This window comes from Ovis aries, chromosome 19 (genome assembly GCF_016772045.2).
Source record: "Ovis aries strain OAR_USU_Benz2616 breed Rambouillet chromosome 19, ARS-UI_Ramb_v3.0, whole genome shotgun sequence".
Taxonomy (NCBI): domain Eukaryota; kingdom Metazoa; phylum Chordata; class Mammalia; order Artiodactyla; family Bovidae; genus Ovis; species Ovis aries.
The window spans coordinates 22,429,702-22,501,790 of NC_056072.1; the positions used below are offsets into that span (position 1 = coordinate 22,429,702).

The 72,089-nt window shown below is 40.1% G+C and overlaps 1 protein-coding gene across 3 annotated transcripts; it reads right to left on the reverse strand.

Moving 5' to 3' along the window:
* Positions 1-9,099: 9,099 nt before the first annotated feature.
* LRRN1 (leucine rich repeat neuronal 1) lies at positions 9,100-58,082 on the reverse strand. Of its 3 annotated transcripts, none has more exons than XM_004018314.6 (2): positions 57,610-58,082; positions 9,100-18,380 (listed from the first exon to the last, which is right to left on the reverse strand). In XM_004018314.6, the coding sequence occupies exon 2, from the start codon at positions 18,099-18,101 to the stop codon at positions 15,951-15,953; it is 2,151 nt and encodes a 716-aa protein (XP_004018363.1). In that variant the 5' UTR covers positions 18,102-18,380; positions 57,610-58,082; the 3' UTR covers positions 9,100-15,950. The 3 variants fall into 3 exon arrangements, with proteins under 3 accessions (XP_004018363.1, XP_060258171.1, XP_060258172.1); XM_060402188.1 differs by having other exon boundaries at positions 57,101-57,646; XM_060402189.1 differs by lacking the exon at positions 57,610-58,082 and adding an exon at positions 35,199-35,638.
* Positions 58,083-72,089: the final 14,007 nt, after the last annotated feature.

The window sequence follows — 72,089 nt, forward strand, 5'->3', positions numbered from 1 at the left end:
AGAGTGAAAAAGTTGGCCTAAAGCTCAACATTCAGAAAATGAAGATCATGGCATCTGGTCCCATCACTTCATGCGAAATAGATGGGGAAACAGTGGAAACAGTGACTGACTTTATTTTTTTGGGCTCCAGAATCACTGCAGATGGTGACTGCAGCCATGAAATTAAAAGACGCTTACTCCTTGGAAAAGTTATGACCAGCCTAGATAGTATATTCAAAAGCAGAGACATTACTTTGCCCACTAAGGTCCGTCTAGTCAAGGCTATGGTTTTTCCTGTGGTCATGTATGGATGTGATAGTTGGACTGTGAAGAAGGCTGAGCGCCGAAGAATTGATGCTTTTGAACTGTGGTGTTGGAGAAGACTCTCGAGAGCCCCTTGGACTGCAAGGAGATCCAACTAGTGCATTCTGAAGGAGATCAACCCTGGGATTTCTTTGGAAGGAATGATGCTAAAGCTGAAGCTCCAGTACTTTGGCCACCTCATGCAAAGAGTTGACTCATTGGAAAAGACTCTGATGCTGGGAGAGATTGGGGGCAGGAGGAGAAGGGGACGACAGAGGATGAGATGGCTGGATGGCATCACTGACTCGATGGACTTGAGTCTGAGTGAACTCCGGGAGATGGTGATGTACAGGGAGGCCTGGCGTGCTGCGATTCATGGGGTTGCAAAGAGTCGGACACAACTGAGCGACTGAACTGAACTTGGTTATTTGAATAACTGGATCTTTTCTTCTGGATATGGGATTCAAGATGACTTTGCCTTATAATAAATTCCGTTGGATGTGGCAACTGTGATTCATATCAAAGAAATTTCCAGTGGAAGGTTATTATTCATTGTTGTTGTTGTTGTTGTAAAAGAGGGGAAAAAACCAGGCAAAATAATCAAGAGAATTATTCAGTCTGTGATTCCACGTTTTAGATTTCTCACATAGGAAATTTTATAAGTTTAGGTAATCAAACTTCATATGAGTGACTACTGGGAGCAATTTTCTTGGTGTAACAAATTAGCCCTTTTTGCTGAGTTAGTTTGAATTGGTTTATTTCCAGAACCTCTAGCCATGTGTGAGTTCCTAAGCTACAGTGAAGGGCAGGATGGACAGTCTAGTGGAAACAGCTAGGAACAGGGGAGTTGAGCTCAGCTACTGCATCAGCCCTACAGCTGCTTTGCTCCTTGGTATTTGGCTGGCAGTAGTTCTCTAGTTATTGCCCTTCCTCTTTTTTTAAAGAAAAGGTAATGAGGCTTGAACCTCCCTCTCACCCCTCAGAAGTGCTGCAGTGATGAATGGAAGTGCCATTTGCAAACTGCTGTGCATCCTTTTCTAGGGAGATATTTAACCAACAAAGCATCCTCATCAGTGTACAGTCAGCTCTTGCTGCAGTGCCAGCACCAAGGTATTGCATCTCCTCATATTAGGTTGATCTACAGCTAATGTAGATGTATGTAGCCACGCTGGGGGAAAGGAACAGACCAACCTCTTTGTCCCACACCAGTTATTTTTATTCAGTACTTTCATTTTCTTCATAAGACTTGTCATAAGCTACAATTAGTTCACTAATTATTTAACTTCTCTCCGGTTGCCCATCAGAAACATAAAAGCTCGAGGCACGCAGGAACCGAGTCTGCTTTGCTCTTCTTGTGTACCCAGCGCCCAGCACAGTGCCTGACAAAAAGTAGGGGCTCAATAAAGGCCTATTAGTGAAATGAATGAACTATATGAACTGTAATCTAATCTTCCTGTTCCTTTATGACAGCATTTGACCACATTTGCCAAGATGCTTAATAACTGCTCATGAGCTTTCAAATTCCAATAACCAAACAGGCAATTTCCCACGAATGTGATTTTAAAGATACCAATTATGGACAAGAAATAAATAAGCTGACATGTGATAGTGAACATGTGGGCCTGTCTTTTATCAATGGGAACTTCCTAAGGAGCTTTATTATACATGTCTGGTAGCACTGAAATAGGCAATTCACCAAATAGATTCTTTTTAAATTTGAAAAGTAATTTGCTTATCTCTTTACTTTTCTGGTGAAGACCTCTCACATTTTGTTTTGTTTAAATTGCTTTAAAAGTACATCTTTTTTGGTCAGTTTTAAAAATCTAAACTGATTTTAGAGGCAGAAAGGAGGTCAGGAGATAGTAGGAATATGCACCGAGATGAATCATTTGCCCTAGATAATCTCCGACCTGTGTACTCCTTCTCCAGTGATTCATTTTTGTTTCTATACAGCTTTAAAAGTTGAGGCAATATGTGTGTTAAACTTTCCATCAGCCACCTGTGAGGATCTGAGTCACTCATCTCTCTAGCCTCCTTTGTTCTGGTGCCCAAAGTTTGATGACCTAGAGACATACATGAGATGAGGGTGGGGAGGGATGGAGATTCTCACAGACTGCTTCAGTTCCTTAGTGGTAGTCAAGCTTGGGAAAGAGCCTTTGTTCTTGAATGTTGTACTTTTTTTTTTTCCACTCTACATAAGTTCTGGGGGGTGTTTTTTGTGTGTATATTTTGGACCCTTGATCTGTGATTATTAATCTCTTTACCTTCCCAAAGAATGACATTGATTATGTCATTATTGTTCAAACCCTTCACCAGCTCCCTAACACTTGAAGAATAAAGTCTTAAGCATTCACTCTGCGATTAAGTGTTCTTACCGTCAAATTCTAGAATAGTGTTGTGGTTGTGAGCATAGATTCTGGGATTAAGTATCTGATTCTGCCTCTTGGATGACCTTGGGCAAATTGCTTAATCTTTCTAAACCTCCTGTTTTCTCATGGAGCAAACAGTGGAAACTGTCTCATGGGGGTTGTTTTGAAGATTCATTAAAATAATGCATAAAAGGGCTCACTTTTATGCCAACAACATAAAGGCTCAACAGAAGGTTGTTATTTTTACCACCTCTCTCTCCCCTGATCCAGCAAACTGGACTAATTACTGCTGCAAACACTATTGTGAGTACCCCATAATTTGTATTTTCTTTGAGACTTCTTCTGCCTCATGCTTTTGCTCACTCCTTCCCCTCTTTCCTGAGTTCAAATGTAATTCATTCTCTGGTATCCTCTCACAGTGTTGCTTCCTAGATAGGCAACACTGCTTCCACAAAAGTAATTCCTCTTGTCCTGCTCCCCACATTTCTAAATGACCTCTCTTTTCTTTATATCCCCTACATTTTTTTTTCCCTAAGTTGGAAGTGGCAGCCACTTGAATCAAGGATGCTCTCCAGGACTCCCACTGGTTGACATCTGAAGCATGTTTTTTCCTTCACCCGTATCTTAATGTCATTTCTCCCCATCATGCCACTCAGCCTTAACTCGTAGACACAACTACTCTGTGATCATGTCCAGGACTCAGCAGATACTCAATAATGGAAATGATCTGTGTGGAGTGAAAGGAACTCTCTCAGGATACCATGTGTATTATTCCATCTGAAGACCTCATTTCATCCTACATTGAAACTCCCTAGAAAGCATATATAGTGAGATTTGAAGAGCCTTTGAGCCTGGGGAAGATTTGGTGACATATCAGATGTATTTTTTGGCTCAGAAATATAAGTTGGGCTTGGGGATTCTATATGTGAAGCTCTCTATGACAGCTGTCATTTTCACTTATGGTTCAGGTTAAAAATGATTGCATGGAAACCAGAATGCTTTGTTATTTGAACAGATTATGATGGATTATTTGTTTTGTTATCTTTTTCCTTCACAAGATGGTAGAAAAAAGAAGAAGTCCCCTAAATTTTGAAAATAATATTTCTTTTCAGGAATAGAATTGGCCTTTGGGTAGGGTTACTGACTGTAGTTTTACTCAGCAATATTGGTATGGAGAAGGTTTTAAAGCAAAACAGAAAGGAACATATATTATAGGAACTAAAAGCAAAACAGAAAGGAACACATATATTATAGGAACTAAAAGCAAGACTTTGGATGCAATCTCAAAAATGACAGAAGGATCTCTGCTCATTTCCAAGGCAAACCATTCACTATCACAGTAATCCAACTCTAAACCCTGACCAGTAATGCTGAAGAAGCTGAAGTTGAATAGTTCTATGAAGACCTACAAGACCTTCTAGAACTAACACCCAAAAAAGATGTCCTTTTCATTATAGGGGACTGGAATGCAAAAGTAGGAAGTCAAGAAATACCTGGAATAACAGGCAAGTTTGACAGTGGCGTACAGAATGAAACAGGGCAAAGGCTAATAGAGTTTTGCCAAGAGAACGCACTGTTCATAGCAAACACCCTCTTCCAACAATACAAGAGAAGACTCTACACATGGACATCACCAAATGGTCAATACCAAAATCAAATTGACTATATTCATTGCAAAAGAAGATGGAGAAGCTCTATACAGTCAGCAAAAACAAGACCAGGAGCTGACTGGCTCAGGGCATGAACTCCTTATTGTCAAATTCAGACTTAAGTTGAAGAAAGTAGGGAAAACCACCAGACCATTAATTTATGACCTAAATCAAATCCCTTACAAATATACAGTGGAAGTGACAAATAGATTCAAGGGATTAGATCTGATAGACAGACTGCCTGAAGAACTATGGACAGAGGTTCGTGACATTGTACAGGAGGCAGGGATCAAGACCATCCCCAAGAAAAAGAAATGCAGAAAGGCAAAATGGTTGTTTGAGGCGGCCTTACAAAGAGCTGTTAAAAGAAGGGAAGTGAAAGGCAAAGAAGAAAAGGAAAGAAATACCCATTTGAATTCAGAGTTCCAAAGAATAGCAAGGAGAGATAAGAAAGCCTTCCTCAGTGATCAATGAAAGAAATAGAAGAAAACAATCTAATGGGAAAGACTAGAGATCTCTTCAAGAAAATTAGAGATACCAAGGGAACTTTTCATGCAAAGATGGGCAAATAAAGGACAGAAATGGTATGGACCTAACAGAAGCAGAAGCTATTAAGTTCAGTTCAGTTCAGTCGCTCAGTTGTGTCCGACTCTTTGCAACCCCATGAATCGCAGCACACCAGGCCTCCCTGTTCATCACCATCTCCTGGAGTTCACTCAGACTCACGTCCATCAAGTCTGTGATGCCATCCAGTCATCTCATCCTCGGTCGTCCCCTTCTCCTCCTGCCCCCAATCCCTCCCAACATCAGAGTCTTTTCCAATGAGTCAACTCTTCGCATGAGGTGACCAAAGTACTGGAGCTTCAGCTTTAGCATCATTCCTTTCAAAGAAATCCCAGGGCTGATATCCTTCAGAATGGACTGGTTGGATCTCCTTGCAGTCCAAGGGGCTCTCAAGAGTCTTCTCCAACACCACAGTTCAAAAGCATCAATTCTTCGGCACTCAGCCTTCTTCACAGTCCAACTCTCACATCCATACATGACCACAGGAAAAACCATAGCCTTGACTAGACGGACCTTAGTGGGCAAAGTAATGTCTCTGCTTTTGAATATACTATCTAGGCTGGTCATAACTTTTCTTCCAAGGAGTAAGCATCTTTTAATTTCATGGCTGCAATCACCATCTATTAAGAAGAGGTGACAAGAATACACAGAAGAACTGTACAAAAAAGATCTTCACGACCCAGATAATCACGATGGTTTGATCACTCACCTAGAGCCAGACATTCTGGAATGCACAGTCAAGTGAGCCTTAGGAGCACTACAAACAAAGCTAGTGGAGGTGATGGAATTCCAGTTGAGCTATTTCAGATCCTGAAAGATGATGCTTTGAAAGTGCTGCACTCAATATGCCAGCAAATTTGAAAAACTCAGCAGTGGCCACAGGACTGGAAAAGGTCAGTTTTCATACCAGTCTCAAAGAAAGGCAATGCCAAAGAATGCTCAAACTACCGCACAATTGTACTCACCTCACACGCGAGCAAAGTAATGCTCAAAATTTTCCAAGCCAGGCTTCAGCAGTACGTGAACCATGAAATTCCAGATGTTCAAGCAGGATTTAGAAAAAGCAGAGGAAACAGAGATCAAATTGCCATCATCCGTTGGATAATCGAGAAAGCAAGAAAGTTCCAGAAAAACATCTACTTCTGCTTTATTGACTATGCCAAAGCCTTTGACTGTGTGTATTATGACAAACTGTGGAAAATTCTAAAAGAGATGGGAATAGCAGACCACCTGACCTGCCTCCTGAGAAATCTGTATGCAGGTCAAGAAGCAACAGTTAGAACTGGACATAGAACAACAGACTGGTTCCAAATAGGAAAAGGAGTACGTCAGGCTGTATATTGTCACCCTGCTTATTTAACTTCTATGCAGAGTACAGCATGAGAAATGGTGGTCTGGATGCAGCACAAGCCGATATCAAGACTGCCGGGAGAAATATCAATAACCTCAGATAAGCAGATGACACCACCCTTATGGGAGAAAGTGAGGAAGAACTAAAGAGCCTCTTGAAAGTGAAAGAGGAGAGTGAAAAAGTTGGCTTAAAGCTCAACATTCAGAAAAATCAGGTCATGGTATATGGTCCCATACTTCATGGCAAACAGATGGGGAAACAATGTGAGACTTTATTTTGGGGGGCTCCAAAATCACTGCATATAGTGACTGCAGCCAAGAAATTAAAAGACACTTGCTCCCTGGAAGAAAAGTTGTAACCAACCTAGATAGCATATTAAAAAGCAAGACATTACCAACAAAAGCCTGTCTAGTCAAAGCTGGACCTACTTTTCAAGGTCCAACTAGAAGCTGTCTTCACTCCCCAAGGGAAAACCCAAGTGAGAGAGGGGGTTAGGAGTGATTATAGAAATGTCAGACCACTTTGCCTAGAGAAAATGAGGAAAATGGGAGGGGAAAGGAGACTGACTCACAAAAGATCCATTTAAAAGGCTCTTTTTCAGCAAACTGTCCTTTGTCTGCTCCTACTGTGGTTGCATGGTACAGAGCTTTCAGGGAGGTGGGTATCTCTCTGCTCTCTGTCCTTAGATAGTTGTCTGTCTAAATTGTCCCCATTTTATGTCATTTCTATAGTGGCTGCATTGCAAGGCTTTTTTCCTATTTCTCCTCTAGTGGCATTACTCTCCCCAAAACTCTTTTCCAGCCTTGCTATTGGTAGTTGTGAAACATGAGATACATTGAATATGAATTTGTTTGTCTTCAAAACACACAGTTTTATGAGAAAAACAAAAACAAAAGGGTGGCCGTGCTATTTTGAACAAAGCTTCTATAACCGTGGAATTAGGAAGGTGTACTCCAGTGAACTAAACAGAATATGTATTCATCTGCATGGGGAGTGTCTGAGGATCTCAAATTCACTGATAGTTGCTATATGCCCAGACAGTGTAAGCTGCTGCGTGGTGTGTTCAGGAAATCCCAACAATCCTGGGTCACCACAAGTGGCTCAGTCCAAGCAGATGTTTTAGGTTGCATGATACCCACAGACTTGGGTTGAAGTTAAGGCAAAATTTCCCAGTCCTCAATACAGGGAAAAAAAAAAAAAAAACAGGAAGAGCAGTCTGTTCCCTAAATCAACCAAAAGCACAGCTTGCTCCCTGCCGCAGTCCAAAACTCTATTACCAGACAAAAGAAAATCTAACTGGGAAGAGGAATCTGTTTCTAGCAAAAACTTGTTATTCACTCCAAAGTCAAAATTGTGAATGAATTCATTCATTCAACAAACCACTATTGACTTTTGGATTGCCCAGTGTTTTCCATTGTCTACAAAACTGCTTGTCTCAATTTATATACCTAATGGGAGGCTAACTATAACTTACACTGTCTGTCTGAGGAATGAAGATGATTCCCAATGATTGGAATGAAAATATCTGTAGAATGGTTATTTGAATCTTTCTCCAGAGAGAGACCAATAGTTCAGAGACTGAGCTGATGAAAGGTATAAACAGGCTTGGACAGATCTCCCAGTGCAGGGGGCGGGGGAGGGGGGGCGGAAATACTACTAAATATTATGTCCACTAACATACTTTTTAAGAGCAGAATTAGGAAAAAGAAACTTCTCTACCAGTCTCTTCTTGCTGTCATGAATTTCTATTCTCAGGAATTAATCAAATTAAGAATCCAAAGGAAATCTCATATGAATAGATTCTAGATTCAGAAGTATTTTACATTAGATTACACTGCAGTGTCTGATCTGTTTTACTTTGGGGAACAAAGAGTGGTCCAGTGTGTGAGTTTGGAAGTAGATGTCAAGGTACAGCTTGTTCTTTATTGCTATTGCCAGCCCAAGGCCTAGTTTAATACATTAAAAAACTCAGATTTTTTTGGAACCAGAAATGTTTGTATTCAGTGGGTAAAGAGCAAGTTGAACAGAGAATTTTTGTGCTGTATAATCTCATATCATCAGTTTCCGTTTTCCAAACATGCACTTCCTATTTCCTTGACACCAGGATCACTGAAGGAAACTCGAACCAATTGCAGGCCTCTCTGATGGTAGCAATTAGGGCAATCTCTCATCTGTGTAATGCTTGAGTTTTACCTATCTCCACAGTTGAGACCCCACGTTTAGGCCCCAGGGATTGGGAGGTTTATCAGGTTGCTCCTGCAAGCTTCTCTTATCTCCCAGGAAGGCCTCCTCCAGGGATTGTGTGGAAAGGCTAAAAGGAATTAAACTGGGGACAAAGCTCCTTCCGGAGCCAGTACTCTCCTTGTATTACTCAGCCTCACCTTCTCATCCTTGCACAAAAACTATCCTACTTCAGCTTCCTGTGAGTTACTCTGTATTTTCAGTAGCCCTTTCCTCATCACCAGAGTGCCTCCAGAACCCCCAGCTTCTCTGAGAAGCCTTCTTCCAGGCCACAGGACACTCTGTGATCACGGGGCTCCGTTCCCTTCACCCAGGCTGCCTCTCTCTGATTGTTGGCTTGTTGAATGTTCACCTCACCTTCTAAATCTGAGCTTAGGTGGTGAGATTTGACGTCTGAGTTCCTCAGCTGACTAGGGTTCTTTTTTCCTGTGCTTTCATGCAACCATTTGATCCTCTTGGTGGCCGAGCTCATACTGGGTGAGCGTGTATGTGGATGTTCATCTTCCTTTGTGACTTCCATGGGCACAGGATGCTTATTTTTATGCCTCTAGTGCTTGAGAGAGGTAAAATGCTCTCAAGAGAAGGAATTTTTCAATCACTGGATATCCATAATCACTGGATTATACAGACTTTAACAACAGGCTTTCCATGAGAATTTAATAAATAATATGAGAAGATGCTCATTTTTTTTTGCATGAAGGGAAAAAAAATATACAAGACCATTTATACCAGGATTCTAAATTCTATATACATAAAGATGTATATTTTAATAATTGTTGTATATATACATATATAAATATACACACAGAGGGAAAAAAAGATTAGAAGAAAGTATACCAAAATCTCACTTGGTTATTTTGATAAAAACTATTTTTTCTTACTATTTTTCTCCAGATACTCTATAATGAATGTATGTTACAGTTATAATTGAAGGGAAAAAATTACTATTTAAAAATGAATGTCAAATAGGACTATCTTAAGATGTCATGCACACATCTAAGCCAGTTAGAATAAAATTTGGTGAAACAGAACATTGTTACGTGTCATATTCTAATCAGAGGAAAAATAATACAGGACCATACATTTTTAGTTACTGTTCATAGTGGACTTTTTTTATAGTTTCATCAGTAGAACAGGAGGTATTTAAACCAATTTGTTTCTTATAAGATAGAAAGTAATGTATTTTTAAATTGAAGTCTATTGAGATCACAAAGATATGGGATTTAGTCTAGAACATATAACAGGTCCCCTGGGAGTTTGTCTTCCCTTTCCACCCACTATGGCCTCCCTCCCCCCACCCCCTGAATGATATGCAAGAAAGGTAAGATTAGATTACTCAAGCATCTATATTCTCTGTGCTCTGAATGATGTGGTGTAGCTTTAAAAGGCAGAGCAGGGAAATGATTAAACTGTGAGACTAACCTTAACGGTTACAAAAGAAAAAGAATGAGGCAGCGTTTTTCTTCTTACCAGAAGTCTGTGGCGTTAATCCCATGTTTATACACCTTTTGTGGAAAGGTCCTTTCAAGATCCTCACAAGGTCATGAAACCTATCCCTTTTCTTGCTCCTCACTCTCAGGGAAGAACCAAATCAATCAAGCAAAGGAGCTGGCCAGCCCAGTCCTCTGGGTGGCTTTTAGCTACAAAAACAGTTCAGCGGTCAGTCATGGGCTTTAGAGTCTCACAGCCAGGGCTGAAATCTTAGCTTCAGATCTGACTTCAAATTAAGACTGATGAACTGAGGCTCAGTTTCTCCATGTGAAAAATAGGATATATGCATTTCATAAAAATAACCACTTCATAAAACTGTTAAAGATTACACGAGATAATATGAGTCAAGTGATAAGTACAATATCTGGAGCGTAAGTGCTCAGTATATGGCAAAATATGGCATCTACTCCAAGTTCTACCCCTATCCATCGCCCCCTGCCTTTTTTTTAAAATTGTTTTTTCTTCTTCAGCCTCAGTGTCTTCCATCTGATTGTATGGATTTACTATCACAAATAGTCCTTTACTTTTTCCTCTCTCTGGCTTACTGTTATTTCTGTATACTGATCTCAAGTTTGGGTCTTAAATTAGATCCCGGTACTCTGAGGCCTCACTGCTGGGCAGTGCCTCCTTTTGCTCCATTTTCCCTTCTGTCTCAAGTGCCAAATTGGCTTTTGGGCTCAGTGTTCTACACTCCTGGTCCAGATTTAGCTTGCAGACCATTTTATAATGGAAACACTGCAAGTTTTATTTATATAAATCTTGAGTTTAAGTTCTCCTTCTTAGAAGCTGTATGATTTCAGGTAAATTGCTTGCATTTTTGAGGTTGAGTATTCATTTTTCTCCTGTCTAGTGGAGGGACAATGCTACCTGCCCTGTACCCACTACCTGGGGGAGGAGGGTCAATTAAAAGGATTAAATGTAAATAATACACATGAAGCTCCTAGCAGAGGGCTACATACAGAAAAAAAGGTTTTTCCCTCCTTCTTCCTTCATAAGTCACCACTGTACATTAGGTCTTCTTCCCTCCAGGACCATCCTGTCTTGTTTGTATTAGTGAGACATGCTAAGGAGCAGACTGATGCATTAAAATGCTGCTTAATTCAGGGCAATCCGCTAATTAGGAATTCATGACCATTTTATCAGGGCCCAGGCTGAAATTTACCTTGTCAGTTTAATCTTATGGGAGAGAAAGGAAGCCAAGGTGCAAAGAGGAGGACTGCAATGGTCTGACCCACTCTGTACTGAGAGCTACTTTCATGAAGGGAGTGAAACTGGCCTTGCTTCATATTAAGTAGTATACAACTGACAAAACTCGAGTATGTCAAGAAGGCTATCACATTTATTAAAAATAAGAAATCAAGACATCGTTTTAATGTCTTTCAGCCTCTGGATACTTTTTTTCCCCTAGGGAACAGAGACATCCCTGAATAAAAAGATCTCACCAACTCCATAAACTTGGTGGTTATACAAAACCCATTTTTTTCCAAGTATGTCAGACACACCCTTCCAGTTATAGGAATTCCACATTTCCCTCTTTAAGCTTCAGAGCTAAAGACTGAGTTTGTTACTGACTTTACATACACCTTCCATGCTTTTCTGCTAAGGAAAGGAGGAGCTTGGAATTTCTTCCACACAATCTTTAAAATTTTCTGAGCATGTAACAGAGAGATTATAGGAAAATTGAAGGTTAGAATTAAAGTTAAGCCTCATGTGAACATAGTTTTGATGGGTATCTCAGAAATTCCTAGCACAGAGCTTTAGAGGGGAAGAGAGAAGAACTTTAAGATATTAAGTTTGCAGAGTCATCTCCCATGAATGCTCCATATGTGCTTTGTCTGCCTTCTTCCACATGCTTGTGACCTCCAACCTCTCCTTTGGTAGATGCTCCCCCTACCACCTTAGAAGGGTGCCAGGTGGATGTGGAGGAGACTGAATGGTGTCAGGCAAAAAGAGAAAGGAGCAGCAGAGGAGGAGATGGTTACATAGCATTACTAGATCAATGGATATAAATCTGAGCAAACTCTAGGAGATAGTGGAGGACAGAAGAGCCTGGCATTCTGCAGTCTGTGGGGTTGCAAAGACCTGGACACGAGTTAGTGACTGAACAACAGCAAATGGGCCTTGGTTGTCTTTTCTATAAAATCGTGAAGAATAAAAACCCAGTTTATCGGGACTATTTTGGAGATTAAATTAAATCCTCAGATTCTCAGGATCTGTAATACAGAATAGTAGCCTGAAATATCCTAATGGTGAAATGACTGGGAAATGCTATGTACTTTGTATTAGTACCATCAAGTGTCTGAGGAGCTCTACAATACTAGACATCCATTTAGTTCTCTCAACCTGTGCTGGGCAATGCTGAATAAGCAGGTACAAAAATAAAGCACTCCCTTGCTATCTCTTTATTCTTACCATGTACCCTAAGTTCCTGATTTGGAGTACAGAGTGAAGGAGCTGGTATCACTGCAAGGGGGGCAGAGCAGAGATCTTGCCAACACCAGATTAGATCAAGTCCGGCAGGGATTCTAGGTCAAAATAATTCCAGAACTCTGGATGAATGGTGATTGTCAAAGTCTTTTAAGAGACATTTTCCCTGCAGGTAATCCCTTATGAATAACAATTTTTAAAAAGTCTATTTGCCAGCAGAGTGAGAGTGACAGAACTTAGATGAAGAAAGCATTTAGTTGTATTTAGAATGCATCAGAAGTAGTTAAACTCCCCTTTTCAGTGAATAGAAAGGCAGAAAGTATGGTTTTCCTGGAAAAATGTTAGGGATGTGAAAATTTTTTCCCCAGTAATGAAGAAAAGAAAATGCCCTGGAACATGACTACAGAGATAGAAAGCAAACACCAAGTAAAGGACTGATCATGGTGTCCTTAGCAAATAAATGAATGAATAAATAGAAAACCACATAAGAGAAGATAATAGATTTCAGTATTGTTTGTTTGTGAAAGAATGGATAGAATACCTTTTGGCCAATCACACAGGCAAATTGGAAAATTTGATAATCAAGCATTGCATTTGTTTTTATATTCATGGCATCAGTTCAATTAGGCAAACTTGGGAATGCCTGTTTTGAGAAACTGATCCAAAAATAACCTTGTAAAATCAAGTTAGAGAAACATTATATGCCCTGAGGGTGCAGGAAGTGAAAGAGAAAAATATGAAATTAGAAAGTGACCTATAATAGTCACTTCATTGGTAAAGGTGATATAACTTCCATTACCAATCGAGACCTAGTTTGATGTCTAATTTCACTGGCTGTCTAACTATCAAATTAAATTAAGTACAAGTGAGAAAATACTTGGTTAGGGTAAAAAAAAGTGCTATACTATTTTGCTTTCTCTCGACTGAAAACCAAACCAAGTAGCACGGACAAGGAAAAAGAAGCTCAAATATTTTATTGGAGAAGGAGTTAAAGGGTTTTACCCCCAAACTGACCTGGCAGAAGATAGTTGGCAAAAAACACTCGGATTTCCTGCTGCTTATTGGTGGTGGTGGTGGTGGTTTAGTCGCTAAGTCGTGTCCGACTCTTGCGATCCCTTGTTATATATCCAGAATAGGGAAGTAGTTTTGTCATTGTTGTGGTGGTGGTTTTTTCATTTACGGCACTAATATCTGAGTGCTGATTATGTGCCAGGTTCAAGTCATTGCTGTATGGGATAAACAATGCCTCCTCCCTGGTCTGGGCCTAATGCTTTGGCATCATTCTCCTTTCACAGTTTGCAGAACTAGCAGAAGAATTTGTTGGGTAGTCCATTACTCTTTGTAGATATTTGAAGACAAGAGTCCCCAGCAGGAAACCCTCCCCAACCAAGGCTGCATCCAAAGCATCTCTAGTCCCCGGTGTATCCTACATGTAACAGGCAAATACCGTGAGGCAGAAGCTTTCCTGACCCTTTCGTTTGCCCTTGTGCTAAAATATATCCTGAATAAATGGGAACTTGAAGATACAAGGCCGTTGTGAAGAAGGGCACCAGAGGTTGTGAGAACTGTAAAAGAGAAGCTCTGCACCGTAGTCTAGAAGGCTGCTGGTCCCAGAGCAACAGACGGAGGCAGCCTTCTCCATGGATAAAAGTCTGACCAGGGCAAGTTACAATCCTTCTCTGGGCCCCAGTTTTTCTGCCAACAAATGAAGGCTGTGGAAACAGATGCTCTTATTCAAATACTTTGTTTTTCTATGCAGCTCACTTGCTTCAGCATTTGAACTTCTCTTCTACACAGTAGACTCTATGGGAAGGAAGGTGATGATTTTTTTCTAAGAGATTCACACACACAGAAAAGGAATTTTACAAAGAAATCCTTCATCCTTCCTCACCTGCACTTCGTTCTCCCTTTCCCTTGCTTTTGCTCAGCTGGCACCGGCTTGCTCTCAATTTCTTTTTACAATCTCATCGTTCCTGGTGTGACAGCATGTCTCTGGGAGCAGGTGCCAGCTGGAACAGTCTTTTAAAAACATTTCTCTGCTGTATCAATCTGCATCTTCAAGTGGGTCCTCCTTCCTCTAACTATACCTTTAAATCTTCCCCCTCCCCTACTTTGTGGATCTGGCCTCCTACCTAAATCTGGCTCCTTCTGTTCTAAATTTCACACACATTATTCGGGAAACACATTATTCTGCAAAACTGTTTATACCTATTATTTGGATGTAAAATGCCAATTGTAGAGAAGTTGTTCTCTCTTCTATTAATCACTTACTTTTCTCAGTAGACATCTCCCCACTGATATGTGGATTATTATGTATCTAGGCATAATGACAGCTGTTAAAGGAATAACATGCAATACACTTTGGAACTTATGTTTTAGACTGATGGGGAATATGACTACTACTGAAAAAAAAAAAATCATATTTTTAACAAGACCCTTACAGAGAAGGAATGTGACACAGCCAATGTATCTGTGTCTTTTGCTACATTTAGCTCTACATGGAATACAGTAATATACCTTTTTTCTTCATATGAACTTTCCCTTCCATTAGGTCTCATCAGTAATATTTAAAATATAGAAATCCTTTTCATTAAAATATTTATTTCTTCCTTTAGAAAAAGAAATCAAAATTTTTTAGGCCTAGTTTCAAAAAGCAACATGCTGTCCGTAGTTTATTTTGGTGGTTGTTTTTAGGGATGTGAAAAATATCACCACTGCAACTAGCAAGAACTATAAATGATACATTATTGCAAGTGTTCTAAAAAATCAGAACAAAACTAATTTATTATAGTTCTGTCTTCATTATACACCACATGTTGGTGAGTTAAACACAACAAAATTATTGTCTTTTTTTTTTAAAGTGTCTACTAAAGATAAAAAGAATAAGGTAACAATTAACATGTAGTTTGTTACATAAAAAATCTGATATACATATTTCTATTGCCTGTTAGCTTGTTCTAAGCCTTTTAACTATTACAAAAAGAAAAGTTGTTGTTCAAAAGCAAACATTCAATTTAGTTGATACAACATTACAGTACAGTCAACTAACATCATTCAACAAAGGTAACAAGTCTAGCCTTAGCTTCTTGAGTTAAAAGTCTATAGACCAGATTGCTACAGAAGTTTCAATGCTGCTTCACAACCTTGTGTTAGCTTTTTGGAGGACACGGTACTGTCTGCTGATGGCTTCAGAAGAAGGGGTCATGCTACTGGTAAAAGCACAGGGGAACCCCAACCTGTCATTAATCATTTTATTGAGCATTGTAGTTAGAACAGCATTATTGAGTTTAGCACAACAACTAAAACAAAATAATAATAATAATAATATAATAACCATAATCATAATAATGATAAGAATAAAAACCAAACACAAACTGGAAGCCTAGAGACGCTGCCAGCTGTGTCAAACCCTTGCGATACGCTATACTAAAAAAATTTGAAATATCCACCCGTCCTCTCCACTCTGCCACAAACTAGCAAAGTCAAAAATACAAAAGTCTTCAACTTGTTACTTTTGCAGAATAAAGCAAAAACGTCTTTGTGCTCCTTACTACCAGAAGCAAAATATCCACTGAGTTACCACATGTAATAGCTTCTGGATGTGTCAACTTGGGTTGGCTTGGTGTCTGCAGTACCATCTTTGTCTTTCTCGCTGTCACCTTCCCAGAGGTTAATGAGCGGTGGGTACAGCTCATTTAGTGGGATGGAAGAGGTTTTTTGCATATACTTTTTTAATGAATGATGGTAGTTTTTCCTCTTAAATCTTTTGGCAACATACACAGCAATGGACGCAAGGCTAATGACGGCAAACATGGACCCCATTACAGCAGCAAGGGCTGTACTGGTTTCTTGATCAGAAATGTCCAGCGCAAAGGCAGCATTTTTGGTTGTGACATTAACACATGACTTTTGAGTCTGCTGATGAATATTGGACACTGTGAGACACACTTCATAATCTGTGGAAGGCTGCAGATGTGTTAGGTTGTATTCATGAACATCTACCGGGACCCTGGCAGTGTATGTTATGTGGGGGTTGTCAATCTTCATGGTGGCAGATGACCATTTTAAGTTTGACGTCATGACATTGGAATTGACTTTCCAGGACACTAAAATGGAATGAGATTCTGTCTGCTTGACATATATTTTCAGCACCTGGGTACCATCCAGAAGGGTTCCATTAACCTTAATCATCACCACTCGAGTGTCTGCCCCTTCCACATTCTGGGCAACACAAGTGTATCTTCCTGAGTCTTCAATCTGTATTTTAGATATTTCCAATGTACCTTCACTACTTAGCTTATATTTCTCTGAAAGGGTTTCCACAGTTATCTTATTCCCCAGGGGAGTGACCCAGTATATTTCAGGTTCCGGCTCAGCCATGGCCCGACAGTCTAGGAAAACTGTTGTGCCAATATCCATGTTTAAATGATTTGGAAATGTGTCATGAGATATCATTGGGAGGCACTGCTCATTGGAATCCTGGATTAAAACTTCCTTTACCTGTTGCCCTCTGTATTCAGGTGGCATGGCACAGAACATAGACAAGGGCTCCATGAAGCGGATGTTTGTCTTATTGGAGTTAATCCAGTGGATGACACAGTCACACCTCAGGGGATTGCTGTGGATACTGATCTCACGCAGATTAGGAAGGGATTCTACTGTCTTTTGATAAACAGCATTCAGAGCGTTGTTGTTCAACATCAAGCTCTCTAGGGCAGGAACACTTCGAAAAGCCAAGCGGTGGATGTAAGATAATTTGGGGTTATTGGTGGCTTCTAACTTTGTGAGTTCAGGCAAGTTATCCAGGGCATAGCGATCCACAGAAACGAGCTCCCCCATATTGTTGATCCCCAGTTCTTTTAACCGAAGCATATTTTTGAAGTCCCCTTCCTGGATTTTGTGGATGGGGTTTTTGTTGAGGTCTAAGAATTTCAAGTTAGGAACTTTTTGCAGGGCAAGTTGAGGGACTTTGACCAGTTTGTTATCATAAAATGACAGACTCTCAAGGCTATCCAAGCCCACCAAGGCATTTCCAGGAATATCAGTGAGATACATTCCAGCCAAAACTAAGCTTCTCAAATTTGAGAGAGGTTTGAAGTTCATATCCAGAATTCCAATCACGGGGTTTTCCCCAATCATGAGAATTTCCAGGTTGGGTGTGGAATCAAACCAGCGGCTATCGATCACTTTCAATTTGTTGGAATTCAGGTGGAGCCTTAAAAGATTTTTTAAGCCTGAAAAAGCATTGGCAGAAATAGTGCTAATCTGGTTATGGTTGATGTATAGTTCTTGAAGGTTGCTGAGGTCTTGTAGACAATAATCATTCATTTCCGTAATCTGATTTTCCTCCAGATGTAGAGTGGTGAGCTGGGTCAGGTTTGCTAGCCCTACCTCCTTAATATTTGTAAAGTTGTTTTGCGAGAAATCTAGCTCTGTCAGGTTGAAAAGCTGCTGTAGCTCATCCACAGTCTTGGCGATGTTATTGCTCTGTAAGAGAAGCACTTGAGTGTCACTGGAAAGGTTGCTGGGAATCCTTGTTAAGCGGAGATCATTGCAGTCAACAGTGGTGGCTTCTCTGTACGTTGACTGAGGGGTAAACCAGGGCCTAATTTCACATACACAAAGTTGTGGACACTCACTACTTTGTAGGGAAGACCCAGTTAATGAAGTCATGAGCAAGCTCAGCACCATCTGGTAAGCTGCTAAAACAAAGCTCATCCTAGCCATGCTGGCTTGCCAAGCAAGTTGAACTCCTGACAATTGTTAAGTTTTAACAAAACACGAGCACTATATAGTGGTATGAAAGACAGCAAGCAAAAAATGTAAACATTTAAGCAAAGTCTCTGTTGAAAACTGTAGAATTCCAGAGTCTGAAGTGATGATTTCCTGGAGTTTCAAAAGGCAGGAAGCAATCTGGAGTCTCTTTACCTGTATCTCTCAATTCCAGGCATGTGCACAGCTCTATGGCATAAGTTATTTCAGCCAAATCAAAGTCTGGAGATGTGCCTGAAAATCAGATTAGGACAAATGTTATGTTTACTCCATATACATTCTACATTACAGCTTTTCTTTGTCTACTAAAAAGACAATCACATTAAATCTAATAACATTCAAAGTAATTAAACAAGCTTTTAATTTGTAGAATACTTTTAATATATTATTACACATACTAAACTAGTTTTAGTGTTCCTTCACTTTTACAATTAATTGGGACTTCTTGTATTATTGAGTGAAATCATTAAACACACAGGTACACACATATACACACACACTTAATAAAAACACTTGGAAAAGCCCACAGATGTCATTTCTTCCAAGATGAAGGTAACTGTAGAAACTACATATATGGCTCAAAAAAAAAAATTAAAAGGTCATTCCTCTTTGTATTTTAATTGTATTCTTCATTTGTTTTCACGAATTTTTTCTTTTCCAAATGGTAGACATATTCAGCCACAGCTGATCTAGCTCAATTATTCTTATGCAAAAATTTAATTTAACAGAACTACAAAAGAAAAATATCAGTTTTTCTTGTATTCTCATAGACACGTCTGATTTTGACTGAATGAAACTGTAAAAGGACTCTAGTCCACCACACTACTGGCCTTCATTAAAAATACAAATACACTTGTACATCTTTATATATAATTTCACATGCATGATTTCATCCGTCTCATAGGAAATGACATGGTCACTTAATAGCTATACAAGGGTATGTTATTCAACCTTATTTAACATGTTAAATAACAAGGGCATGTTATTTAACCTCTTAAAGCCTCAGCTTCTTCAACCATAAAGCAGGATTGGTCATAAAAGTATCTCTCTCATAGGATTATTGAGAGAACTAAAAGAATCTATGTAAAGCTCTTAGTGTAGTGCCTGGCAGATATTAAATGCTTATAAAAGTTAATTATATTTGTTATCTTATTATAGCTCTCATCTATTTAATTTTAGCTATACAGTGGTTATTGGAGGATAAGTAAAAGAAGGAAAGCTGGAGATGTTTGATTTTATTTAGCCATGTATCATCTACTGATTTTGATAAGGTCTTCTGGAGTCAAATATGCATTGCTCGCCTGCTTGTAAAGATCATACAGTAGCTAATGCTGCTGGTTTTTCAGATTACATCACACGTAAAAGTCATGGATTCAGTGTCTGTCCTGCTCTCCCAAGACCAGTCCAGTCATTTGCTACGATATTAAAAGTAGAGATATATATTTCCTTACACTTGCTATAATGCAATTCAGCTCTGAGTACTGAAGGTACTTCAGTGACTAGTGTTCCCTTTATCTTCAGAAGATTACTATAAGGATTCAATAACGTAGAGCATATAACATGTTTGAAGCCTAGTGTTCAATAGACAGTAAGGTCTCAATTCATATTAGCTGCTATTACTACCCTCATTCTTTACAAAACACAGTTATCCTTGTGAGGGACCAAGAAGCATAATGCTACAAATAGTCATGCAGTTCGTTCTCTATTTGTTATATATATATATATATATATATGTAGAAAGAATGAAAAATTGTACATTTTTCAGGTTGTTTTATAAGATACACAAACCAAGTTACTGGTCTAACAAGATGGAATTTTTTTTTTTTTTTTAGGTATCAAATCACTTTATTTTTTTTCTAAAAGGTATTTATTTATTTTATTTTATTTTATTTTTTACTTTACAATACTGTATTGGTTTTGCCATACATTGACATGAATCCACCACAGGTGTACATGAGTTCCCAACCCTCAACCCCCCCCCACCTCCCTCCCCATATCATCTCTCTGGGTCATCCCAGTGCACCAGCCCCAAGCATCCTGTATCCTGTATCGAACCTAGGCTAACGATTCATTTCTTACATGACAGTATACATGTTTCAATGCCATTCTCCCAAATCATCCCACCCTCTCCCTCTCCCACAGAGTCCAAAAGACTGTTCTTTACATCTCTGTCTCTTTTGCTGTCTTGCATACAGGGTTATTATTACCATCTTTCTAAATTCCATATATATGTGCTAGTATACTGTATTGGTGTTTTTCTTTCTTTCTGGCTTACTTAAGTCTGTATAATCAGCTCCAGTTTCATCCACTTCATTAGAACTGATTCAAATGTACTCTTTTTAATGGCTGAGTGATACTCCATTGTGTATATGTACCACAGCTTTCTTATCCATTGGTCTGCTGATGGACATCTAGGTTGCTTCCATGTCCTGGCTATTATAAACAGTGCTGCAATGAACACTGGAGTACATGTGTCTCTTTCAATTCTGGTTTCCTCAGTGTGTATGCCCAGCAGTGGGATTGCTGGGTCATAAGGCAGTTCTATTTGCAGACAAGATGGAATTTTAAAAAACCATCCAGTACAGATCTGGGAAATCAGAAGTGGGAGAAGGAGGCTGTGTGCTGCATAATGCTAGATGCTCACTGTCCTCAGTGGGGTAAAACATACTGACATCCTCCTCCCCTTGATGTGGATACTTGAGCACATATCATGGATCTGCAAAACTTTTCAATGTTTAACACTACCTGATTGTGACTTTTATCAAGAAATGCCATAAAATAAAAACATACCTCAGAGAATAGCATTTTCCAAATATTATTAACTCCACAAGTTTATTCTACTCTTGTTTCCATTTACAGTAATCTTAAAATAGGGACAGTGGTCACAATAGATGTTCAGTTAAGAACATTTTGCCACAGGTTTTTCCTTAATTTTAATTCATAATAGAAAAACCAGAAGAATAAATATACCTTTAATAACTCTGAGATGGAATTTCACCTAATTTTTAAATTCTGACTGAACTGAAGAAAACATGGCAGAAAGTAAAACATATATTTAAGTTGTGTGAGACTCCCAAAACAGTCTGTTATCATTGAAGAGTATCTTTTATGGGGCTATCCTTTGAATATTATCATGCGGAATCCCTCCATTTTAGTTTATATGATGAGGTTATTATATCAAAATATTCAAAATTCTCCTTGACACATACACAAACTTCTTTAAACAAACACACCACACAAGCTCAGAATGTCAGCTATCATATCAAACATGGAGGGAAGATATATTCTCTCAAACTAGCATTCAGCTCCTTTGGGAGCTGAGAATAAAACTTCCTTAACACAAAAGGAGGTGTTTAGGATGTTTCTATTTGTATACCATTGTAAATTCTCTTTATTGTATTCTCCCAGACTTATTTTTGAACATTATACATAGAACAAAGCTTCATAGAGTCCCTATACCATTTTAAAACATAGGTTATGTCTCAGGAACCATACATTAACAGTGTTTAAAAGTAAAGCCATTATTGCAACAAGAGAAGAAAACTACAGACCAATATCTGATGAATATTGATCCAAAAATCCTGAACAAAATACTAGCAAACTGAATTCAATGGCACTTTAAAAGGATTATACACTACAATTAAGTTAGATTCATACATAGAATGCAAAGATGATTCAATATATGAAAATCAATCACTGTACACCATATTAACAGAACGGATGACAAAACCCACATGATTATCTCCATTGATTCAGAAAAAGCACCTGACAAAATCCAGCACCCTTTCATGATAAAAACACTCAACAAACTAAGAGTAAAAGAAAACTGCCTCAACATAATAAAACCTCTATATGAAAAGCCCACAGCTAAAATTAGCCTCAATGATGAGAGTTTAAGTTTTTCATCTAAAATCATGAACAATGCAACAATTGCCACTCCTATTTACCTTAGTAATAGAACTCCTAGGCAGAGCAATTAGACAAGAGAAAGAAATAAAAGCCATCCAAAGAGGAAAGGAAGATGTAAAACTGTCCCTGTTTGCTGATGATATGATCTTCTATGAAGAAAGCCCTAAAGATGTCATGCAAAAATCCTCCAAGCTGTTAAAACTAATGAACAATTTAAACAATACTGCAGGACACAGTGACTTAGCAGCAGCAGCAGCAGCAGCAGCAGCAGCAGCAGGACACAAAATCAGTTGTGTAGCTATACAAGTTAATGACCCACCCAGAAAGGAAATTAAGGAAAGAATCCCACCTACAATAGCATCAAAAATAATAAAATACTTAGGAATAAACTAACTCAACCAAGGAGGAGAAAGACTTGTACACTGAAAATTATAAAATACTGCTAAGAGAAATAAAAGAAGATGAAAATAAATGGAAAGAAATTCCATGTTCATAGACTGGAAGACTTACCACTGTTAAGATACTATCTACCCCAAATGATCTTTAGATTCAATGCAATCCCTATCAAAATCCCAATGACAATATTTAAAGATAATTAAAGAAAAAAATCTTAAAATTTACATGGAATCTCAAGGAGCCCTGACTAGCCAAAACAATCTTGAAAACAAAGAACAAAGATGGAGGCATCACACTTCCTGATTTTAAAACATACTACAAAGTAATAATGACCAAAGATAGACATAAAAACCAATGGAACAGAGAGCCCAGAAATAAGCTCTTCCATATATTATCAGAAGATCTTTGACAAGAGCGCCAAGACTATACATTGAGGAAAGGATAGTCTGTTCAATAAATGGTATGGGTATCCAGATGCAAAAGAATGAAGTTGGGCCCCAAGAGGATAGTCACTGTCAAAAGGACAGAAAAGAACAAACTTTTGATGAGGATGTGAAGAAATTAAAACTCTTGTGCACTACATGTTGGAATGTAAAATGGTGTAGCCATTATAGAAAACAGTATGGAGGGCTCCTCAAAAAATTAGAAATAGAATAACAATATGATTCAGCAACCCCAGTTCTGGGTATTTATCCCAAAGAATTCAAAGCATGATCTCAAACAGGTATGTGCACACCAATGTAAACTGTAGTGTCATTTATAATGGCAAGAAGTGGAAGCAACCTAGATGTCCACTGATGGGTGAATGGAAAAAGAAAACATGGCATATACATAAAGTGGGATCTTATACACCTATAAAAAGGCTTTAAAAAAGAAGGAAATCCTGTCACATCTACAATATGAATGGCCCCTGGGGACATTTACACTAGATGAAATGTTAGTCACAGAAGACAAATACTCTAAGATTCCACTCATATGAATTATTTAAATAATCAAAATCACAGAATCGGAAAGTAGGGAGGTGGTTGCTAAGGACTGTAGAGAGGGGAAAGAGATTAGATTAAAAAAATTTTTAAACTTCATCTTGGAAAACTAATACTCAGTTTTACTCTGATACTCAGAGTATCAGTTTTCCAAGATGAAGAAGTTTTGAGAGCTCCGTACAACAGTGTGACTATACATTTAGAAAATGGAAGATGGTAAGTTTAAGTGAAGGACAAGGAAGCCTGCATACTTCAGTCAGTGGGGTTGCAAAGAGTTGGACATGACTTAGCGACTGAACAACAACATTTAATGTTAGGGCTTTTTACTATAATAAAGTAAGTTAATCATAATACAGGCCAACTTTTATCACCAACACACAAATTAAGATCTTAAATTCTGCAACAAATAACAAATGGCTAGCACAGATTATTTTTTAAAGTAAAACTGATTTGTTCTAGGGCTGATTGGACCAAAGTTGGTCAAATGTGAGAAGACCGTGTTTTCCATAAACAAGCATGGCAGTTTAAAGGAACGGTCCCTTAAATAATAACAAATCATAGCTTTAAAGGCCCAGAATTGGCCAGTGATGCCTTTCAAAGAGTCCATGAGCAATTATATAATTAAATTTGATGCTTCTTTTTTATATGTTTGGAACACTCTGCTCTGCATATAAAATTTCAAAGGAAATGGACTGCATGGTCATCACCATCAGTGAAATTGGCACTGATTCCCATTTCCCCCATTGAATCATGCAGATGGATGTTAGTTTAACAAAATCACAATAGTTGATAGGAATTTGGGCTAGAATCTTTATGCATGAAGTTCTTAGGGAACTGGGCAAAAGAAATAAGCAAGTCACAGTAACATGACGGTTGTACAAATTCTAGTTACACTAAACACAGATAGCTCTCAAATTACAGAAAGGATTCTGTCCTGGGGGAATCAAGTGGTCTGAATTCAGAATCAGACTTCTTCACTTACTTACTAGAAGTGTTACCTTATACAAACTACATACATTTTTTTGTGTCTCAGTTTCCATGGCTTAAAGTAAGACTAATTATACATACTTCATATGTGGAAACTAAATAAAATAATCTATGTGAAAGTATTCAGCCCAGAATCTGGGAAAGAGTCCAGCACAGACTGAGACCACAAATCCTTATTTGAATCTCTGGAGCCTCATCAAATTTCCCCGTTAAATTTCATTCTCACTCTGCAGTGTGATTGGGAGGTAATGAATAAGCAAATCTCTTTAAGACTCTTGGGTATGACAGGTATTTAGAAAAAGAGTTATTTTTTCTAATTATTTCAAAAATAATTATTGCTTACCATTTCCATTCTATTTTTACCCAGTATTATTGGAATTAATGTTATAAACCCAGAGAGCAAATATTGCACTGGGGCTAAATTAAAACTTGTTGCAGGCAAGCGAATTGTGAAACACAAATCTCTCACCTGGAAATTAACATCATCTCATAGACACTATTAGTTACATCAGTGAAGAACTAAAACTTTGACCTCCTAAAAGCTGAAGAAAATGCCTTTAGCAGACATATGCTTTTATGCAAAGTTTCTTCGGTGGCGAAATTCACACCATGTACATAATGTTCAGAAAAATCAGTCTTTTAGCTCTGTTGTTCCCCACATAGATCCAGGGCTAACACAGCATTCAGGTTTGATTGTCTTCTTTGCGGAATGGCTTGAATAATGGAGAGAAGGGATTTTTATTCCAGTAAGCTTTCCTTCTGGTTAGACACAAAAATTGTCTGCATACACATTCTCTCTCTATCCATTCTTCTGTTATGGGGGCTGACGTGGGTGTGGTACGGTAGAGCAAACCTCACTCTATGGATTGACCTCCCATAAGGAACTCCCCTATGTCTGAAGGCCACCTTGACTTCTGCTCCAGGTACAAGTGCCTAATGATTCACAAAGTCTGTAAGCTTTTTGAAACAGGAATTTAGCACAGAGTTAAGAGTGAAGTTTCTGGAGAAGCAGACCTGGTGTCAAATTCAGCTCTGTAACCTTGAGCAAGTTACTGAAGTTTTCTAAGTCTGGTTCCTTTTTTCAGAAAATGGCTATCATAAAGCCTTCTTTGGTAAGAGAATTAGGATGAGATGTTAAATAGGGAGCTTTTGGTAGAGGATCCTACACATGGCAAGTGCTCAACAGGTGTTAGCCATCACTACTTACAGGTTTGGTGTCTCATATTGAATCGGAGTCTCTTAACGGGCATTGAGGATGAAAGGGTGGTGGAAATCAGTACAGTGCCATTTTGGCAGCAGCAACTGCAAGTTCTGAAAAGGACTTGGCCAGAGGCCTTCTAACAAGGCAGATGGCTATAGCAGGTAGAACCAGAGAGAAAGACAGAGATTGCAGGGGTTTCTTTATGAAGGGTATATTTTATTTCCCTTAAGAATGAAAGAAGGTCTTGCTAATGCGTTCTGAACTCTGAATCTGCAAGAACTGCTTTTAAAGGCATTAGTTTCTTACACTTTCTTCTGGCCCTTGACCCTTTCTGACTTTTAGATTTCTTTCTCCAACCATTTCCCAAAATTACGCTCCTTGTTCGCACATTATCCAAAATGAAGCACCCTGTAGCATGTGTTAGTGACCGCAGATGGGGGGTGCATATGGGAGGAAGAGCTATAATCATCTCCATAATGCATTAAGGCAACAATAAAGTGTATCCCCTTGTAAGGATGTAATGGAGCTCGCAGAGGCTCTTTTGCATAAGGAACTGTTCCTGAGAGCCCACATTATTCATCAGCAAAGAGTGCAGCAGTGTGTGTGAATGGGCTGAGCAACAGAACGAACACACCAGGGAAACGATTCTTCATTTTGGCTTCACCACAAACTTTTCAGATGACCTTGAGCAAATCCAGTACTCTGAGTCCTATTTTATTTATCTCACAGAAAGTGGGTCAAGAGGAAAGACAGTAGCAGCTTCCGAGACCAACACAATCCTCAGGAAGTCATCTCATCAGCCCATTCTCCAGTGTCATGAAAACTACATTTCCTGCCATTTCAGAGAGGTAATCCTTTTTCCTGCCCTTCTTTCTTTCCTTTGTTTCTCTTTTTTGGTTATTAAATTGTTATACAGGCATGGTGTTTGATGATTATGCCAAGGATCTCAAACTGCAGTGCCTTCAGGAGTCAGGTGGGTAAAGTCAGTTGAGTAGAACACAGAAGGAAATAATGGTCATGTAAAAAGGTGGAGAGTGCATGCACTCCAAAAGGCATCCACAGATATTTATATCTGTACAAGCTAAAACAAAACTATGTGCTTTATGAGACCTTTAATGGCATGTGGCCAGTTTGAAATCTCTGAACTATTTAAATATCACCATAGGTAACAATATCACCAATAATGCTTAACTAATGGGAGTACCTGATAATTAGATGTCAGTTTTCAAATATTATCAGCAAATACTTCCCACATGAAAACCTATAATTAGAAGCTCAGCGTATTAAGGTGTGTGTGACTCTTTGTTCTGAAGAAAACTTCTTTTGATGTTGTTCAGTCGCTAAGTTATGTCCATTCTTTGCAACCCCATGCCAGGCTTCCCTATCCTTCACCATCTTCTGGAGTTTGCTCAAATTCATGTCCATTGACCAGTGATACTATCTAACCTCTCATCCTCTGCCACCCTCTTCTCCTCTGCCCTCAGTCTTTCCCAGCATCAGAGTCTTTTCTAATGAGTCAGCTCTTCACATCAGGTGGCCAAAGTATTGGAGCTTCAACATCAGCATCAGTCCTTCCAGTGAATATTCAGGGTTGATTTCCTTTCAGATTGACTGGTTTGATCTCCTTGCAGTCCAAGGGACTCTCAAGATTCTTCTTCAACACTTTAGCGCTTTTAAAAAGAGCATTTCGTTCAGTTCAGTTCAGTTGCTGTCACGTCTGACTCTTTGTGACCCCATGAATCGCAGCACACCAGGCCTCCCTGTCCATCACCAACTCCCGGAATTTACCCAAACTCATGTCCATCGAGTTAGTGATGCCATCCAGCCATCTCATCCTCTGTCATCCGCTTCTCATCCTTCAACACCTTAGTGCTTTTTAAAAAAGCATTACATTTACAGAAATTCATTTTACACCCCTTTCTTTTGGAACACCTACTTTAAAAGGCAGGACCTTAGAGATACCCTAGGTGATCCAGCATGACCCAGTTAATTGGCAGAGGAACAAAATAAAACACAAGTGCCTTTCTCCTCCATTCAGCAGTTCCTGATCTGACCACTTTAAAATTCAGTGTTGGTTTTTCTGGTTCCTAGAGAAAATTGTGATCATCCCTTCCCTAATTTTATTTTCTTCTTATATATGTTATTCTTAACTAATAAGGACTCAAAAATCCTCTGGCATGCTTAGGCAGTACAAATGCGGTAGTGTGTAAAGCAGAGGATGGCCACACATATCTTTTGATTACCCCAAATTTTCCTTCCTGTTTTGGGCTGGGGCAAATCCATCACACTGCAGGTAAAGCATCAGCCAGCACCTCTGGGAAAAGCTCAGAGGTGCAGCTGGTCTCTAAGTTGAGGGTATAAGCTAGAGGCACAATTTATTAGGCTCTTGAGAGGAACTGGGCATCATCAGCACATTAGCCCTTGTAGGAGGGTTGGCCAGGCATGGTAAACAGAACAGGCTAGGACACATGACTGAAGAATTACAAAAGAAAAAAAAAAAATTTAAAAGACCAAAAGAAAACAAAAGCCAGAAGCCCAGAGCCGGTTGGGATGAACCCAAATCTAAGTAGGTGGCTTGGTATGGTTGGGAAGGGGCTTGTGGAAGAGTCCTGGGGAATAATATCTACTTCAGAATCGATTTGGTTTCAACTGATCAAAGGCAAACAGCCTCATCTCCCTTTGAAATATGAGAAATACAAACTATGAAAGTTGGATAAGGCCTTGGAGATCACCTGGCACATCTCAAACAAGCTCTCATTTCATAGAGGACACCTCAGAGAGGTGAGATCATATATTTGGAGGCCAAGCTTGACTGCATTCCTACCCTCCAAACACAGGGCTGTTTATGGAACCCCACATTGCTTCCACTTAGTCTTGGGTTAGTTGAAATTCATATTCTGGCAGGGTCTAAATGGGGAGGGTCCAAAACTCTCTGAAGAATGTTGGCCTCCAGCACTCCGTTAATCAGTTACCATTTATTAGAAGCAGAGGAAAATGTCATTCGATTTAGGAAGAGTGCAGTGGCTTGTTTAGTAACCTCCATCTTAACCTTTGCTTAGGTGGATCACAGACAGGATAGCTCCATCAATCATGCTAATGGCCAGTTTATTCCAAAAAATTAAGCCAGGTCAGTTAGACAATGTCTATTGATGTTTTTAAAACATGCTAGTGAATTGATTATAATGGTTGATCTGTTCTACATAAGCACAACCAAGTCACAAGTTTAATTTGTAAAATGCAGAAATTAAACTTTTTAAAATTTGATGATGGACTGTGTATATTGCAAACTTTGTAAGAAAGGGCACAGATATTCAAATATAATAAGTGCAAAGAGTCAGACACGACTGAGCGACTGAACTGAACTGAAAGTGGATTTGAAAAATTAGTAAGAGTTGGAACTGAGCATTCAAGGTAGGAGAGGCCTCATGAATACTATAATAATAATATGACTATAGCTAACTTTATTAATAGACTTACTTTAATAGAAGACTTACTATGGACTAACCACTATAGTGAGTGCCTTACATGTATATGCTATAATGTATGATCATCCCTATGTGTTATAGAGAGGTCAAGTAACTTGCCTAAAATCTCAAATAAGACTGAGTCAAGGACATAAAGCTCAGGCCATAATCTTATCTGGTTGTGAGTCTTTTCTGGTTTGGAGGCAGTTCAAAAATCAGAGTGATACAGGATTGGTGCATTAGACCAACAGTTAGATGACCTGAGTCCTTAGCTCTGGTTATGCCTCCAACTCAGATCATGCTGGCCATCTTTCCCACCTGTAAGGGATGAGTTGGGGCCAGGTATAGATGATTTCTTAGGACTCTGGTAGCTCCAGGATTTTAGGTACTTGACACTTATTTTCTGAGTTTCTACTCATAGTAGCACCCATATAAGCAGCCCTTCCTATGACAGCAAAACACTACTTAATCCTGGCTTTTTAAGAGAAATTATACTCAACAATTTTTTTTAAGAAATGGTCTAAAGAGGCAGACGGAGCTAGGTCCATATCCTGCCACTATCTATATCACCTTGGACAAATTAGTCCAACTCTCTGAGCCATGGTTTCCTCATCTGTTGGAAGGGGATCTTCGTCTGTCTGCCTCACATGGGTGCTATGAAGATTTAATGAAAGAGCATGTCTTGAGCAGTGCCTGGGAATCTCAATAATCACACATTTCCTCTGGAGTTCTCAACTTAGAAAATACAGTCAGGTGCCAAAAACTGAGTTAATATCTACTCTTCCAACAAGGAAATGAACACATTTCCTGAAAATTATCTGGAACACCTTTCTCTTCTTTCCTTTCCTTTCTCCTCTCTCTCTCAAGCCCAATCTGTATGTAGTGCTTTACTTTTGCCTTACATCATCTCTGGGAGATAGGAGCTATGATCGTCCCTTTTCACACAGTAGAAACCAACGCAGATATTCAGTAGTGTGTTCAATATATGCAGCTAGAAAGTGATGGAACAGGATTTGAACTGATGCAGCCTGGCTCCACAGCCCATGGCCTAACACACCCACATGTAACATGTGACCTCCCACATGATCATCCCAAAGAAGCCCAGACTTTGAATCAGAGGAGTATGACTGTCAATGAAGTATCAAAAGTATAGAGTGGCTGGCTGGGAGCATTTTTGCTCTTAAAGGCAATACAGATTCTTCCCAAATGACTGGAGCTTAATAGATCTAGGCATGTATCATCTCTTTGCCAAAATGCTCGTGTACCACTGAGACATCCTCTATTCCTCAGTTAAGGAGAGAACAGTTTTCTAGAATTCTAGAAAGATTTTAGAACAAAGGCACAAGAATAGTTCTGCAGTTTGGTTTGGATTGAATCATTACAGGAGACTTTGGTAGGTACCACAATTTTATTCTATTTTACCTTAATATGAAATACAAGTTTAGAAGCAGCTGTCCTTCTCTCTCAGACAAAACAATGGGCAGGACTCAGAAAAGGCTCAACCTGCAAACTCTCCAATTATCTCATTACTGTCTTCAAAGTTCAATGCTCATTTCCAGAACATACTTTCAAAGGCAATATCATTTTTAGAATTAAGAAAATATTATATTTATTTTAATAAGACAATGCTAATTAAGTCTTTGCATTTAGCAGTTTAATGGTAAACCTCGAAAGAATTCTCCTTTGGAAGCACTGTATTTAAAAGTACATATACCTCTCTATACTGAGAGGTTGAATGACAACCAGAATATTTCCATTTCTAATTGTCTTAGAAATGTTCCAAATGAATTAAATCCTTTACCAAACAAAGAAATAAAAAATGAAGCAAGGGATGGGCATTTACCAACATACTTACCTATTGATCTTGGTTACTCCGGGTGCAGAGATGTAAATAAGAAGCAAAGGGAATTAAATTGTTAGCCCAAAAAAGATAGGAAGCATCTTTTCTAAAAAAATAAATTATTTTCTAACCTTGTAGACACTTCTCATTTTTACACCTAATGTTTGTTGTGGGTTCGTGTTGACTGAGTAGAGGTCACAATATCAGTCCATACTTACTAACAGCAGTTAGCTGTTACAATGCCACAGGCACTGCACTAAGCACTTGACATAAGTTATTTCATTTAGTGTTCACAACCCTATGAGGTAGGAAACATTAATTTATCTATTTTTATGGATGATGAAATGGAGACTCAGAAAAACGAAACAAGCTGGCAAAGATCTTGGAGCCAGCAGCGTGATGCAGGATCTGTGTGAGGCCAGAGCCCAAACCATGCTCCTCTACTGTCCCAGCCTGTCTGGGCAGAGCAAGTCCTTGGCAATGTTTTATCTGCCAGGGCCAAAGTGAGCTTCACAGTAGAGACCCTGTTTCCGTCTTGTTCACGATGACACTGGCCTGGCATCTACATAGTGGGCACTTACTAAATAAAGAAAATATCTTAATCAATTAAAACATGCTTTCCAAGTGCCCAAATATGACAATGATATTAAGCCAGCAATTTTCACAGTCCTACTGGGTCTCTTCTAATTTGGGCTGATACAAATCCTATGCTTTTATTTTCTTTTACTTTATTTTTTGGCTGTGCTGGGTCTTCGCTGCTGTGTGCAACCTTTCTCTAGTTGTGGCGAGTGGGGGTTCCTCTCCATTGCAGTGTGCGAGCTTCTCATTGTGGTGGCTTCTCTTGCTGTAGAAGGAGCACGGGCTCTCAGTGCCTGGGCTCAGTAGCTGTGATGAATGGGCATGTGGGATCTTCCTGAACCAGGGATAGAACCCATGTTCCTTGCATTGTCAGGAGGATTCTTGACCACTAGACCACCAGGGCAGCCCAACCTTGTGATTTTAAAAGTCATACTTTTATTTAAATTAAGAAAGAAAAAGAAAAATCTTTCAATTTAGCACATAAACTTCTCCCCATCCATCCTAATGCCCGTGATTTAGGAAAATCTTGCTCTCTGATTGATCTTTTTTCCAGACTCTGATGAAATCTGGATTTAGTCTAAATGCAAAAGAGGTCTAATAAACTGATGCCTAATTTAATTAGATTAATTTAATTACACAAATGCTCATTGGGTGTTGACTGTGTCACAGGGCCAGACAGACCAGACCCTGGGCTTAAATAATTTATAATCCTGTGGGGAAGAAGAAGACAAAATATACAAATGACTCTGTAAAATAAGATACACGTCAGAAGGAAGGAAGGAATGAAGAGATGTATAGATCCTTGAGAAGGAGAGATGAGAGTTGCCAACCTGTGACAGCTCCATCAGCAACATCCAGTCCAAACCTCTGATGACAGAAGTGTTCTGTGTTGGCTCTTCCCAACAGGGTAGTGACTGAGTACTTGAAATGTAGCTGGTATGACTGAGGAATGGAATTTAAAACTTTTATTTAAACTTATTTCAGTTGCACTTAAATAGCCAGATGTGGCTAGCAGCTACTATATTGGGCAGCAGAGCCCTAGATTTATAGACTTAGTTGTTTATTACCCAGGGTTCTCTTTAAGAATGCAGATTCTCATGCCTTAAAAACTTTTGATGACCTTGGTCTGGGATAGGGTTTGGGTATATAAAGCTCCACAGGGTGCTCTAAAGCACACCAAGTTTAAACATTCCAGCCTCAGGCTATCCTGGGCTCTGCCCTGTCAGCAAGCACAAGCTTAGAGAGTCTGGCAGGCATGTCAGCCAGATGATATCTTTACATGGTCACTGTAAAGTCGCTTGGCTTGGCTTTGCTCTAAGTCACTCTGTTTCCTTCCTTTACCTACTCATCCAAGTATTTTGGAGGTGACCCAAGCTCCAAGCTAATGTTTCACTGAAGTCCGAAGTTGTGTTTCATTCCTCTTGGTAGCTGCTGTGCCTAACACAGTGCCTGCCTATGAGTCTTCTATAAATGTTGACTGAAACAACCAAGATATATCACAAAATATATTTTCAACAATCTTCTACTTAAGGAGACTGCCACTCCAGAGAACAAAGTCCACTTGAAACAGATGTATGTATGGATGACGGACTGCAAAAAGCAAACACAAGAAAGCCAATGCACTCTTTAAAAGATTCATAATTTGACTACAGAAGGAAAGTTATGAAAAAAGAATACTTTTGTCCAGAGTCTCAGGATAAGGCAAGCAAGACTCCTGCCTTCAAATTTGGTATCAGAGTACACCATTGTTCTTCTTACCATCTTTGAAAATAGCAGTTACCCAAGACCATTCTGTATAAAAAATAATAGAAAATAACCTAAATAAAAAATGTCAAACCCTGTAACAAATGCCATCATTCTTTGTCTATTTCTTACAGATAAGGCTGACTGTAGGAAACTTTCAGAAATTAAGAATTTTTGATGGCGTTTATTACATAGTGCCTAGTAGAGTGCTCAGCATTGAGGGGGCACTCAACATTGGTTGTTGAATGAATTAGCTTTCAAGTGCTATTGTGCCGTAACTATTTTGTGTTTTAGGCATTTTAGTTGGCTCTCATCAAAAACATTTGTCATTTCTAGATCACACCCTTGAGTCAGATAATATTAGAAGATATGAAATAAATTTAAGTTTAAAAATCAGCAGAGCAAATTCATATTATGGTAGAAAAGGTGGAAATTGTTTTTGAGAACTCAGGAAATTATATTTCCCACCTAGAAGAAAGGGGAGGGAAAACATGTCAACTGATAAGGCAACTCTTTAGAAGATGTAAACTCAGGCTTTGGAGCCAACAGATTGAATGAAAATCTAGTTATACATACAGGAGCAGTGTGAGCATCCTTTCTTCATGAGGTTGTTAAAAGGCTCAAATGAACTGTCCTCCCTCAAAAAGGTAAGGGTAAGTCCTAATCCCAGGACCTCAGAAAGTGACCTTTTTGGAAATAGGGTTGTTGTAGATGTTAATTAGTTAAGATGGGGTCATAGTGGTGCAGGGTGGGCCCCTAATCCAATGTAACTGGTGTCCTTATAAGAGAGAAGATGATGTGAACCGAGGGACATGCATGAAGAATATTGTTGTCATTTAGTCACTCAGTTGTGTCTGACTCTTTGCGATGCCATGGATTGCAAAGCACAGGCTCCCTGCCCTTCACCATCTCCCAGAGTTTGCTTAAATTCATGACTGTTGAGTCGATGATGCTTTCTAACCATCTCATCCTCTGCTGCCCCCTTCTCCCTTTGCCTTCAATCTTTCCCAGCATCAAGGTTTTTTTCCAATGAGTCAGCTCTTTGCATCAGGTGGCCAAAGTATTAGAGCGTAAGCATCAGTCCTTCCAGTGAATATTCAGGGTTGATTTCCTTTAGGATTGACTGGTTTAATCTCTTTACAGTCCAAGGGACTCTGCAGAGGCTTCTCCAGTACCACAATTTGAAAGCATCAATTCTTTGGCACTCAGCTTTCTTTATGGTTCAACTCAAATCCATACATGACTACTAGAAAAACCATAGCTTTGACTATAGAGACCTTTGTCAGCAAAGTGATGTCTCTGCTTTTTGTCATAGCTTAACTTCCAAGGAGCAAGTGTCTTTTAATTTCGTGGATGCAGTCACCATCCGCAGTGATTTTGTAGCCCAAGAAAATAAAATCTATCACTGCTTCCACTTTTTCCCCTTATATTTGTCATGACCATGATCTTAGTCTTTTTAATGTTGAGTTTTAAGCCAGATTTTTCACTCTCCTTTCACCTTCATCAAGAGGCTCTTTAGTTCCTCTTCACTATCTGCCATTAGAGTGGTATCATCTGCATATCTGAGGTTGTTGATATTTCTCCTGGCAATATTGATTCCAACTTGTACTTCATCCAGCCCAGCATTTCTTATGATGTACTCTGCATATAAGTTAAATAAGCAAGGTGACAATACAGGGAGAATGCCTTTTGTCAATGAAGGCAGGGATTTGAGTCACACAGCTGCAAGGCAAGGAACACCCGTTTGTCAGCAAACCCCGAGATGCTAGGAAGGGGCCAAGGAAGGGTTCCTTTGCAGGTTTCAGAGGGAGCATGACACTGCTGACATCCTGGATACCTCAATTTCAGACTACCGACCTCCCAAACTGAAACGGTAGACTTCTGGTGTTTAAGCCACCCAAGCCTTGATACTTCATTATGACAGTCTTGAAAATAATACAGTATTCTTACCTGGGAAATGCCATGAACAGAGGAGCCTGGTGGGCTACAGTCCACGGGGTCACAAAAGGGTTGGACACGACTTAGTGACTAAACAATAAATATGTGTATTAGCTACTTTCCGAATTATTTTTCCATGAATCATTATTTTATTTAAGGTGCTGACTCTTTACCCTCCTCCTCCCCACTGCATACCTACGACAACAGAAACTAATCATGAAGAAAGGTGGTTTTCTGCCATTGCCTGTACATCTTATGGATAGGCAAGTACTCATTCTTAAATGCCCTGGTAAACTTGATGATCTTTACAGCTTCTTTTCTAGGACTTAGCAAGCAAGACTAATGGTTATTCATGAACTCTCAGCTCTATGCCAAAATAATTTTTCCTCCAGTGTTTTCAAAGTCATAAAGCAGATACAGTTTGAAGAATTCTTGAACTTATCATCTTTCTAATCCCTTTTAAACCTGAGATTCTAAGACAGCAAAGGAAGCTGGACCAGGATTTTTTTTTTTCCCTGTTTACATCACTTGCAGGATCAAGAAAGTTTTTTTCTTTTTTTCCTCTCTTTGTAAGAAATGAGCTATTTGCATAACTGGAATCATAAAGTAGCAATTTAACATTATTGAATTGAGAAACCGACAGAAGGCTAAACAGAACAAAACATGAACCAACAACTGGGCTATTTTTATTGCTCCTTTTTAGTATCAGCAAGTGCAGTGACATAAAAAATGCCATGAAATCAATTAATTTTAGTCTTTTTACAAGTTATTTTAATTCTCCTCCCATAATATGTCTATATAAAATAATTGCTTTGTAATTACTGACATGATTAAATGTTAAATAAATGCAAAATTCTTAGTTTGGCAGCCTTTATATGTCCAGAAGGCTGTTTCATTACTTCTTTTTAAGAACTTCACAGTATATTGCTTAATATTTTCATTGCGCACATAGATTTCACCATGCCATGTTAATGTTGCATAAGGAGCCACATGCTATAATAGCTCTTGATTATACTTTCAAAACTACAGACTGACCAATGAAAAAAATGGACTCATGGTTGGTTTTGAAAGTAGCAATATGTCGGCTGCTAATACCAACACTGTGGACTGCTGGATGCCAACCAAGTCAAGCAACTCCATTAGACTGTATCAGATTTTCTCTTGCTCCCAGCCTGAATGAGAGCTTAGTCTGTAATAACTTTTCATCAAAAAAATGGCAAACATTTTCACATCCAAGTCAGAATATTTTTTGCATTTTTCTTTGCTCAAAGAGAATTCTGTACCACCTTTTGTTATATTTTTACATCCAGTAGTAATCTTTATTAGCTAAGAGATATTTTCACAAAAATTTTATTTAAAAAATGAAAACACCCAGTGTTCTTGTAAGGAGAGCCTGTACTTTTAGATCTCATCTTGAGGTATTTCTCTAAGGAATCTGACTACTTAGAATTTGCCAACTAGAGGAGTAAGCTATTAAACTTTATACTGAGAAAATGTCAAGAATATATCCCTTTCACATTGAAATGTTCCTGTAAAATTTGGAGACTGATATACAGAGGCATATATATCCTCAGTGTAAAAGTTCCTGCTACTCAAGGTTAAAGATTGCAGTGTTTGGGTGACTGACAGTATTTGCCCTTCAATTTGATAGACCTTAAGCACACTGTATTTCTACAGACTGCAATATTTTTTAAAGAAGCAAAATAAAGCCATCTGTCCCCTAACTCTGAAAATAAATGTGGTTTCAAGTTCTTTCTCTAAAAAGGGTGCCTGTCCGTTCAAATGTTCCCTCTGAAGGACTGCCTATGGAAGAGTGTCAGGCCAAAGACCAGGGATGGGAGCAGGTTATACAGCAAGAGGGCAGCACTATAGAGAATGCTTTACCTACTTTCTCATAGCATGGGATGGAGCCAAATGTGATTATTCTCATTTTATAAATGAACTTTTAGGGCCCAGCAACTAAGTGACTTGCTAGAATTCCCACAGCTAACTGGTGAAATAGCTGGTATTATACCCAAGTTTGTTAAAATTCTTAAAAAAAAAAAAAAGATGTCATTTTTAAAAGTACATTTATTGTGATTTATTTTTAGACATGTATTTATTTATTTTGGCTGAACTGGTTCCTAGCTGTGGGTCGCGAGATCTTCACTGTGGCATGCGGGCTTCGTAGCTGTAGCATGCAGACTGTTAGTTTGTAGCTGCAGACGTAAGTTGTAGCTTGTGTGCGGGCTCTAGTTCCCCAATCAGGGATGGAACCCAGGCCCCCTGCATTGGGAGCAAAGAGTCTTACCCACTGGGCCACTGGGGAGTCCCCCAAGTCTGTTACATTCTGAAGTCAGAACCCATTCTGTGAACCCACTTGCCTCAGTGATCTTATTGGACTTCCAATAAGAAGTGTGAATGCACTGCAGCAAATTGCAGGTACACAGAACTAACTTATAAAGTAAAACCTTGGTTAACCAGAAGATTAAGCTCAGGGAATCTGCAAATGTAAAGCTTTATTAGAAAGCTTTTAGTTTCCATCTTTAATACCCACTTTCTTGCCTTAGATAAGGGTAGTTAATTTTTGGTTTTAAAGACTTTTTTTTCCTTCAAGGCCCTGATAATGAACTCATATTAGAAAACTGTTTTTTAAAATCTATACCCCTCGTTATTAACTTCTTTTCTTCAAAATTCCCATTTTCTCCTAAAAGTGGACTCTGGAGGAAAAAATTTCTAGTTAATTAGGATTTCTGGTAATCAGGTTTTTAAATTGTTTTGGTAAATTAAAATCAGGTGAAAGCTACCTCCGTGAGTTTGAAATAGCTTCTTATTATAGATTCTCCTTAATGCCAATGTGTTTGCCTATGTTAGTGTGCATTTGAAATTAATGGTCCAATACACAAAGTGCTCAGATCTTCGATGACCTGGGCGCCATAAATCCACCAGAACACATTAGTGGGACGGTCCCTTAATTACACAGTTTAGGCTTTACATAATCAATGGTGCAAAGGAACAGCTGAGAACATTAAAATGCCAGCAGGCATTGTAAATCATAATGCATTCCATAATCTCTTCAATTCATGTGTCTTATTAAATTAAAAGTAAAAAGAATAGTTTTAGTTAAATATCTATAATATATTGCCATCATAACCATTAAAATATAAAATAATTCAATGCTATTGAAGATCATCTTTATTACTTTAGTAGTTACTTTTTGAACTTTAGATATAGGGATGATATTTTTAATGAATCAAAATGAAAGTTATCTCTTAGAAAGGTTGACTAAATAAGAAGGTTCTTTTTTAATAAAATATATTTTAGAATAAAATGCAGTACAAGCTTATCTATCTAAGACTAACGTACGCCTTACAAGATTTCTTAGGGTTTTAAGAGTACACTATTTGTTCAACTGGTTATAACAGTGATGAAATAGATTAATGTTGGTTTATTATTACTTCACATTACATTTAAATGAGGATAATGAAGACATAATTTGAACACAAGACCAGAAAATGAGAATTACTTTCCTGGAGAATTAGGCAATTTTAAATAGTAAGCTTCAGTAACTTGGGATAAAACATGGACAGGTAGCTTAATTTTGCTTCAGGACTTTTAAGTCTCAAAAATCTAACAAGCATCCATGTTAGCACTCATGAAAAAACTGTGGGTTCAGAAGTATCACCATCAACTTGTGGCTGGCAATTAGGTTACTGTACACTTCAAAGGAACGACAGAATCAATGAAAATAGTTGATTGAGAAGCTCTCCTGTGTAAGGCACTGTTAGGGGGCAGGCAGTGGGGGTGCTGGGCATCCTAGGTGGAGGTGAAGCTGTAAGCAAAGAGTAGTGTCCTGAGCCAATTGTGAGCACTTCTTTTCAAATCCAAATTTAGAGACAGTGTGTTGTTAGCTTGAAACTGGTCATGCTAAGTGTTCAGTGCAGTTCAGTTCAGTGGCTCAGTCGTGTCTGACTCTTTGTGACCCTATGAATCGCAGCACACCAGGCCTCCCTGTCCATCACCAACTCCCGGAGTCTATTCAAACTCATTCCATCAAGTCGGTGATACCAGCCAGCCATCTCATCCTCTGTCGTCCCTTTCTCCTCCTGCCCCCAATCCCTCCCAGCATCAGAGTCTTTTCCAATGAGTCAACTCTTCGCATGAGGTAGCCAAAGTACTGGAGTTTCAGCTTTAGCATCAGTCCTTCCAAAGAACACCCAGGACTGATCTCCTTTAGCATGGACTGGTTGGAACTCCTTGCAGTCCAAGGAACTCTCAAGAGTCTTCTCCAACACCACAGTTCAAAAGCATCAATTCTTTGGTGCTCAGCTTTCTTCACAGTCCAACTCTCACATCCATATGTGACTACTGGAAAAACCATAGCCTTGACTAGATGGACCTTTGTTGGAAAAGTAATGTCTCTGCTTTTGAATATGCTCTCTAGGTTGGTCATAACTTTCCTTCCAAGGAGTAAGCATCTTTTAATTTCATGGCTGCAATCACCATCTGCAGTGATTTTGGAGCCCCCCAAAATAAAGTCTGACACTGTTTCCACTGTTTCCCCATCTATTTTCCATGAAGTGATAGGACCAGATGCCATGGTCTTCGTTTTCTGAATGTTGAGCTTTAAGCCAACCTTTTTGCTTTCCTCTTTCACTTTCATCAAGAGGCTATTTAGTTCCTCTTCACTTTCTGCCATAAGGGTGGTGTCATCTGCATATCTGAGGTTATTGATATTTCTCCCTGCAATCCTGATTCCAGCTTGTGCTTCATCTGACGCAGCATTTCTCATGATGTACTCTGCATATAAGTTAAATAAGCAGGGTGATATTATACAGCCTTGACGTACTCCTTTGCCTATTTGGAGCCAGTCTGTTGTTCCATGTCCAGCTCTAACTGTTGCTTCCTGACTTGCATATAGGTTTCTCAAGAGGCAGGTCAGCTGGTCTGGTATTCCCATCTCTCTCAGAATTTTCCACAGTTCGTTGTGATCCACACAGTCAAAGGCTTTGGCATAGTCAGTAAAGCAGAAATGGATGTTTTTCTGGAATTCTCTTGCTTTTTTGATGATCCAGCAGATGTTAGCAATTTGATCTCTGGTTCCTCTGCCTTTTCTAAAACCAGCTTGAACATCTGGAAGTTCACGGTTCACATATTGCTGAAGCCTAGCTTGGAGTACACCACAGAAATTGGCAAACCCTAGGAATCAGGATTATCTTATTGGAGAGATGTTGAACATTTACCAGCACACTACTGGTGTTAAGGCACCAAAGTAGCAGAGTTGGAATAGGTACATGGAATCAGAACTACTTCATTATGAATGAGATTCAACATCTGCTAAGATAGCATGGTGACTACAGCCATGAAATTAAAAGATGCTAGCTACTTGGAAGAAAAGCTATGAGAAACCTAGATGGCATATTAAAAAGCAGAGACATCACTTTGCCAGAAAGGTCCATACAAAGCTATGGTTTTTCCAATAGTCATGTACAAATGTGAGAGTTGGACCATAAAGAAGGCTGAGCGCTGAAGAGATTCTAAAAGAGATGGGAATACCAGACCACCTGACCTGCCTCTTGAGAAACCTATATGCAGGTCAGGAAGCAACACTTAGAACTGGACATGGAACAACAGACTGGTTCCAAATAGGCAAAGGAGTAGGTCAAGGCTGTCTACTGTCACCCTGCTTATTTAACTTTTATGCAGAGTACATCATGAGAAATGCTGGACTGGAAAAAGCACAAGCTGGAATCAAGATATTTGCCAGGAGAAATATCAATAACCTCAGATATGCAGATGACACCACTCTTATGGCAGAAAGTGAAGAGGAACTAAATAGCCTCTTGATGAAAGTGAAAGAGGAAAGCAAAAAGGTTGGCTTAAAGCTCAACATTCAGAAAACGAAGACCATGGCATCTGGTCCTATCACTTCATGGAAAATAGATGGGGAAACAGTGGAAACAGTGTCAGACTTTATTTTGGGGGCTCCAAAATCACTGCAGATGGTGACTGCAGCCATGAAATTAAAAGATGCTTACTCCTTGGAAGGAAAGTTATGACCAACCTAGAGAGCATATTCAAAAGCAGAGACATTACTTTTCCAACAAAGGTCCATCTAGTCAAGGCTATGGTTTTTCCAGTAGTCACGTATGGATGTGAGAGTTGGACTGTGAAGAAAGCTGAGCACCAAAGAATTGATGCTTTTGAACTGTGGTGTTGGAGAAGACTCTTGAGAGTTCCTTGGACTGCAAGGAGTTCCAACCAGTCCATGCTAAAGGAGATCAGTCCTGGGTGTTCTTTGGAAGGACTGATGCTAAAGCTGAAACTCCAGTACTTTGGCTACCTCATGCGAAGAGTTGACTCATTGGAAAAGACTCTGATGCTGGGAGGGATTGGGGGCAGGAGGAGAACGGGACGACCGAGGATGAGATGGCTGGATGGTATCACTGACTCAATAGATTTGAGTTTGAGTGAACTCTGGGAGTTGGTGATGGACAGAGAGGCCTGGCGTGCTGCGATTCATGGGGTCGCAAAGAGTCGGACATGACTGAGCAAGTGAACTGAACTGAGCACTGAAGAATTGATGCTTTCAACCTGTGGTGCTGGAGAAGACTCTTGAGAGTCCCTTGGACAGCAAGGAAATCAAACCAGTCAATCCTGAGAGAAATTGACTTTCAGTATTCATTGGAAGGACTGATGCTGAAGCTGAAGTTCCAATACTTTAGCCACCTGATACAAGTCAACTCACTGGAAAAGACCCTGATGCTAGGAAAGATTGAGGGCAGGAGAGAGGGGGTGACAGAGGTTGAGATGATTGGATGGCATCACTGACTGAACGAACATGCGTTTGAGCAAACTCCAGGAGATAGTGAAAGACAGGGAAGCCTGGAGCGCTGCAGTCCATGGGGTCACTAAGAGTCAGATATGACTTAGCGACTGAGCAACAACAGGTGGAAAATCAGGACAGAAAAGAAGGATGGTACCTATCTATGGAGGGCTTAATGCTTCATTAAGAAGTATTCTCTCAATTTACTATCCTTGTCAGTGACCTAGCAGAAAACAGAAGTTACATTCAAAAGTCAGTGAATTTTTTAAAAAAAATCCTAAAAGGGGACCATTTACTAGGCATGGACAAGGTTCAGATAAACTCACAAAAGATGACCAAACAGCCCTGAGCTAGCTACTGCAAGAAGCAGAAGCCAACAAGAAACCAGATAGCAAGGGACCCACTGGGACAGTCCATACAATCTGATTCCCAGCTTACAAAGCAAAGCAGAAAGGGTAAGGTGGATCCAGAGGGGTACAGAGAATATCCAGCACAGTCTCAGTATCAGTGAGGACACCTAAATGTCTTCGCAGGGAACTATGGGATTATTTCTATAAATTCAGAAAGACTGACTCAGCAGCTGTGTATGACAGGAGAGGGAACATGATGGATATGGGGAAACCCACCAAGAAGCACTTTGAATAAGCTAAATGAGAGGTAATGAGAATTGGAACTGGGGTCATGGTGATAGGAACAGAGTAGAAAGACCATCAGAGAGCTATAAGTAGAGAGGCATCTATCAGATATTACACTGACTAGATGTGGAGAAAGGGGAGAAAAGAGTTACACGTAATACCAAAGTATTGAGCCTGGATGACTTTGAGATCCTGGCTGCAAAACAGGGCATGCAAGAGCTTATTCTGAAAGTGGGCTGAGCTTCCATAGAGAGAAAGGTCGGAGTACTTCTCCCTCTGGTCCCCTCACTGCTGGGCCAGTGTGTAGTGACTATGTTCCTCTGCAGAACACTATGGTATCCTCTCATACAGCCATAGTTCATTTTGGATCCAAACCATTGCCTCCTCTTGACACTTCCATGATGTTGTGATTCTTTAGGGGTGAAAATATCCAGCAGATATTTGAAAATATAGGACAGGAGTTTGCAAGTGAGGTTATGGTCAGAGAGAAACTTGAATGTTTTTTTCATAAAGGTCTAGTATAGAAGACTTGAGATCTCAAGAGGCATGGAGAGAAAAGTAGAATAATAATAAAAGGGTTCAGGGAAGCCAGAGATGTTCTGCCATAAAGCACAGTACAAATACAAAGGATAATGGCATCTCGCCGAAAAACAAGTGACTCTATCTCCATCATCTCCTTTGATAACTGTTTGGTGGTAGTGTCTGAATTAAGTTATATGTCAATACAAAGATGGAGCTAAAACAAATTATTAGCAGGCAGCACTCTAACTCAATATTGAAGTGATCTCTGTATTATGAACCATAACAATTGAGATCAGGCAGAAAAGTATCTCTCTCCACGGAGGACAAATCAATAACTACTAGGTTTTATGGTCATTAGCACCCTAATGAAATTACTCACCACCTAAATATCTTAGAGGATCTTGCACATTCAACATCAGTCACCTCTTTCATGTTAACACTGGCCGGATGTGGCGAAGTGCAACTTTTATAATGGAGACCATGAACAAGGATGATATTCTACACCTAAAACATCTGCATACCAAGCAAGAGGAGTTATTTAAATGACAATCCTAAACCAGTACTTAAAGTTTTATAACTGTGGGCAACACAGTTGATATGTCATTAGTTAGCCAGTGTTTTAATCAGAGGTTAGTCTACAATAAAGGGGCATGTATTACATCTACAGTAAAGGGGGAAAACAGGCAATGGAAAGCAGAAAATAAAAGAGGGTATATTAGTTTACTGGGCTTCCCAGGTGGCTCAATGGTAAAGAATCCACCTGCCAAGTAGGATATACAGGTTCAGTCTCTGGATTGGGAAGCTCCCCTAGAGAATGAAATGGCAACCCACTCCAGTGTTCTTGCCTGGGAAATCCCATGGACAGAGGAGCCCAGCAGGCTATAGTCCATAGCGTTGCAAAAGAGTTGGATGTGACTGAGCAACTAAAAGGCAACACTATGGCCCACTCTCACATGCATTATATCTTTAACCAAGAGGTGGAGAAGGTAAGTAACATGCCCAGGACCACTCAGAAAGGAAGAGAGCCTTTCTTGCCTCGTGCCTTTTGAGCTCTTAGTCTAGGCTGCTGCTGCTGCTAAGTCACTTCAGTCATGTCCGACTCTGTGAGACCCCATAGATGGCTGCCCACCAGGCTCCCCCGTCCCTGGGATTCTCCAGGCAAGAATACTGGAGTGGGTTGCCATGTCCTTCTCCAATGCATGGAAGAGAAAAGTGAAAGTGAAGTCACTCACTCGTGTCCAACTCTTAGCGACCCCATGGCCTGCAGCCTACCAGGCTCCTCCGTCCATGGATTTTCCAGGCAAGAGTACTGCAGTGGGGTGCCATTGCCTTCTCCGTTAGTCTGGGCATGTCAGTCCAAATATGTCAGGCACCGGCATGCCACTCAACTGTTGTTCCAGCAGTTCATCTCTCCAGGAAGTCAAGCCTTCTGCTGTCTTCTTTCCAAGACTAAACTCAACACCTCCCATTCTTTCTGTACATAATGCTAACTCTTCCTTTGCAGAACTTCATAATAGCCTGCCTTGTCTGAACTCCAGTGTACTTTAGAGGAAGGGGTAAAGGAAGGTAAGACTCATTTCCCTCAAAATTTTGTTCTATTCTAAGCCTCACTGGTCTGCTCTCTTGTTTCTCAAACCCATCAAGCTTCTTCCAACCTCCAGGTCCTAGCTTACAAAGATCTCCCCTGCACCCTTTTGCCTGGGTGATTTTCACTTACCTTTGAAATTTTGGTTGAAATGTCACTTCTTCAGGGAAGTCTTCTCTTAGAAGCCTCCATGGCATGTTCTATTCTGGCCTCTTAAACTTCTCTTTCACTGGACTTGACAGAGATATACTTCTACATTTCCTTGTGTGATTACTGGATTAATGCTTTTTCCCCTGTCAGAAGGTGAGCCCCACATGGGAAGGGACCGCATTTCATTTGTTCTGCTCACCACTATATCCCCAGATACAATGCATGTGAGAGTGGGCCATAGTGTTGTTGTTTAGTGGCTCAGTTGCGTCCAACTCTTTTGTGACCCTATGGATTATAGCCCACAAGGCTCCTCAGTCCACATACAAAGATCTGCTCCGAGACAGAGGTGATGCTGTTAGTGTCTGTCAAGTGACTGAAGTAAATGACTGTCATGTTCTAAGCATTACAGCAAGAGCTTGCCCATGTATCCTCATAGCAACCCTGTGAGATCACATCATTCCTCTATTCCACAGATGAGAGAACTTGGGGCAGGGGTGGGGAGCAAATAAATTCAGTCTTTTAACCAAGATCACTCAGCTAGTATGGGAGAGAGTTGAAAGTCAAACCTAGACTCATCTCATCCAAGCCCCTTTTTCTGTTGTATGGAATTTCCACAGATGATCACTTTATTATTTTGTCTTATTTCTATTCATTCTATCTCTCCAGTGAGTCTCAAAGCTTATTTGGGATGGAAATAGCACCTTGTACATTATTTTTCATCCCCCCACATTACCCTGCTAATAACACTTGATATTCTACATGCATTTAATGAATACTTTTTGATTAATAGTACTTTCTTGGCATTAATAACATAAAAGCATCCCCAAATGAGTTCAGCTTTCTATAACACCCTGTCTAAAATAGTAATGTACTAACATGTGTGAGTATAATACAGGTTTAAGAGCTACTAATTTCTACCAAACCTTAGGAAATAATTTTTTTAAAATTATTTGAAAGAAACAGCATGGCAAAATGAAATGGACATATAATATGGAAATCCCGTTCCTCTTTCATTTGCTGAATATTTGTGTGTTTCCAAAGTACTCTTCTGGGTGCCAGGGACAAAAGGCTGAGGAAGTCACAGTCTTTCCCTCAAGGAGCTGTAGGATGGAGGGGGTGGTATCACAGTGATATAAATAAATAATCTTAAATTAAGCTAATCTACGCTTGAAGAGAGGACAAGGAAATGCGGGAAAAGCAAAGACAATGTGACTAGCTCAGCCTGGAGGAAACACACTAACTGCCTGTGAGACGCTGGACACATTCTGTGAGTCAGGTTTTTTCCTTATCTTTAAACAGGGAGAACACCTATGTCCCAGAGTTGCTGTACCCTCCTCTCAGCATACTTAGAAAAAGCTATTTGTTGGCAAGAGTAACCAGAGATGACTAACTGGGTGGCACTGGCTGTCTATCCCCAATGGCTAAGAGTAGCTGCATCTCCATTTACCTGTCAATACACCCACCTACGAGTTGGGAAGCTTTGATTAGAAGGATGAGACAGATAATAAAATTTCTCTGCGTGTAATTATTATTTCCAGCCCTCATAGAATTCAAAGAAAATGAGGCACTTAATAGTATTCCAATCCTTCCCTTCATGTGTAAAGTAGAATCTGCTAGCTGAAACAAGGTAGAGCGGCTTAAATCATAGCAGCTTTTTCCTATGTCAGTCTACCAAGGGTCTCCTTAAGAGTCACCTGATTTGGCTAGACTGATACTTCCTCTTGCTTTGTGACTGACCTGCTCCCAGGAGGACTTTTGGTTACACTGCATTGGATTTTAATCTGGTCCCAACCAGGAGTTTTGCAGTTTAGTCAAGAAGCAAGAAGGTAAATAGGACAAAGATGGTGATTCAAAAAATCAACAATAATAATGGTAGCAGCATGATTTATTATCTTAACAGTGGATCCTACAGAGTTAGAGTTGAAGCTTTTGGGTCAACAAATTATAGGAAAGTTTTGAATTCAGCTCCTCTTTGGGGGAATGATAGATCTGAACTGTACCTTTTCTCTCTGGTTAGAAAATCTAATTCTAGGAATCACAGCTTAGGGGTATTATAATATTTTCAAAGAAAGAAAAGGCACAAAGGATGCAAAGCACAATCTAGAAACAAAAAAAGGCTCTAATGTATTCATCTGTTTGCCAGTTCTTTCAAAGTATTGTACATCCACTGATTCAAGATTTCTTGAATGTCTGGACAAATATAAGCTCTCCTGGGGTCCACCACAAAAGGTGACAATTGTGTGTACAATCAAATTCTCAAACCTCTAGTCTGAATCTTCTTGTCTCTTAAAATACCTCCACTTGACTACAAAAGAGCATCCAGACACTATAGCAGTCAGAATGCCGGGCTTCTATATAATAATACCACTATGACCCACTGCTGCTATTTACTATGTACTTATGTTGGTCCAAGAACTGTGCAAAAGGCTTTAGATGCATTATCTCATTGAATGAGTCCAGTGATTCTGTAAGGCAGGCCTATTATTATCCCCATTTTACTGAAGAGGATACTGAGGCTCACTGACTTCACTCCAGGTTATAGAGCCAGGATTCAGTTTTGGAACCAATTCTTCCCAACTCTAAGACCTGCCTGGTTATCCACTCTCTTTGCCCTGCCTTGGGTTGTACATCCTGTAACACTATGACAGGGACTCACATTGTTTTTGATGCATCACTTGCATACCAGAAGGATCTCTTAAAGCACAGCAGTCTTTAGAAGCAAAATCTGTGCTATTGAAACTGTGCATTTTGTTTTTACCTTGAGGAGCTTGTCTGAGAAGCAGCAAAAATAAACACCTAGCCTTCCATGGGAGGAAAAAAAAAAAAAAAGAAGCAAATCTCATGTAGTTTCTAATATGGATAGCAAACTCAATACTTTTCATAATATTAAGCAATCTACTTATCTCTGCAAATATCAAATAACTTTTTTCACAACTAATCATTTTACTTCTTTTTTATGTGTACCATAAAGATGTTTTTAAACTTTTAGAAACCTTCTAAATTTAAACAGATGAAGTAACTCAATATGCCATGTGATGGTAATGGTTAGGAGAACACAATCTTTAAGTATGCATTTTCATCCACTTAAAATTATTTAAATACAATTTAGAAACATGCTGTTAATAATTACAATATAATTTTAAAGGATAATTCAATGATGATTGGTTAAATAAAAACATCATATTTTAAAATTTAAAGTAATAAATAAATACATCATTTTATTTTACATAAACCCTTAATAATGGAATTATAGACTTTTTAGAGCCAGATGGGCTATGAAAGCTAGTCTAGTCCAATCCTTTTGTTTTTCAGCTGCAGTTAAAGAGAAACAAACACTGCCAAGGACTTTTAAAGTGCAGTTTCAAAGTCGGACCCAAGTTCACATCCCTGCCCTGCCATTTACCAGCTCTAAGACTTCATTTGTCATCCAGAGCCAGTTCTTGAAAGTACCTGCTTAGAAAGCAGGACTGCTATAAAACTGAGAGTTCAAATAAAGGACTCTCTCCTCTAAAACATATATATTCTATTCATTCATTTGACGTGTCTATTGAGTACACACTAGTTTGTGGCCTTGGGCAAGTTACCTAATTGCTTTGTCCCTTAGTTTCCTGCGTTGTAAAGCAGGCATCTACATTATAGAGTAATTGCAAGGATTAAATGAATGAATGCAGCAGGTAAGGTATGTGGGATGGTTCTGGGCACACCGGGAAGGCACAAGACTGTTGGACATGTTTCTCCTACTGCTTCTACATTTTATATTAGGTAACATGGTAGGCCCTGGGGCTATAACTTGGGAGTCGTATGTAATATTTTCTCCCTAAAAACTAAAGAATCTCACTTGCATGGAGTGAATCTCTGATTCCATTGCTCTATCTTGAGGGTGAAATCATTTGGAAACTTCTTCAGTAGGGTTTATTTGGACAGTGTTATCCTTCAATGAATGAAGAGAACACTGTCCCACCAGCTTTGCCCAAGTACTTTCTGTTTTTCCTTCAGATGGCTTTGAAGGGACCCAAGGTTTCCACCCGGTCTCCCAGGTGAGAAATGATGGGTTTGTGAGTATGTGCAGAAGTTGGCTGGGATTCCAGAGATAGACTATCCCTGTAGGACACAGCAAAGCTAACTGGTCCTTTGGGAATTTAAACCTGATGTGAAGTTCTCTCTGCAAAGAACCATAATCAGCTGGAAGAACAAGCGGAGAAATCCAGTTAATTGCCACTCCAGCAGTTCTATCATGGTTGGATAAGTTAATATAAATTCCATTAGTGTCTTAGAAACTCTCAGGTCATGGCTGAAGGCCTACATAACTCTCACTCATGATCTTGGAAATCACAGAATTACAAAAATGAGAAAACCCTGAACAGTCAGGCAGTTCCTCAGTCTTCCTTCTCACAAGAAAACATTACACCATTCCAGAGAAGTGAGAAGTAGTTATATATTTAAAACCTTGACAGAAGGCTCTCCCCAAAACTCATTTTTAATGTGCCAGTCTTTTGGTGGCTCAGACTGTAAAGAATCTGCCTGCAATGTAGGGCACCTGGGTTTGATCCCTGGATTGGGAAGATCCCCTGAAGAAGGGAATGGCTACCCACTCCAGTATTCTTGCTTGGAGAATTCCATGGAATTCTCCATGCAGCTCTCCTGGTGGGCTCCGGTCCATGGGGTCACAAACAGTAGACAAACTAAGCAACTAACACTTTCGCATTCGTTTTGCTTTTATTAAAAGCAAATACAGAAACTTCTCGGTATGAAATCTAATATGTCATACCTGTTATATGTGGGGGTGCAAGTGTATGTATGTATACACTGGTCATTATTCTCAGAGAGAAAAGTTAAAATAATCCTGCCAAAGAAAAAAAGCAAAAGCAAAGGCAGAAAGCCACACTATTGCTGCGTCTCTTTTCTAGGGAGAACAATCTCAATTGTGTCCACATATTCTGGGTTATGTCGTTTTCTTACCCTGGCATCACTCTTCTATGAACCTTTCTTCCGAGCTTGTCATGGTACATTTTTAAGCTTTTAAGGTCAGCTTGAAATAAAATATTAGAAAAAGAAATATTAGTCCTTAGGTGTCTGGGAAACCCAGCTTAAGTTTCTCTGCATGATACATTATAATTAAAGCATCCCAGATCCTTGCTCTCTTTGGTAACCCAAGAGCTAGAATGCTGAGTCACTGTCTATTACCTGTTCCGACTTCATGGTCCAGGAAGCAGCTTCAGTGTGAATGGGAAAGGCACTGGGTCTGAAAGAGGCCGGGAGACAGGTCTCACCCAGCTCTGTTGTTTCCTTAGATGTGTGACATTAGACAAACTGAATGCATTACGAAGAAGAGCCTTGCAACCCTACTTCTTTTATAGATAAACCTTAGAGAAATATTAAGTGACTTGTCCAAGGTCACACTGAGTCTTTCCATGGCTCTGGTTCATTAATTAAAAAAAAGAAATGGAGAAGGAATGATAATATCTGGTGTCTCAGAATGCTGGTCAAATGAGATAGATATTTAAGGACTCTGCTGAATTATTCGCTTTGTCAGCCACATCTCCTCTTTAAGCTCTTTAAGCAGCTTGTACAGCCCTATGTTTCTTGTCACTGACACTCATTCTGTTTCCAGCCTCCTCTCCTGATGACTCAAGACATTCTGAATTCTGAGTTCTACAAGGAATTAACAGCTCTGTCCCCACTGTAGACTTCTTGAAAATTTAAGGCTTGTACCCTCTTTCAACCAACCCTCCAACTCATTTATGTTCAGTAAGGTTAGGTCTAAAATTGTCTCCTGCTGAGTATTGGTATTCCAGGTGATAGCCTGTTCAGGGAATGAATCAGAATGTTTCTTACAGTGTTTGCTGGCAGTCAAAATTTGGATGAAGGCTTCTACTTCTGTACAGATTCTGCAGTCACACTTTTACTATCACAGAATGCTTTGTTGCACTTGCCAGTCTCCTTTCTGTCACCTGTACCAGACTTAAACTCACGAGAGCAGGATTCCTCAACCTCATCCTGACTGACACGTGGAACAGATACAATGTGTTCTGCTATGGAGAGCCTGTCTGTTCATTTCAGGATATTTAGCATCACCCCTGACTTCTAGCCAGTAGCAGCCCCCATCCTCAGTTGTGACAATACCTGACAAAGGTGTCTTCAGATGTCCATTGGGGGTGAAGGGGCAAAGTCACCCCCGGGTGAAAACTTCCATGCTAGATCTAGCCAAGTGTCTTTTCATACTGGGCATTCAATAAATCCTTGAAGATTACGTGACTGATGGCAACAAAATGCTTATGATGGTTTAGTGTACAAGCTGCAGAAAAATCAAGCTAATTTCTTTTAGTTTTAGTGCCTGGCACACGTCTGGTGCTCAGTATATATTTATGGGGTGAACAAGTGTTCTATAATCCTAAGCAGCTCCCTGTATCCCAAGTAAAATTCTTTCCCTCAAAAGAATCCAAGTGAGGTGCTGGGAAATTGTCCTATGGTGGGAGGGGTGGGGGTGATTTTTAAAGAACAAAACAATCTCTTAAACTGTGGGATTAGGAAACAGGAAGATCACCTTCCTGTGTCCCCCAGACCTTAAGCTCTCTGTTTCATCCTGACATACACGACAGAAATCACATACTTTGCAGTGGAAATACTAGAAACATCTACTAGTGTGCTTGGATCCTTTAAAACACAACTTGGCTAGGGACACTAAGCACCAGGAGGGATGCAGGACATCCAGAAGGTCACACATTCAGTCATTAGTGTCAGAGCTGGGAAATGAGCCTGCGCCTTCCTGACTCCCTGTCCAGTACTTGATTACAGTGATTATTATGGATGCAAATTAAGACTTATTATTATTGTGAAATAACAATGCAGGTTAATGATATTCTTTATTGCCATGCTAACATTTTTTTCTAGAGGGGAAAATTATAGGCATGAAACCAATTAAGCAAGCTTTCTTTCTTTGTAAAGCTTTCTTAGTTTTCCTAAATGAAGATTCTCTCTTTGTGCTTCCTACTTAATACTGCACGCTGACTTTTTTTTTTTTTTTTGGTCTCCTGGGCCTTCCTGAGATGGATGCTAATACTCGTGCTGCCCATTTTTCCCTATATGAATCAAAAATGACTATGCTAATACATTATCTCAAAGGGCAGTCATAAATAGGAGTAGCAAATATTTTTAAATGAATACTTAACAGACATCCTTCAGTAGAGGTTAAGCATTGTTGGAAATGCCTCCCTTAGAAATCTTTGTTAGTCAAAGGCTTGCAGTTGCCTCTTCCTGGATCTCACTGTAGAATGACTGTCCTCCCATGAATGAAATGACGGCTCCAGAAATGGACAACAGATTAATCTACATATTCCTCAAACTTTACACAGTTGCCCTTTACCCCCCTTTACCCCCCGGTCTACATACTATTTGCCACAAAAATCTTTCATGTAGAAGAACGTCATGTCACATGTATCTCATTAGTGTAACTATGGTGACCAAAAAATGCCACCAATGTGTCTGTTTCATACACAAATGAGGGGGCAGCTGTGGAGTCCACATGTCTGCCAGTGGTATAATAGATGTGAGCGAGGATGGCCTGGGTCAGAAAATTACCAGTCATTTATATTAATCAGAGCTTTCAAATAACATTTCAACCCCTAAGCTATGAAGAGTGTAAATGGAAGGCAATAAGCCACTGTAAAAGCAGTTTTCACGCCTCAGTTTTTGAAACTAAATGTCATAAATAAAGGCAGCAGTATTTTTGGAGGGTACCCCCAAGTCAAAGTTGACAGACCTCCAGTAATGTATCAGTGCAAGTTTAAGGCTAGTTTCTTTGCATCTCAGGATGATTTTCAGTGCATTAAGTGTAAAGCTTCCATCCAAGTTAAATGTTTATGTTAGCTGTGGTATTGAGGGCACAACTCCCACAAACCTTTTAGCAATCTTACTTATTAGGGTAGTCAGTCCTTCCAGCCCTATCCACCTAACCTTTTCAGATACAGATGAGGAAATGGAGGGTTTGTGGGGTAAAGAAACTGATCTAAGATCACCTGGCTATGATTAGATAGCTGAGTTACCAACCAGATAACTGATAAAACTGCTAATAATATTCTACTTTTGTTAGACCTTTGGAAAATATTCAAAAAGTAAAATAATAATAATAATATATAAGCCTGCATATTGTTTCTTTAAAAAAAAACTCTGAACATAAAATGGAATAAATTTTATTTATTGAATAAAATGTTTAGCACTTCTGTTGGCATGGCATTGTTTAGTCACTAAGTCATGTCTGACTCTTTTACAACCCCATGGACTGTAGCCTGGACTATAGCCCACCAGGTTCCTCTGTCCATGGGATTTCCCAGGCAGGGCTTGCCATTTCCTACTCCAGGGGATCTTCTAGACTCAGGGATCAAACCCACATCTCCTGCATTAGCAGGCGGGTTCTTTACCACTGAGCCACCAGGGAGCCCAAGGGTGTACATAAAGTCTGAAAATATATACTATATGATTGTATCATACTATTATAATTGTAATGCCAGTAAACAATTTATTATACATTTGTCTGTTTTGAGACTTGGATACTACATCCAGTGATGGATCCATAAAGTAGGCAAATGTGAGTGAAAGAAACTCAGTAGTGTCCGACTCTTTGCGACCCCAAGGACTATACAGTCTGTGGAATTCTCTAGGTGAGATTACTAGAGTGGGTAGCCGTTTCCTTTTCCAGGGCATCTTCCTAAGCCAGGGATCAAACCCAGGTCTCCCGCATTGTGGGCAGATTCTTTACCAGCTGAGCCACCAGGGAAGCCTAAGAATACTGGAGTGGGTAGCTTATCCCTTCTCCAGCAGATCTTCCTGACCCAGGAATCGAACCGGGGTCTCCTGCGTTGCAAGCATATTCTTTTCCAGCTGAGCTACAAGAGAAGCAAGTAGGCAAAGAGTACTATGATAAAACAAGAAAATTTAAAAAGCAAATTTTATTTAAGACTTATAGAACGAATGATTCCCTTGGTCACTAAAGTACTGAATTTTACATATAGGGTTTAACTTTTGTCTCTGTTCTGCACTTTGAGCCAAAACAAGAAAGAATACATGTTTTTCTGACACTTTATCTATATAATTATAATTTCATCCTGAAAAAAATATTAATCAAAACACTATTCATGAGTTAAAGATACTTCCATTGTTCCCAGAAACCAAAATGTGATTATAATTCTGAAATAGAATTTGCTTTATCTCCAGATTGCCTTAACCCAAAATAGATATTCAGGATAATAATTTTGAAAAGTTAAATACAATATTTGAGCAACCTTACATTAGTGCTCAAGTGAATCATTCAAAAAACTATTATTTTGTAGCTTAAAATTATAAGAAAGCATTATGAAAGTCTAGTAAAAAACGACATCCAGGTCCTATAATTTACCACATTTTACTCATGGTTTATGGTTTGTTTATGGTGGCATAAAAAGGTCTACCATTCTGATAATTTAAAATCACGCCCAACTGGCTTGGGAAGTAGCAGTATAATTCTGTAAAGGCAGATTTTCTTTCGTACCTACTGGGTTCACTCTCATGAGTATAACTGCTTTAGAATATGTGATAATTGTTCTAACAGTTCAGGTCAAAAAGCTAGCTTTAACAGGTTCGAACCAGAGAGAAATCAGTGGGGTTATGTTTCCCCTGGCTGTTTGGGAATTACAGACACTGGGCAAAACTACCTATGTTACTGTTCAGAACCAGAGTATGCAGTTGGATCTGGTCTAAGATTTTATTTAGCAGAGTGATACTTTCTAATAAGAGGTACTTTATTACTTTTATTTACCAAGGAATAAGCCCTAATTTTCCCTTTCATTAGACTTGTGGAACAAAGATCTCACACAGCCAGGATAACAGCCAAAGAAATTCTCACAAAAGGTGAGACTTTGGTCATTTTAAAGTTACCACATTTGTTTCAAAAATATCTAGATGATAACTTTAAAATAAAATGGCTTATTGCCTAGTTTAGAAATGCCAACTGCATTTTATAGGTACCCTTCAAGTCCATAGTAAAGACAGAATCCCAGGTTTAAGTCACATAAGAGTTTATTATAATGATTTGTAACTTTCTGACTTCTAGATAGCTGTAAGACAGAAAAATGTAATCTTGGCTATAACCTTTTCTCACTTAAATTTGACTCAGTTCAATTTTCCCCTTCTAGGAAAGTACTGCGTTATGTGTTTAAAAAAAAGTCATTGAACCAGCAAAAATAACTTAAGAAAACAGGTAAAATAGCAAACTAACGTCTGTTACCCATCCCCTAAACCCCTCCCACCCCACTGAACTTCAAAACAATATTGTCTCTCTCTCTCTCTCTTTTTTTTAACTTGTATTTTAATGTCCTTTTCAGTGAATATATAGAATACAGGGGCAAATGCTGTTCAGTGAATAGGTTCTTCTTCCCCTTGACAGTGATTGAAACTGACAAAAGACGAGGCCACTGGTTGGTTTGTCAGTGGGTATGATCCCTGGGACTCACGTGCAGACCACACTGCCTGCCTTTTGTTCAGCAGTTGATCAATGCCAGGAGGTGAGCAGTACAGTGGTCTGTTAGCTACTCTTAGACAAGGCTGCCATTTCTCTGTTTGGGGGTCCATTGCATGACTGCCTCCCTATTCACTATTCTGTCCTGTGGCCCTAAAGCCCCTCAGGTGACTAGGAGTGTGATGTTTTCACACCTGCACTCTCATCACCTGCACTTCTACAAGTTTGGTGCCTGTTACTGAATTGATTTTGAGTGGACTACGAAGATCTTCTAGTGAGATCTTCCTGTCAGTCATCTACAACTGTCTTCAACTATACTGTATATCCCTGAGGATGGAGAGCCTATGCGAGCAGGAGGTGGGGTTACTAAAAGGAAAAGAGAAGAAACTCTAAATAAAAGTTGAGGGGTCAATTCAGAAATTACTTCAAACTACCAGAAGTGGAATTAAGTTACCTTCTGCTTCATTTAACACTTTTCTTCACTAGCTCAGAACATCCAGCTTGAATATTGCACAAAATCACACAGCCAGGTAAAGATCAAGCAGTACTTGGACACTCAGTACAGTCACACTCAGAGATTTTGGCTCTTGAATAAAGGTGTCAGCAAGCCTTGGAATTCCCAAAGAGAAAAACTCACTGAGCCTTTATTCCATTTTCTTAAGGTCTATTGTTAACTAAAGACTCCTTGTCTTTTCAAATTCCTTCATGTGAATGGATGAGGCCAGACATCTGCCAGGATTTGCTCACATTTGCATGCAAATCAGAGACTTAGGGACACACATGGCCCCAGAGCCAACAACACCACTTTTTAACTGTAGACTTACACTGATCAAAGTACCTTCCTGAACTTTCCAGTCCTCTAGTCCTGGCTTTCAAAAATAATCGGCATATGCGAGTAGTGTTAATGCTTTTGAGGCCACGGTGGCAGAGCAAATTGCAAAACAAAACAATATACTGTGTTTCCCAAATATCCTACAGGCAAAAAGCTCTCAAGTCAGCAATACCTGTCCCCTCAATGAATTCCATTTTCTTTATTATCTGCGTCTGGGAATAAAGATATTAATAGTGGTGTGCGATTTAGAGAAGGGTCTATTTTTCTCAACTCTTGGCCTGTGGGATTCGAGAGTTGACTGAATGTCTCAAAACCTTCACACCCCGGTAATTCATTCATTCAGTTCCAGGCGCTATGGCTACAGGGGTGAACTCAGCAGGCAAGGTCCCCCTCTCTCTCCCGAAGGCGGTACTACCGCCCAACCTCCCAGTGCCAGTATCCACGCCGGCTTCCTCACAACCGTCCTGGGACGGGTTTTCCCATCAGTCCCGGGGGCGCCAAGCCCCTCTAGCTACTCGATCTTTCCACCCTACCTGGGCCTATCAGACAGGGGCTCCCCTCGGTGGAGGCAGTCACTGCCTGGCCCTGGGAAGTGCCGAGTCGGCGGCTGCCCACACCCCTCTCCATGCAGCACAAAAGACACCCGCTGGCAAACTTTCCCCGTTATCCATCCCAGCCTAGCCGGGAACCAGCACCGGCTCCATGCCTGGAGCGGACCAAGTTTCCCAGACATTTCTGCATCCCTGGCAAACCTCCTGAGGCTGCCACCCTTTCTGCACTCAAAACGCGACGCAGAGTGAGGTCTATCCCCACTTAGACAGCGCGACAGCTGAGTTGATTCTTTCGAATGCTTTCACTTCAGTACACTCAAGTGCTTTGTGAATTACGCCCCTTACCCTTCTGCCGAAAAGGCCACCGCCAAGACATCCTCTATCTCTTCTCTTCCACAGCTTGCCATCTTCTTTCCCCGTTTCTTAGCCCTCTTTGCAACTCCCCGGGCCCTTTCCGACTCCCGGCTGCATTCCTCAGTTCAAATTCCAGCAACCCTCCTTCTTCCGGATCCATGGGCATCACCCTCCCCGCCGTCGGTCCCGGGAATCTAGCGGGTTCGCCTCCTGTCACTGCCTTTTGCTCATTTCTGTTCGGCCTTCCTTCCGAATTACCGTTCTCCCCGACCCCAGTGGTTCCCCCCCGCCCCCCGTTAGGTTACTAGATTCCCGCTCCCCTGGATCCGTCATTTTCCCCTGCTTCATGAGCCGCGCCCCCTCGTACCTCTTAGGCCCGCGATCTTGTCCCACGGTTCCCCAGACCTTTCTCGGGCCCTCCAAGCCACCAAGTTTGCCTTGACTTCCCCTCGCTGCCGCCCACGTCTCCCGCCACTGCCCGGCTGAGCGAGCGCACTTACCCCGAGGCCCGGCTGGCAGGGGTGTCGGGGTGCGCACGGACCAGGCACCGGAGGCGGCAGCAGGAGGAAAAGGAGAAGGAGGAGGACCGGCTGAGCGGCACCTCCCTCCAAACCCACAGGCACTGGCTCCTTAGGGGGCTCGCGGCAGAGCACCAAGACGCGAAGCGAGGCAGTAACACGAGCAACAGCTGCTGCGCGGGCCTGGGCTCAATCCGGCTCTCGGGGGCCGGGCAGAGGCAGGCAGGATCGGGATAAAGGGTAGAAGCGGGATGCTGACAGCGGGGCAGCGAGTGTCCAGGTCCAAAGGAGGGCGTCCGGGACGCCTAGAGATGCCACCGCGCGGATGCTGCTGCCGGCACAGACGCCGGCGGCCCCTCTCCCCGCCCGGAGGGCGCTGCAGGCGCGGGCGCACGGGCCTCGCTTGGCTCACCGGCTAGCTGCCGGCGCCCTCGGTGCGCCCCGCTTTGTGCTCCCCGCAGCCGGCGTGCACCTGGTGTAAGCAAAAGCGGTCAGCTGATGGGCTGTACTCCCATTGGCTGCTCCGCGGTCTCCTCCCCTCCCGCCCGACCCCCTTCCTGGCCTCCCCCTCCGGTCCTCCTGCCCCACCACATCACCCCGACTCAGCCCGGTGCTAGGGCACCATCTGTAGCCGGCCCAACAAAAGCGTAACGCCGTGGGTCTCGGGTGGCTCGGCCTCCCTGAGTCGCGGCCGCGGCCGCTGCGGGGAGCAGCGGGCCATCGCTTTTTGTCTAAGGAACGACAGGCTGCGGCTGGGTTAGGCAGGCAAAGCACATTGCCGTTTCTTAGCAGAAAAGGTACCCAAAAAAGGGAAAAACAAAAACAAAAACCTTTCTACCAGGCCACCTAGGCACAATGGAGCCAGATTTCTGTGCAACATAGAACTTGGGCTTCGGGGATTGAGAAGCAGACAAATTCAACCCAGGAGACAGCTAAGTCTCAGTGTGAAACCTGACCCTTCCTCTTAAAATGAATGGAGATTCCTTGGGCTGTGTGTACACACCTGGACTTACATGCACATGGAACTGGTCTGTGTCCTTGCCGCAGAGAGAGACTATTATGACACTTAAATGGATGGCGAAACAGCTTCTTATTTAGGGACGCTTTCAGAAAACATTTCTGAAACTTCATAATTACAGCTCTCTGATTTTGTAGGTGTGAAAGTTGTGTTCAGATAAGCGAAGGATTGAGAATGCAGTCTGTTTGAATTGGGGGGTGTCAGAGAGCAAGGTGGAAAGGGGTTTTTGGAAACTGCACATGAACCTAAGTTTCATCCTCCAAGTGGGCACCTTGGAACCAGACTTCAGAGAAGCCCTTAGTACTTGTTACTGATTTAAGCTATTAACCCCTCAGTGCCAAGTGGCTTCTGGCAAGAGAATATGACATTTCTTTGTGATGTCCAAGTTTAGAACTTCCATGGAATTTGGAAGAATAAATTCATTATTATAGTATCATCTTAAATTCCTTGAAAATATGGTATGCATTTAATAATAGTCATGTTTTATCTTGATTCCTGTAGCATTCCTTGATGTCTTTCATAGATGCCTGATAAATATTTGATGCTCTCAAATGTCCATTTACTTTCTTTTGTGCTGAAACTGTCATATAGATATCAGTGGGTCATAGTGTGCCTTAAAAGGCTCAAGGGAAAGAAGATATTTTGATTTAGGGAAACAGGTAAAATGAAGTGTAGAAGGACAGCTATACAAAAAGGCCCATTGCAAATAGAATGAGAGAGTGCTGCCTAGAAAAGATTTCAAAACTTTCAATGTAAGGTGAATCTAGAACCTTTCCCAAGAGTCAAATTTTCTCATGCTGATTACATGTAGCTTGGAAGTAGCTTGTGTGAAAGGAGGTGGGCATCTAGCAGAAACACAGAATTTGAATGATAAGGGAAAGACAGAACACAGGTTCCTGAGGGAGTCTTTCTGGGAGAGGAAGGGAAACAGTGTTGTACTTTGCACAGTGGAGTTTGACAGAGGTAAGTCCTGGGGAGCAGTTGAAGCAGTTAATGGTGGTTAGGAATTACTGTTACTAGGAGGCAAGATCACTAACAGCCTCCAGGTTTTGGAAGAGGCTTCATGAGACTGGTATGATGCCCAGCTAAGAAGAAACCAAGTTAGACACCAGCATATGAGCTCTGAAACTAGGCTGACACTGCTTTAAACCCCAGCACTGCAAGTTATGAACTGTTTCCCTCTGGGATAAGTCACTTTTCCTCTTCAAACCTTAGTTTCCTTGCCTATAAAGTGGGGATAATAGCAGTACCTATCCCAAGGGGTTGTGCTGGTTAAGTAAGAATAAGCTTGTAAAATGCTTGGTGCAGTTCTTGGTGTCTAGTCAGGAAGCACAAGCTGGAATCAAGATTGCTGGGAGAAATATCAATAACCTCAGATATGCAGATGACACCACCCTTATGGCAGAAAGTGAAGAACTAAAGAGCCTCTTGATGAAAGTGAAAGAGGATAGTGAAAACGTTGGCTTAAAACTCAACATTCAGAAAACTAAAATCATAGCTTTTGGTCCTATCACATCATGGCAAATAGATGGGGAAACTGTGGAAACAGTGACAGACTTTATTTTGGGGGCCTCCAAAATCATTGCAGATGGTGACTGCAGCTATGAAATTAAGACACTTGCTCCTTGGAAGAAAAGTTATGACCAACCTAGATAGCTTATTAAAAGCAGAGACACTACTTTGCCAACAAAGGTCTGTCTAGTCAAGGCTATGGTTTTTCCAGTAGTCATGTATGGATGTGAGAGTTGGACTAGAAAGAAAGCTGAGTGCCAAAGAGTTGATGCTTTTGAACTGTGATGTTGGAGGAGACTCTTGAGAGTCCCTTGGACATCAAGGAGATCCAACCAGTCCATCCTAAAGGAAATCAGCCCTGAATATTCAGTGGAAGGACTGATGCTGAAGCTAAAACTCCAATACTTTGGCCACCTGATGTGAAGAACTGACTCATTTGAAAAGACCCTGATGCTGGGAAAGATTGAAAGTGGGAGGAGAAGGGGACAACAGAGGATGAGATGGTTGGATGGCATCACTGACTCAATGGACATGAGTTTGAGTAAACTCTGTGAATTGGTGATGGACAGGGAGGCCTGGTGTACTGCAGTCCATGGTGTCACAGAGAGTCGGACACAACTGAGCTACTGAACTGAACTGAACTGAAGTAAGCTTTCAGCACAAGGAAGCATTAGGCATTATTAGCCCGGTAGTGAGGACTAATTAGGTCCTCCTCAGTAGGTCATTAGGTCAGACAAGTGGGATGATTATTTCACAGAGCTGATACAGGTGACAGAATATTTTAAAACTACTAGCAGCTCCAGTGAGAGAAACAGACTGTCCCTCCACTATTCATTTCTTTTTAAGCACCCATATCATTTATTTAAACTACTTTCCTTCTTCCCCAAAGCAAGAATGAAAAAGGAAGCTATGCCTGTTTCCACTTGACCACTGCATGTATTTGGCTCCTGACAGAAGGAGCATTATCATTAGGAAGAAAGATATGTGCCAGAGGTGGGAAGGGAGCCTGGTTGGTGGGGAAGACCAGGATTGCTATCTGTTGGAAAGATGGCTGTGGGACAGAGGAAGACAGACATAGACAGAGCATTTATAAAGGAATTGGAAGTTTGATGCAGTCATTGGAAATGTGATGAATTGTCTAAATGGTTAATGGGTCCAAATTTTAGGAACTGCCATTTTGTAACTCTGCAAAGGGGTGTCAGGATAATTTTATCAACTGACATTTAAAAACCTCTTGTCACTGGAATGAATAAAGAGGAAATAGTCAACAGACAAGGATAACTAAACCAAACTCATTTGTTTCTTTTGTAGAATCCTTAAATCTATCTGAATTACTCCTACTGAGCTCACCCATTACTGGGGTCCTAAATTTATTAGTAAACATTCATTTATTTCTTACATTTTGGAAGACCTTGGAGGCTTTGGAGGAGAATGGAAATTGATAGATGGGCCCCAGAGTTCCCAAGAGCCAGGTCTTACTGTTGATGTAGGGAGGCATTCGTGCCCCTGGAGTTGGCCTTGTTGAGACACTACAAATTCCTCTGGGATCCCTCACCATCCCCTTGAGGTTCTTTAGCTTGAGTTTGAAGAAACAGTATAATTGGTATTAGCTTAATTGTACTAGTATATGTGGTAAAAGAACAGAAAAAAGAAAGATGGAATCTTTAGAAGGTAGTCATGTGAGAATCATCTTTTAAAGGACATCTGTACTTTAAGAATGAAATTATAATATGCCATTTTAAGGCATAACTTTTACAAGCTGAGAATATGTCTCTTTCCAAGGGCTTAACTTCCAAAATTTACAAACAGCTCATACCACTCAACAACAAGACAAATAACCCAACTGAGAAATAGGAAGAAGACCTGAACAGACATATTCCCAGAGAAGACGTACAGATGGCCAAGAGGCACATGAAAAGTTGTTCAGCATCTATAGTTATTAGAGAAATGCAAGTCAAAACTATAATGAGATACCACCTCAACCGGTGACACCTTCTTGTCTTCATTAAAATGTCTACAAATAACAAATACTGGAGAGGTTGTGAAGAAAAGGGAAGCTTCCTACGCTGTCGGTGGGAATATAAGCTGGAAAGGCCACTATGGAAAACAGTATGGAGGTTCCTCAAAAAACTAAAAATAGACTTGCCATATGATCCAACAGTCCTATGCCTGGATGTATATTTAAACAAAACAATAACTCAAAAAGTTACATGCATTCCTGTGTTCATAGCAGCACTATCTACAATACCCAAAACATGGAAACAACCTAAATGTCTATCAACAGATGAAAAGATAAAGAAGATGTGGTATAAACAATGTCCTACTGTATAACACAGGGAGTTATGTGCAAAACCTGGAAAAGAATACTGAAAAGTATATTACATATATAGATAAAACTGAGGGCTTCCTTGATAGCTCAGTTGGTAAAGAATTCGCCTGCAATGCAGGAGATTCCAGTTTGATTCCTGGGTTGGGAAGATTCCCTGGAGAAGGGAAAGGCTACCCACTCCAGTATTCTGGCCTGGAGAATTCCATGGACTGTATAGTCCATGGGGTTGCAAGGAGTCAGACACGACTGAACAACTTTCATTTTCATAAAATTGAATCAATTTGCTGTACAGCAGCAATTAACACAGCATTGTAAATCAAGTATATGGTTAGATAGCATCACTGACTAAGTGGACCTGAATTTGAGCAAACTCTGGTAAATAGTGGAAGATAGAGGAGCCTGGAGTGCCTACAGTCCATGAGGTCATAAGGAATCAGACATGATAGAGCGACTGAACAAAAACTTCAGTAAAAAAAAAATAATAATAAAGAAATGTCTCTTTGAGTAAAATATTATTATTTATTTAATATATTAAATATTAATATAATATGTACTAAATATTATATTAATGTATCTTGATAGTAAATATATATTTCAATTAGAGAGAGACAGTGTGGTCTCTCTCTGATGGTCAGTGTTTTATACAACCTCTGAATTAAGATTATAGTTTTAAAGCAATCATCACCAAGCATTTAGAGGATAATGACTGTAAAACTCATGTGATTGTTGTGATCATTGTTAACTTACACACGAAACGTATTATTTCTCTAAAAATTTTTGACAATTGAATGAGTTTCCTGCATGTCCATAGTTTCTGTTCCTTCAGTTTTGTACTGCATATGAAATCATTTCAACACAGAAAAGGTATTCATTAAGGTTTCTGTAATAATTTATATTATTTTAGCAAAATAATTTTACTAATTATTAATGTAATTTCAGCAATTATGTTAATAATTTGACATGAAACTAAGGCGTTCAACTATCTTTGTTTTCCTAGGACATTGGAGGTTTCAGTCCTAAAGTTTCACATCTGAGAAATCCCTCAGTCTGGAACAAATTAAGATGATTCATTGTTCTAAACAGCTCACATTCCTAAGTTTATGGTACTTTTGCAATTTTTGTCCTGTTATACCCTTGCACATACACCAAATAATGTCTATGCCTAACTGAATCAAGAATCCCATTTCCACTTAATTTTATTGCTGCATAGCCCTTGTCAGTCATCTAGCCCAATCTCCTTATTTTACACATAAGAAAACTGAGTCTTATAAAGGGATTGTGCCAGGCTATTGACAAAGCTTACTCTATAAAGCTAGACTACATACTGGTTGAAGGCAGAGACCAGATGGCCATCTCCTAGCCCAGCACTCAGCATGTAATAGGTACTCAGTAAACATTTTTTGAATGGATGAATTGACTCAATTAATAAATTAATGTCTTTATATAATTAGAGCAAATTAGATCATGAGCTTTTTCTTCATATTATTAAAATGTCTTTGAAACTGTAATGCTTTATGGCTATGTAATTCTACCAGTCTTCTGTTGGTGAGAAATAAGGCCTTATCAGTTATTTGCTACAGCAGATGTTGTAGTAAACTTACTCATTAGAAATGCCCATTTTGGGTATTGAACTATGGATGCGTAAACTATAGTCTGAAGCGTCAATTTAATATATTCAATTTTTTCTATTTCCATTGCTATTTATGTTTAGGCAGCCAGACCTTACTAATAAATAAAGGTTTATTTTGGTTTTTGGCTCTTATAAAGATTTTAGTATATATGTTTGTTTTCAATTATTTGCTCTCCATTCTTATTTTTCTTTTGCCTGTATGATAATAGATAATATGAAGTAACGTAAATTAAGTGCTTACTCTGTGCCAGGTAATACACCTACTAAAGAGGCAATATACTGTAATAGTTTCAAGTTGCTGCTGCTGCTGCTGCTGCTAAGTCGCTTCAGTCATGTATGACTCTGTGCGACCCCATAGACGGCAGCCCACCAGGCTCCCCCGTCCCTAGGATTCTCCAGGCAAGAATAATGGAGTGGCTTGCCATTTCCCTCTCCAATGCATCAAAGTGAAAAGTGAAAGTGAAGTTGCTCAGTTGTGTCCAACTCTTTGAGACCCCATGGACTGCAGCCTATCAGGCTCTTCCGCCATGGGATTTTCCAGGCAAAAGTATTGGAGTGGGTTGCCATTGCCTTCTCCAAGTTACAAGTTAGGGCCTTTTATTTATGTTACTAAGGATTATATTCCAGCACAACATAGCTGTGTGGATTTAAACAAGTTATTTAAATTCTCTTTGTTTGTCCTTGCATCTATATGGTGGGGTTTGTGAGGATTAAAAAATGTTTATGTTCCTAACATATGTTGTTACTCTTGTTCAGTCTCTATGTCATGTCCGACTCTACAACACCATGAACTGCAGCATGCCAGGCTTCCCTCTCCTTCACTGTCTCACTGAGTTTGCTCAAACTCATGTCCATTGAGTCAGTGATGCCATCTAACCATCTCATCCTCTGTTTCTCCTTCTCCTCTTGCCTTCAATCTTTCCCAGCATCAGGGTCTTTTCCAATAAGTTGGTTCTTTGCATCAGATGGCCAGAGTATTGGAGGTTCAGCATCAGCCCTTCCAATGAACATTCAAGGTTGATTTCTTTTAGGATTGACTGCTTTGATCTCTTTGCTGTCCAAGGGACTCTCAAGAGTCTTCTCCAACACCGCAGTTCAAAAGCATCAATTCTCAGTGCTCAGCCTTCTTCATGGTCCAACTCTCACATTCATACATGACTACTGGTAAAACCATAGCTTTGGCAATACAGACCTTTGTCTACAAAGTGCTGTCTCTGCTTTTTAATACACTGTCTAGGTTTATCATAGATTTTCTTCCTATGGACAGTCAGTCAGGACATGACTGACTCAGGTTCATACAGCAAGGACAAGGCCATCATTATAGCAAACAAAATACACTGTAATACATCTGTTCAGTTCAGTTCAGTTCAGTCGCTCAGAAGTGTCCTACTCTTTGTGACCCCATGAATCGCAGCACGCCAGGCCTCCCTCTCCATAACCAACTCAGAGTTCACTCAGACTCAACGTCCATCAAGTCAGTGATGCCATCCAGCCATCTCATACATCTGTTAGGGCTTTCTAATTCTCACTTCCTCTTTTTCTATTATAAATTATTTCAATTGAAGTGCAGTTGATGTGCAATAGTCTATGCTATGGATGCACAATATAGTGATTCACATTTTTTAAGGGTTATATTCCATTTATGGTTATTATGAAATACTGGCCATGTTCTCCTCTCTTCTTATGCTTCCTGCTTGGTGACTTAGTGGTAAAGAATGCAGGAGACACAAGAGATGCAGGTTTGATCCCTGAGTTGGGAAGATCCCCTGGAGGACGAAATTGTAACCCACTCCACTACTCTTGCCTGGAAAATCCCATGGACAGAGGAACCTTGCAGGCTACAGTCCATAAGGTCACAAAAGGTCAGACACAACTGATATTATAAAATATTGGCTGTATTCTGCTCTCACTTCCTCTTAAAACTGTTCTTGGGGGATGGCTAACCTCATTACCATCACTGTGTTGCCTTCCGAAAGTTCCCAGAGACTTAAAGCAGGGAGAGGTGACCGTCAGCTGCCCCCACAGCAGCTTGTACTCCTGCTTTCATTAATATCCTTTTTCTTTCAGTAACCATAAGACTTTAAAGAAGTTCAGAATATTTCCTCATAGGAAAACTGCATGGGAATTCAGTGCCCCATTACCATAAATTTAGTATCTACATTGACTTTTAGTCCTAAGGGTCTACCAGGCTATAAAAGAAGGATCATCAGGCAAAGGAGACACAGAAGTTTTATACATATCCTGCAGAAACACAGAAGCTCTTGGAATTTCCCTCCACTTCATTCAATACCTTCCTCTGTCAAATGTGTCTGCATTTTTGACTGCACTTCATTTTATAATAAAGATGCTCACATTTTACATCTCTGAGCATGTTAACAGTTTCATCTGAGTAAAGGATTGCCTGTATTTCCTTTTCATGGATAACTGAGTACTTGCCTACCAGGCTAATCATCTGTTGAAATCATTATTCTCTGAAATTTGATTCACATTGTACCCTTGAGTCTGTATCTAGCCCAAACCTTGCACCATATACTGTCTTTTGGCAAAGGGCCTTAGCTTTTGAGCTTTGTGACTTTGGGAGAAGAAAAAGGCACAGAGAGACATGTGATATATAAGTGGTGACTTAGGCTGGTCACTTGAATTGAATCTATATTGAAGTTCTGTTCAGCAAGTACTGTAGGATTGAAGGCTGAAAAGAACCTTAGAGATAACTTGGCTCAACCTTTTCATTTCACAGATTAGCAAGCTCATGTCTTAAGAACGCTAACATTTCCACGAACTTCAGCGCATCTGGGAAGTTTGGGTAGATTTAAATCCTTGTCCAAGGACACACTGCTGGTTAACAGGCACACTTAAGCCTAAAATCTGTCTCTGATTTTTAGATCAGGAATCATTCTCTAGTATTAATAGTAATATAACTTAGACTGGGATCCTCAGGCTTCCCAAAATTTTGTGGTTATAATCTCAGGAGTCCACTAGGTTGCTGTAAGAAAATTTTACTTGTTTGCATTCTAGTAATAATCTGAAAAGTTACTGTCAATATAAGCATATTCTGAATCATTGAATGGCATCCTTATAACTGAATGAAGAAAAATGCCATCGAGTGCCAGTATCTGTTTTTGTGTTTATGACTGTGTTGATTACAGTACCACTTTGTATTGGAAATGATGGGAGAAAATGGGTGGTTTTGATGTATAAATGATGTCTTGTTACTATGTAAAGGGCATATGATGTCTCAGCACATTCCAAGAAAGAAGATTCCTGAGAAATTTCATGAGTTAAAAGTGAAGGGAGAGAAAAAAAAGGGATAAGAGAACTGAATCAGCCTACAACATGGAGTAGTCTAAACTAGAGAGAGGCAGGATGAGCACCATGTCCACACTTCAGAGATGACTTAATTTTAGAAAAACAATGGGAAAAGTTCAACTCTTGCATAAAATTGATGGTTGAATTTAAGTTGAACTGGTTTGGTAAGTTTTTTTGTTTTTTTTTTTTTTTTTTTCCTAAACAGCTTTATTCGGTTATAATTGCTTGTATGAGTTGAATTGTATCTCTTCTCGTATGTTGAAGTTCTAATCCAGGACCTCAGAAAGTGACTTTCTTTAGAAATAAGATCATTGCAGATGTAATTAGTTAAGATTAGTTATGCTGGAGTAGGGTGGACCTCTAATCCAAAACAACTGAGTCCTATAAAATTTATTTGGACATCCACGCCCATGAGGAGAGCACTCAGTGAAAACAAAGGCAGAGATTAGGGTGAGGGTTCTACAAGCCAAGAGACACCAGTGTTTGCCAGCAAGCCACAAAGGTAGTGGAGAGTCACAAAACAGATTGTCCCTCACAGACCTCAGAAGAAACTAGCTCTACTGACACCGTGACCATTAACTTTTAGCTTTCAGAACTATCAGAAGATAAATTTCTGTTGTTTAAACCAGTTTATGGTACTTAGTTATAGCAGCACTGGAAATGGAGACCCACTCCAGTGTTCTTGCCTGGAGAATCCCAGGGACGGGGGAGCCTGGTGGGCTGCCGTCTATGGGGTCGCACAGAGTCGGACACGACTGAAGCAACTTAGCAGCAGCAGCAAACTGAAACAATTGCCATATGATAGACTCACTTATTTATATTGTTGAATTTTGACCTCTGTATACACCTATGAAACTATCAGCACAATAGAGATAATAAAGAGATTCATCACCCTCAAGGGGTTCTTTGTGTCTTCCTGTATTTTATTCCTCCCGACCCTCTGTGCCCCTCCTTGCTGCCCAAATCTAGATTCAGCAAACTCTTCTTTCTCTAAGTTCATTGATACTTTCCAGAATTTCTTTCACTCAGCATAATTATTTTGAGATTCATCCACGTTGTTTTGTGTTTTTGTAGTCTGTTATTTATTGCTGAGTAGAACTCCGTTGTATATATATCACAATATGTTTATTCACTCACCTGTTAATGGACATTTAAATTGTTTCCAGTTTTTGCCTCTTACATATAACACTACTCTGAGTATTTACGTTCAAGTCTTTATCTGGATATATGCTTTTATTTCTCTGAGTAAATACCCAAGCATGAAATGACTATATCATATGGTACATGGGCCTTTTTTTTTTTTCCACTTTTTAAGAAAGTGCCAGACTGTTTTCCAAAGTGGTGGTACCATTTTTTTTATTCCCAGAACAGTGTATAAGTGTGGCAGTAAGCCTACACATTAACAAATCTTGAAGGTGATTGTTTTCAAGGGGTAGGGACTTTTAGATGATCTCAGAAGCCACCCTGCCTATTACCTTACACCAGTCTTGAGTCACATACTTAGATCTGTTTGGTTTTGAAATGTACAACCTATGATTTATAAATTGGTTTAGAACTGGCTATTCAAATATATGAACAGAGACATTACTTTGTTAACAAAGGTCTGTCTAGTCAAGGCTATAGTTTTTCCAGTAGTCATGTATGGATGTGAGAGTTGGACTAGAAAGAAAGCTGAGTGCCAAAGAGTTGATGCTTTTGAACTGTGGTGTTGGAGAACACTCTTGAGAGTCCCTTGGACTGCAAGGAGTTCCAACCAGTCTATCCTAAAGGAGATAAGTCCTGGGATTCATTGGAAGGACTGATGTTGAAACTGAAACTCCAATACTTTGGCCACCTGATGCAAAGAGCTAACTCATTTGAAAAGACCCTGATGCTGGGAAAGATTGAGGGCAGGAGGAGAAGAGGATGACAGAAGATGAGATAGTTGGATGGCATCACCAACTCAATAGACATGAATTTGGGTAAACTCTGGGAATTGGTGATAGATAGAGAGGCCTGGCGTTTATGGGGTCACAAAGAGTCTGACACGACTGAGCAACTAAATGGATTTAAATATATTAGTCAAATATTACTTGTATAGAAATCTCTAAAATGTCCTGGACTACAGTCAGAAGATATGAGTGTACCATTGACTAGTCATGTCCCTCTCAGTGTGCCAACCACCGGTTTAAATGTGCCCCCTGGAAAGTCCATCCTGAGTGCTGTTTTTTTTAATCAAGTCAAACTGTTCAATGAAGCACTTTGCAATTTGTGGAATATGTCAGCCTTTTTTTTCTTGTGCCAGGAGATAGGAAGACTTTCTGAGACATGGGGCTTCTAGCATGGGGTTCTCATAGACCATGACCTCAGGCACAGGCATGAGGTTGTTGTTAATTGTTCAGTCACTAAGTTGTGTCCAACTCTTTGCGACCCCATGAGCTGCAGCATGCCAGGCTTCCCTGTCCTTCACTCTCTCCTGGAGTTTGCTCAAACTAATTTCCACTGCGTAAATGATTCCATCCAACCATCTCATCCTCTGTTGTCCCCTTTTCCTCCTGTTCTCAATCTTTCCCAGCATCAGAATCTCTTTCAGTGAGTTGGCTGCCTAATGCTGTTACCATTGTCTTTGCCAGAAGATCTGAGCCCCCAGCCTCTGGGCTGCCCTTTCATGTAGCTCACTTTTATGTGTGTGTGTTGTTGATTGAACCCAGGCCCTGTGTAGGGCAGGAGGAGAGCCAGAAAGGGGTTGAAGTAAGTGCTGGGTGGGCCAACTCATAATACATATCATCAGTACACACTGAAGTTGAGCAGGACCTCTATTTAACCTTTTCCTGTCACTGTTCCTTGATGTTGATGGGACCCTGTTGAACAGTCACTCATCAAACAGGCTCCCATGGCTCTGTAAATCAAACCTAGAAAACCACCAAATTAGAGTATTTCTAAGATCTCTTCAGTTGTAAAATTCCTTGATTCTATGCATTTCCAAGGTTAAAGTGGAGAAGTTTAAATAAGTATTTTTCTACTGGACTCAGCTAGTTCCAATATATTCTCTATAATTATCAGTAGTTAAGTATATTAAAGCCATGACATAAGGCTTCATTTACATTTGGTTGATTCCCTCAGTTAGATATATCTGTACAAGAACATCCAGTTTACACAAAAGGAAAGGAAAAGGAGTGCAAGGGAAAGAAAGGTGAATATCTGACGAAGATGTATAGTTTGTTTGTTTGTTTTTCAGAAGGACATATTCTGGGCTTTTCAAGGGAAGAATTTTACCTTTGCTAGTATGTGCAGATGCAGTCATAGGAAAACTGCTTATAGTGCTAGGCACAGGTTCAGACCTACAGATTCCAAGTACAAAGTTCCAAAAATGAGAGGAGAGAACAAGCAAAGTTAAGCCACTGTAAATTATACAAAGTTCTGTTTACATAATCTTTTATTCCCTAATATCTTTCAATTACCAGAAAATAACTATGCTGATTATTTTCAAGACACTCAAAGACAACAGATGTCGGTGAGGTAACACATGATGAGGCATGACATGTCCATCAACTGTATGATTACATGGAATGTTCTTTGTCTTTGTGTCTAAAGGCTTGGTTTCTGATTCAGCCCCCTTAGAAACTTTAGTCAACTTATCCATAAGATAGGAATAATAATAGTAATGGTGTTATGTTATTACAAGCATTAGATGGGCTAATTATGAGCACATTGCCTGAGACTTGAGGAATGTTGTCTAGACAGTCACTGGGGCACTTACTTTGACCTTTGCTCCTTTGGAAGCCCAGCTGGTGTTGGCAGTCAAGCAGCAATTTGGGGAGGTTGCTGGTCAGGAGAGGAAATGTGGCTCCACCAACTGATCTTCTAGAGGAGAGAGATGTGATATTCAAAAATGTTCAATCAAGCCCCAAGTCCTACACCATCATCAAGATGAAGAGACAGATCTCTTCCTTCCTTGGAACCTTCTTTACCTCTTTAGTGAAAGTGAAGTCGCTCAGTCGTGTCCGACTCTTAGCGACCCCATGGACTGTAGCCCACCAGGCTCCTCCCTCCATGGGAATCTCCAGGCAAGAGTACTGGAGTGGGTTGCCATTTCCTTCTCCAGGGGATCTTCCCAATGCAGGGATCGAACCTGGGTCTCCTGCATTCCAGGTAGACGCTTTAACCTCTGAGCCACCAAGGAAAGATTGCCCTTAAAGTTTATTTCAGACTGATTTCATCTATACATGATTCAGCAAACATTGATGAACAATGACTGGAGGCAAATGATCATGGCCCATGAACTGGAGAACTTGACAAACATGGACACTAATTCAGCAAATATTTGTTGAGCTTCTCCTATGTTTAAGGGTTGTTTTGGCTCTGAGCTTTAGGTAGGCCCTAGGGGATCAGATGTAAGCTGTGGTGGTGACTTGGGAGAATGATGTTAAGATTGACTCTACCCCTATATATGTGGGAAAACCAGGGGTAAGGTGGCCAACTGTCGAGTTTGCCTGCAAAACTTTACTGGTGCAGAAAACTTTTCTTTTTTAAAGGGAGACTGATTTCCCAGGATGTAATATTTTGATGCCTAAAATCAGTAAAGTCAGGCTAGACCGGAGTAAGCTGATCATTCCAGCAAGTTTTATGTCCACTATTAGGCAGCCTCTCTACATTTGAGGAATTTAACTCCCTGAATTTCAAATGAG

Bases quoted from the DNA above. Each gene is read 5' to 3' on its own strand.
- LRRN1 (XM_004018314.6), bottom strand. From the start codon at position 18,101: ATGGCTAGGATGAGCTTTGTTTTAGCAGCTTACCAGATGGTGCTGAGC.